The sequence below is a fragment of the Conger conger genome, chromosome 9, assembly GCF_963514075.1.
Source record: "Conger conger chromosome 9, fConCon1.1, whole genome shotgun sequence".
NCBI lineage: Eukaryota > Metazoa > Chordata > Actinopteri > Anguilliformes > Congridae > Conger > Conger conger.
This window is the reverse complement of record NC_083768.1, coordinates 17855530-17927618: the sequence shown is the minus strand read 5'-3', so window position 1 is coordinate 17927618 and position 72089 is coordinate 17855530. Positions and strand designations below refer to the sequence as shown.

General features: G+C 39.5%; 2 protein-coding genes across 2 annotated transcripts; one reads left to right on the top strand and one right to left on the bottom strand.

The window, feature by feature from the left end:
• Nucleotides 1-43018: 43018 nt before the first annotated feature.
• On the top strand, nt 43019-47384 carry irx4b (iroquois homeobox 4b). Its single transcript, XM_061256206.1, has 5 exons — nt 43019-43063; nt 43557-43808; nt 44685-44791; nt 46097-46413; nt 46684-47384. The coding sequence occupies exons 1-5, from the start codon at nt 43019-43021 to the stop codon at nt 47382-47384; spliced, it is 1422 nt and encodes a 473-aa protein (XP_061112190.1).
• Nucleotides 47385-63554: 16170 nt separating this feature from the next.
• On the bottom strand, nt 63555-65452 carry ndufs6 (NADH:ubiquinone oxidoreductase subunit S6). Its single transcript, XM_061255059.1, has 4 exons — nt 64804-65452; nt 64499-64552; nt 64163-64285; nt 63555-63692 (listed from the first exon to the last, which is right to left on the bottom strand). Exons 1-4 carry the CDS (start codon nt 64945-64947, stop codon nt 63624-63626), a joined length of 390 nt encoding a protein of 129 aa, XP_061111043.1. The 5' UTR covers nt 64948-65452; the 3' UTR covers nt 63555-63623.
• Nucleotides 65453-72089: the final 6637 nt, after the last annotated feature.

Genomic DNA, 72089 nt, shown 5'->3' with positions numbered 1-72089 from the left:
CAAAAGTTGTATGAGTAAACACATTGTTTTTGTTTTTTTTCTTTGCTCACTTTTATTGCAGGTCCCACCAACATATTTCTGGTTTGGTAAAAATATGTTTGTTTTGCAAATTATTCCATGCAAACATATTTATAGAACCAAATATTCCACATCGGTTCAGCCATTTTTTTGAAAACTATCTATTTGCTGGGACTATACCTAAGTGAATATTTCTTGAACTACTTTTTATTGTTGTGTAAATGTATTGCTAGGTAATTTCAGGACTGAACTAATGTAAAGGTAAGGTTTCCTACCCTTTCCAGCAAGGTATAATGTGTCATATTCAGGTGACAGACAGTTTAGGAATATTGTTGCATTCACATTGCAGAATGAATATACAGACTTGTGTAATTACAGGATTTGGATTTGCTGGCTAATGGGGCTCTGGTTAACCTAATTATGAAATACAGTTCCATTTAAAATGTAATGCAGGTGGGTTAGAAGGCATTAGGGTGAGTAATCCCTTTTCGATAGCTTTTTTCGACAGTTTGGGCATGATTGATAAAACATTTAGATTTTGTATCAAGAATAGAAAAATAATACAAAAATAAGCTTTTCTGATCAATCATGTATCCGTACAGAAAGATATGCTGATGTTTTGTATTTGGAGAGATTTTGGGACATTTGAGGACATGGGTACAGTTTTGGGAAAACTCATGTGGAATTTCAATACCTGCCAATATCAATACCATATATATCTGAATGGTATAAGCCTCTTATTTTATTTAAGTCTTCAACCATATGTGTGCAGTAAATAGTTATGAGATATTGCAGGATATTATAGGACTTATATATGCATAGGCGATGAAATGTGCAAAGGCAAGGAGAGATTGTTTTAGTGCAGATTAAAAGTTATGTTTGGTAGTATTAAAAGCATATATGGTTAGACTAGCAAATTTGGTGGTTTAATTCAAAAAGCCAAAATGCATAGGATATTTTTTGAGACTAACTATAAATAAGACATCCTTGTGGTGAGAATAAGTGCTAACATGATCCATTGGGTAGGATTAAGCACAAAGTAAAATTAAATGTCTGGTGAAACTATGTGAAGATTTGATTATGTCCTTTTGATTGGACTAAGTGTGGAGGACATTACCCTTTGATGAGACAAAGCATATCTAAAAGGTAATTGTTCAGTAAGTCTACAGTAAGTCCTCAGATGATGTAATTTTGGTGGGACTAAGTGCAGAGGAGATGTTCATTTGGTGGGACTAAGTGCTGATGAGATGTAATTTTGGTGGAACTAAATGCAGAGACAATGTCCTTGTGGTGAGACTAAGAGCTGAGGTGATGTCATTTTGGTTGGACTAAATACAGATGAGATGATGTCCTTTGCTGGTATTAAGTCCCAAGGAGAGATTGCTACTATCTCATAGGGAACCATTCGTCTTTTATTTCTTGTGCACAGCTGTACAACTGTGTGTCCAAGCTGCTGAATACCTGAGTGTGCCAAGCTCATGTGGTGCCAGTTTGACTCCGGCCTTGATCGACTGCATGAGCTATGGGTGATGTCTGTCACGGACTGAGAACCCTACAGCTGCTTTCATTCAATTCTTCCCTTGCTTTCAAAGGTCAAAAGAATGACCAGCCAAGAAAGTTTAATACTTTAATGCAGGAACGCTAGCACAGACAGAGCAAAGGATATTTTCCTTTATGAGAATGTGCCTCTAGTTGAGGTATTTATTAAATGTTTTCTTCAGGTAGTCAGAAAAAATGCATTGGCCTTTTGGTGGGAAATTGTTGCCGGTAGGTCCCATTAAGGCAAAAGCGTTTCATTTTTTAATGCAAGAGAGATAAGCGGTATCTTTTGTGCAGCGTTGTGCCATCTTTGAAATTTTTCTCATTTTCTGTAAACACATTCCTGGTATTAGCAGCCCCAATGTGGATTAAACTGAGATCCTGCATTTGGGCGCTAACTTTCTTTCCATGCAGGCAATTTAGACTTTCAGGTTAATGTAGTTCACAGACTCTCTCATTTGTCATCTCTGAACTCTCTGAATGTTTAGCCAGAATACTGTCTTGTCATTCATGTAGGCCAACAAGCTTCGCAGGAGATAAACAGATCCTCTAAATGAATGAGATGGGGGTACATTGATCCCATCAGGTGATCCTCCAGGAAACACTATTGAGCTACACAGACCTTGGGAAAGGAAGCTGAAATGGTTTAAGCATAGTTTAACGACTTACCCAACCGAACAGGCATACAGGGATCATTTGTCTATTGATTTTGAGACAATTTGACTTTATGAAAATTAAATGAATGAAAATATGCGCTAATCTCAGTGCTGTTTGGAGCTTTACAGTACACACAGCTTTCTATTAGACACTTGTAACTTAATTCTGTTTTGCTTTAATTACCATCATGCCTGTAGAAAGTCCAAGTAAAGGTTAGGCAAACATGACGTAGTGTATGAACATACTTTAGGTGTATAGACTGACAACACAGAGATCCACATCTCTCCCTTTAATTAACTTAGAGCCTAGGCTTACTGCAAATGTGAGGCAAGTATTTGTCCATGAGACTGAGTATTAATTCAACTTGTTCCTTCTGCTAGAGTTCACCAGGAAGTCATTAAAAAATAAATAAATAATTCATAAAAAAGAAATGTAAAAAAATTTAGCCATTCCCATTTTTTTAATATCTTGCATCCACAAAGCCCCACCAGTCTGAATGTGTCTATTCACATAAGTCAACTGGTAGCATTACTGTGTGGTGTGAGAAAAACTGGCAGAGAGCTTTTAACTGCAAATCACCTTGAAGGAAGTGCTATACTGTTCCTGTATTGGAGAGTTTAGAGCAAATAAGAAAAGAAAACATTTTGTAAATAGATCTTACAATGTTATGCTTACTAAGTCACATTAGAAAGGTAAATATTCAGGTTAAATAATATAATGCTCAAGCCACCTTGTGTGTTTATATGCATTTGTATGTGTGTATAAGCACATTCATGACTATTCATACTGTATGTTTTTAGTTTTTTCAATCTTAAACAGCCATTAAGTAAGTAATGCACTCAGAAAAAGGTCAGAATATTGTACACCCACTGGACTATGACCATTGATGACTTCTCTTCTACACACCTATGCATCACAACACAATTTAGCTTTAGTGTACTGTGTGCTGATTTAGGAAAATATTCTCCAAAAATTCATCCTTTTTTCTCCAAACATACCTTCTTTGGTGGTGGGCAAAAAGTTAATTTTTGGTTGAAATTTGGTCGTTCTTTCTGGCAACTCTTCCATGTAGGGATTTGTTGTTTAAAATATGTTATATTGCTCTCCTGTGAACAGCTAGACCTCATTTTGCTACTCTTTTGCAGTGATGTGTGGGTTCTTCTGAGCAGGTCTCTGGCCATTCTATCTGAAATCTTTCTTGCCTTGACTTCAACTGTTCCATTTCTCTTCCGTTTTCTAATAATGTTTCTGACAGTGCAAATAGGTAGTTGAGAGAGATTTTGTAGCCTTCTCCTTCTTGGTGGAAATGAACTATTTTCATTCTGAAATTCTTGGATAACTGTTTAGAGGAACCCATGGTTGTTAACACCAGACAGAACAGCCACTGTAGTTGGATACTTTAGAAGGCATGCAGTTACTTCAGAATGAAAAGTTCCGCCCTGGAATTATACTCACCTGACTCATTGAAGCACTAACAAGTAAATCATCTGGGGCTGGGCCTTGGTAATCATATTTTTTTAAGTAACAGAAAAGAATCCAAAAGGGTTCCCAAACTTTAGCACAAGGCCCTTTTCCTTATAAACTGTAAAAAATATATATATCATGTTTAACTCCATTTAGCCATTTAGAGTTCAGATTTGCTTTCGATCACATACAGATTCATTGTTACACACATTTAAACCAGGGGAGCCCAAATTATAGCACCCCTCTGTACATGTTTTTGGGTGATCACTGAAATTGAAAGTGAGAATTAAGGATTTTTCATCCTAAAACTAAGGACGTTTAGGATAGACTGGTTTGAGAAAATAAGTATTTGGGTGGATTCATAGCTAATGTTTAGAGGCAAGTGGTGATGATTAATGCCTGGTATATTTTTCTATTTGCATGCATAACAAACATCCCAGTATATTCCACAGGTTAACAGACAAAGATAACAGCAATCTGAAATAAAGCAAGAAAATACGCACACGCGTTCTCACAATGATTACCAACATGAAATTGTTCAATTAATATGAACCAACAGAACTATCAGGATGCTATTTCATTCCTTCTCGGGTCTTCACCTGCATTTCAGTAAATGTGAATGTCTGTATTTTAAATACTGGCTCAGTTCTGGGTAAGTTGGGTTACTGCGCGATATGTTTGGTGACCATGGAAATTGGCATCATTTCCCTATTATCTGACACACTGAGTCTTGTGGAGCTGTTGGAAATAATAAATGATATGCTATTTGCTGCATCATTGGTCATTTACTGTCCTGTGACAGCAGTCCCCTGCTGAGGGGGGATGCGTGTGATTTAAATTTATGACCATCCCTAAATAACCCCTCAGCCTGTAAACCATGCATTTATCAGCATAAGACAGCCAGTATCCTTGGAGTTATAAGCACCTAACAACATGAAAGGTGCTTATAAAAAATGTTATTACTTTCTAATAAAGTATGCCACCAGTCTTTGGTCATTTATCAGCGGCGATGTCACTCAGACAAAGGGCTTCACCGCTTAAGAGTGACGAAAAAAAAGAGATTTCAAAATGTCAGTCCAAAGAAACTAGAATGTATGACTATAAGAATTTTCCGTCCATAAATATAGTACTGTACATCTGATGATTATTAATGTTACATTTTAATGGATGTTCAGCCTTTAGACTCGATCAAAAAATTATTAAACACTGCTATAATATAGAATGCTAAATGTATTCCACATTTGTGTTATATTTTTATACATTTACATAAAGCTTGCTGATCGTGACATTTTTATCCAGGTTTTCCATTATTATTCTTTTTTAAATCACCACCTAAGTCAGTGTTTGATTATAAAAAATAGAAATAAATGAATTGCTCAGCCGAGTGTGAATCACACAGAGAACCTCCCCTTGACATTGATTGCCATTGTTATAATAAACTTCTCTCTCGTATGGTCTGCTGTACCCCATCTCGTGACCTCTTCTCCCTCCCCCCAGTCCTCCCCTGTTCACACTAGCTGCCTATCCTGCTCCCCAGTGCTGTCAGTGCTCATTTTCAGCTGGGAGAGAGAACCAAATGGCTTTTAAAGGCAGGGGTCATGTTAAATTGTAACACGAGTGTTATTCCTCAATTATCCACCCAGGGTAAATGTCAACTGCTTCAGGGGTGTGTGTGTGTGTGTGTGTGTGTGTGTGTGTGTGTATGAGGTGTGCGTTTGCATTTGTGTGTGTGTGTTTGCGCTAGTGTGTGTGTCTGTATGTGTGGTGTGTGAGTGCATGTGTGTCAGAATTTCTTTTTTTCTCCAGCAGTGTCAGGATTGTGCCCCCCCCCACCACCAAGTGGAACAAACTCATACACACATGGACACGGAAACAACCACGACCACCCACTTCAGTACCTCTTATGAGAGAATTTCAGTCAATATTAGCTTAGTTTTTATAGTGATTTGGTTGAGGAAAAGTAGCCAGTTGATTGACAGCTGAATTCCTCACCCCAGTAATAAGGACGGCCTTGCCAGGGGGTCAAAAGTGGAAATGGCCTGCCGTCAGCATTCACCTCCCAAAAAAACTGGATATTATAACTTAATAAATTATATCGCCACTAACAAATTGACTTGTATTGAGCCAGGAAAAGATCATGACCTCACTGAAATTTGGACTGCTTCAATAATGGTTCAAAAACCAAACCACAGAGGGCAAAACCTTCAGTCAAGCGCAAGAACGCCCACGTGTGACACGCCAACAGCCCCCTACCTGCCCTCTCTCCCCTCTCTCCCCTTTCCCGCTAGCTGCCCGCAGCCCCCAGCCAAATGGAAATCATTTATTTGGTCAAACAGAGGTGCACCCCTTCCCCCCCCTTCCAGACATGTTCCTCAGAGATGAGTTTGTTTATAAGACAGAGGTCAAGAGTGGCCTATGCATCGGTCTCCTTCATTCCCTTTCACGTGAAAAGGATGTACAGAACTAGCCTGAATTATGGAGGTAAACTTTCATTTTACATTGTTATCAAAAAAATAATCTTGTGTTATTGCGCTGTGTATTTTGTATAATAGCCAGTCATAAGACCCAATACAATCATTGGTGAATGTTCTAACTGACATACAGTACTGTATGAATAATACTGGCGGTATCATCAGAAGCTGATCTTGTGGCTTATACTGTTACTGTAATTAAATTTGCAGTTCACATTTTGAATAAGCAGGCATCATGCATGAGTTAAGTACACATTAGGAATAGTAACATAGCACTGCACGAATCACTTAAAATCTTTTAAATGGCAATGTAAATCTGTGATTAAACTCAGTACTCAAACTTCTCTGCACAGATTATGAATGCTCACACACAGTACAGTAGCACTTTTAAAAAATTACATTTTGTTGTATGAAATAAACTACTCACACACGTGAGCAGAGCCTCTCACTTGCGACTTTATTAATTTAGTAGGCATTATAATATTCTCACACCTTGTTACACAGCAGTACTGTGGGGGGCTTACTTGTGAAACAGGGACAATAGCTGACACAAGGCTGCCCTCTTTCTGAAGGTACAGAAAAAGCTGCGCTTTTCCACTCGCTTCTCAAAGAGGGGAATTTAGTTCACACCTCTTTATAGTTGCCAATTATTGTAGCTGCATAAAAATCGAGTCATATTGTGGTGTTTGAATGTCATATATAGCCTATACATTGAACAAAACATAAGTGAAGGTTTTATTTTGTTTTATTACTCTTTAGGATTTAAGAACACGGTCACCTGAGTTCAATAAAGAAGTTCTACATGGAGGTAAATAGCACAGTAACACACCTGCTGTTATATTTTCCCGATTGGACATGCAATGCACATGCAATGTCACAGATAGATACAAACTGTGATGTATTCACATGCAGGCCTATATTGGTAAATACACAGTAAATATACAGTTTTCAAGTAATTGTATAATCTCGCATTTTATATTGGACTTTGAAGCTCCCCAAGCTGTTCCTCTTAGTCATTTTCCATAAATTCAGATTGATCATTGGTGTATTTATAAATATCTATATTATGTTGAAATGTTAAATGTTTTTATCAGCATGGACTTAGACTATGAGGCCACATATGAGGTCCTTGCATTCCAACCCAGAAATGATACAGTGTCATCAATATTAAAGTTTGGTTATATAGTTCCACGGTATCCACTGATTTAATTCAGGCTTACTTCATGTGTGTAAACTATCACCTAAGTGTTGAATGTGATTTCCATCAATGCTTATTAAATTATCTTCCTGTAATTCACTTTTGGTTTATTGACAAAGGATAACAAAGTTGTGCTTCATAACAGACGGCTTACTCTGGGAAATGTAATTGAAAATATAATTAGTCACTGAGACAAAATAGAATTATCAATTATAATTTGCTTGTGGATGAAGGTTTATCTTCTGAGTAACCCTCAGGGGTGTGCGAAAGGGGGTGTCAGTATCTATGGACCAAATCTGTTAACTCGACACTTCTTTTGAAAACTGTCCAAGAGTAGTATGGTGAACATCTGGTCTGGGACTTAGCATGATAATTCATGTTGAAATATTATCTACAGGTAAATTATAGTTTAATTATAAATATTAACTGGCTAATCCCAATAAATAATTTATTAAATAAATGACTAAATCTATTTGAAGAAAGTGCTCTTTGAAATTAATATACTGTTCAGTATATGGATGAGATCCATAGCTAGTTTTAGTATTAGTAAGCTGTAAACTATACCTTTATTTCCGGATAAAAAAAGTATGTGCATACATTATTAAATAACAAGACCTGCAACTTTCTATCCATGTGACTTTTGTGATTTTTCTTGCTTGCCATTATTGACATCATTTATATTTGTGCTTAAGCTTTGACAGTCTGTCGTTACTGCTGCAGCTGAACATTACTGATATCCCTGAGAAATATTCAGACTGAAAGAAAGAACAGATTTATGAAGTTTGTGTCAGCACACTCAAACTTGAAACACAGTCCAGGATTATCCTGTCTTAAATTAAGTACTTTAATAAAATTGACTATTGAATAGTTGTTTAAACAGACAAGATATACATCAACTCTATTAAATTAGCAGAATGTATATTTCACAAGCAAGGCTTTGTCATGTAGTAAAATAAATTTGCAGGCAGAACATATAACCTACCTACAGGTGCCCATATTAAATGCCTGCTTGGAATGGAAGGACCCTTTTTTTCTCCTTTTTACTTCATATGAAGCCACTGTATATACTGAATACACAGCAGGCCACGGCAGTGTCCGAATCAGCGCACTTGCCTACTATTGTATATACAAGTACTATTGAGTATTTAAGTCGTAGGCAAGTGCGCTGTTTTGGACACTGCTCTCCTGTGCAGAGGCAGACACACTGTGGTGATCACTCTACTCCATCTACTGGTGGCAAAAAGATAATGAGTGTATTTACACCACAATACCAAGGTGTAAATGTCTCAGAATCAAGTACTCTGACACCAAATAACTTACAACCAGTAACCTGCTAAACAGAAATGTAAAAATCATTGCCTGGTTAACATAGCTTTACCATAATTCAATTAGTGTATATGAGGTGACCAAGATAAATACTTTGAAAGGTCATAGCAGAAAAGAAAAAGAACACCACTAGGAACATGCTGCATGGTTGCTACTGGGTCACATGACACATATCCTGATTACAAAACAAAGAGGATGAAGTGATCACAGAGGGAGCAGAGGTGGGGAGGGAAAGGCTTTATTTAAATAAAGAGGATAGGGAGACCAGGATGTACTGTATGAAACACCTCTTCCGGGAGTGGCATAATGTTAATAAAATACAAACGCAAAATACAAAAAGTATCTGAAATATGTATATCAAAATGCATTTAAATGAATTACTATTACTATTTCTAAAGAGACTGGCCTTGTAAAATTAAAGATCAGATGAATAGCATTCTAGTAATTGTTCTCTCCCTACTGACTTTGAGCTCCCATCCCCTAATGTTAGCACAACCAGGCAGGTAAATTACTTCCATTATTTACACTGCATCATTATAAACAGTTTGCGTTGCCCTTTAGAAACCAACTTTCTTCATTTTATGATTGCAGGCAGTTTCCTTGCACAATTTTTTTTGTGATGAAAGGGACACAGATCACTGTGGGGGTTTGCTTGAAAAATACAGATGGGCTCTGTGGTCAAAATCCAGAGAGGTATCATCCCTTTTATCTGTGGGTAGCCAACTCTGTGCCTTGTGTTCTGAATATTTAGCGGTCAGCCAAATATGTGGGGAGGAATGTTGTCATCTTGGCATATTTCATTTTATCAAATGCAGAGGTGGATAGTCTAAGGGTCCTGCCATGTGTTTGAACCACCACCCATGAACAAAAAATAGACTTTTAGTTTTTGGACCAGAATTTTCCGCCTCTGATCAAATGTCAGTTGGCAGCTGTGACAAGCAGTCTTTTTGTCGTGTTGATGCTTATTCCATATTGTAGGCATGGGGAATCAAAGGCAGATTTGTTAATGTTCAGGTTTTCACTCTCAATGCATGCAACAGGAAATAAACAACCAAGTTTCTTAATGAATAAATGAAGAAGGGCATGCAGATAGAATCGCTGGCCTGCTTTAAAATGCATCCATATGTGTGTTCTCTGCTGAGAAATCTTTTCAGTGTGCTGTTTCTGTTACCACAGTTAATTCAATGCAGGTAAAACGTCCTGGATTCCATATTTTGTTGTGAAATCCCTTTTTGTGTAAAATCTACACTGAAATGTGAGTGAGTGTGTGAATAAGGGGAATGGTGTTTCCATGACATTGGATTTAAAATTTGCCAGGTGGTTAATTGTGGTAGGAGATCAGGTTTTCTGGATCTTTTCAGGTTTTTTTTCACTACTTCACAGGAAAATGCAGAACTGTAGCTTGCTAAAGCCTAAGTAAAGCTTTAAACCAATTTAAAGCAGTTTTCTATTGAGCTGAGCCTGAAAATGAGTATTTTACTATCCTATGATATCAGAACAACCGTGAGAAATGGAACCAACATACATACAGCCCACTCAGATACACTTTCGTGTTCTAAAGAAGCAATTATCAAGCTCCCTAACCTGCTACAAAAAATTTTTAAAATGTTAAAACAGATGTAGGACAGACTAGTAGAATGCTATCTACTCTTAGCTATGTGCAATACATGCCGTGCAAAGTACTTAACCCCTCAAGCACTTCAATTCCAATAACTGATCACCAATTATGCAATGAAAACTGATTTAGCCACTCATTACTGCACTTATTAGTGAGAGGATTAGGGGTTGACGTCAACCGTCATTCACATCTGTGATTGATGATCCCGTCTGTCCAGATTTGTTTAGACTATTGTCTTGATGCTTGTAGCCAGCAGCAGAAGCTACCTCGGACAAAGCAATCTGTCAGTCTACTGTTAATTCAACGGCCCACGTCTCGCCAGCGGAAACTATCATTTCTTTTTTAATGTCCGAGGAGGGACGGAACTATTATGTGGGAGGGAAGGAGATTTGTTAGAGTGCTGGCCCTATTAAACCTTGGGTCTTTTCTCTCCCCCAGGAGCATGGCACTTCTTAGAGAGGGTGGACAGGGGTACCACTGTGTTTTACACTTCCTGAGTGACAGCTGAAGGCAAAAAGGCTGGGCCTGACTTATTTATTTATTTATTTATTTTCTCTCAGCCACAGTCTGAGAGACATTTTGATTATGAATGTCTCTCAGATAAGTCTAATAATTATATTTGAATATAATATTTTATATTCGGAATGAAAAAATCAGAACAGCAAATAACCTAACCATCCCTAAGATGGTGTCTGGTTTCATTAATTTAGCAAAGATGTCAATAATAATAATAATAATAATAATAATAATAATAATAATAATAATAATAATAATAACAATAAAAATGGCACAAGGATGTTGTGAGGACGTCATAATACCTATTATTACTATTTTTTGGATCATACAAACCTTCTTCAGCAAAACAACAATGAACAATTGAATATTGAACTAAAACCATGATGACTTCAGTGGTGAACTTTATTGAACCATTCAGGAGAGGCTACTGCAAGCTGTCTCTTCACAGATAAAAGTGAGTAACTAAATTTTCATTTTTATTTCTCCTGAAATATTCAGTGCATGGCCTCTGTGACCTTAGCCTCTGAGAGTGTGAGTCTGTGTGTGTGTGTGTGTGTGTGTATGTGTTTATGTGTGTGTGTGTGTGTGTGTGTGTGTGTGTGTGTGTGTGTGTTTGTGTATGAGTGTATCTGTACATGTACGTGACCGTAATTAATCTATATAAACCATCTCTAACAGCTAACAGCTGCCTTTGAGAAATACTATTACAAGAATTTCCGGAAGAATCAACCAATAAATAAAAACTTCCATAGCAATTGATAAATTGGCGAGTTGTGCCTTCCTGCCTGGTAAACATTGCTCATTGATATTTCTATTTTTCATGATTGGAAAGCCTGTGGATCGCTGCTTTGGCCCATGGGGTAGTCCTCAGGTGGAGGGTGGGGGTTGTAGTTTTAGCAGCTGCGTGTTGTGATTGAAGAGGAAGGTAGACAGCAGTACAGCAGGGGGAGTCCATAGCACTCATCAAAGCAATGAGAAAATGATTCAAAACAAAACAGCAAAGGGAAAATGTGTATGTTAAATCAGTCCCTGGGTGCAAGTTATTTATTTCTTTATTCATGTATTTATGACAGGCAGCCTCTTTTATACTTGAAGATGTGGCATTTAAACTCTACTATTCACTTTATTCTCTTTGCAAATATATACATTTTGTCTTTTTGTTTGTTTTTTCATGTCAGTTTTTTTAATGATTTATTTTTCTGCAGTACCACAGATAGCATCTAACTCAACTTGTGATTGATCTCTGTGGGTTTCTATGGGTTCTCTGAGGACAGGGGGAATTGGCATTAAGAGAGTAAATGACTTATATTATTACCAGCAGTAAGTAAAAAGAACAACTTCACTTCACTGGGGACCTGACTGAGTGACTTATGTGTTGACTAATAATTGCCCCAGAGACACCTTTTTTACTGAGTGTTCCTTACCTTGCTCACACTGAATTGGTAATAGAGGTGACCTATTATGGTTGACCCCTTACCTGAACTACAATCACGCTAAATAAATGTAAACACATTTAAAACAAATTATTAAAAGTGAAACTGACAGCTGTGCATTACTACATCTAAACATGCTGCTGTTTATCTTGTCGATATTATCGTTTTTCCAACTAGATTTATGCTTATCGTAGTAATCAAAATATTGACTTTTTCATTCCTCTTTATGACCATCGTTCATCTGCCTTTCACGTTTATACCATCTGTTCCACTTTGTGAGCGGATCTCAGTGACTGCGTAAGGCGCGATCGCACTTGGGAGCAGATATTAAAATCTGAAGCAAGAGGGCGCACTGCCACGTCCAGACTTTGCCAAAGCAATCAAAACGGGCTCATGTCAGTGTGAAAAACCCATTTGTGTTCTAGAACAAAACACGGCCCGTTTTATAATAGACTGTACAGCCAGCCATGCAGAGCAAGACCTCATCATGAGCAAAGTTAGATGGAGGTTTAATGCATTAATCTTGAGAGTGTGTGCGCGAGTGTGTCCTTGGGGGGGTTGTTTGGGGGACATCTTTGAATTTAACTCAAGTTACGGCCACCGTGCTTCATGTTGTTTATGACAAGATTTTCACAAATTAATCAGAAATATATGTTAATATATAAGAAGTCACATTGAATAAACAGTTAAGCTCTTGGTGGTGTGTACCCATTGCAGTATTTACCTCATAAGTTTAAAACAAGCTTATTACTGAAAATTTATAAGCCCATGCCTACCTAAATTAGTCTTCTCTTAATTTCCTTCCTTTTTTCTATTTTTTATTTTTCAATTATGCTTTGCTAAAGTTATAGCAAGTTTTTTTGTATCTGAGCTGGATCTGACTATTCCCCCTTTAGACCAAGTCAGGTTTGAAACTTTCACATGTCCTGATTGGGAGTCTCTCCGCTCTGCTGGAAGCACACTGCACACTGTTCTGAGCCTGTCCATTTTCACTTTAACATCCTGGCTGTACCCTGCATCGCTCTTCATTGGCTGATCCTAGAAGGGCAGAAATCTGAAGAGCTGGCTGCCAATCACATTCAGCACAACCTTTTCCCTCGGTTTTTCTGCACTTCATGCATTTCTTTACTGTGTTTGATCATTTATTCTGTCGCTATAGATTCTTACATGTAAAACAATCTAAATAAACAAACTATTATTAACCAACCAAATAACATGGAAGTTAAATAAATAAATAAATAAATAAATAAATAAATAAATAAATAAATAAATAAATAAATAAATAAATAAATAAATAAATAATAGTACATTTCAAATGTACCCCTGTTCTCTTGTCTCTTTATATACATGTCATGCATTCTATCCATTTGAACTTGGTTGTAAACTGCAAAATTCTCTGAAGGCTCATGCAATATTAATGAACATTTTATTTACAATTTTGAGCTGGTTGATATGATGTTCCTACATTAATTTTGTGGATAATTCAAAATTCAGTAGAGAGTAATAGATTTTGGATGCTGAAAATAATGATCTCAATGCATAAATATTTCAGTGTGGCTCGCTATTGGAGTTATCAATGCAGTTATTTTCATTGACTTGGTCACGTATAATCTTGTGGGACATCCAGGAACAATCCAAGTCACTGTAGTGTTTGTTAGATCTTTGTTAAAAAAATATTTTGTGAGTAGTCATTAGCTTTTTTATTTACCATTCATTATAAATTCAATAAATGTTTACTTGTTGAAATTCCAAGGTTGTTCCTTGTTCTTTCTGATATTTAACAAAGTCATATAATTTCCTCTGGGAACTATAGCAATTCTTTGCAAAGATTGCTTTTAAAAAATGTGAAGCATTAGCAGAACATTCTCACTATTTTCTATCTGAGTTTGTGTGGCCTGTCTCAGAATTAACTGTGCACTCCTTTATTCTGTCTGATTCTCAGGCTCCCAGATCATTTCATGGTCGTGTGCACTAATTCTCCTCCCCCTTCTTATCGCTGTGCTGCTATACACTACTCTGAATAAAGAGGACATTATCTCCCAATCCTCAATGTGTCCAGACCTGCACATTCAATATGTCCCGGACATGATATATTGATCCAGCTATAATGACTAACAACATCCTATTGAAAACTGTTCACACAAGTTAATGTAAATGCCCATGCAAATGAGGAATTAAGCTATGAATGCCGCACAGGTTCTGGTCTGCTGAATTATAATTTGCTCATAATTAGTCCGAACAGCAGTAAAAGTCAGGACACTTTTTCTGAAATTGTGTTTTCTGGAATCCTTGCCACCCCATAAAGAACTAGTTTTCCCCTGCCTACTCATTTTTACATACTTTTCTCTGTACTTTTCATTCTTATTTTATCATTACATTTCCAGCCAGAACTCTTAATTAAAACAGGTAGGACTACACAGTGGCATCACAAGAATTTGCAATGTGGTACAAGTGTGTGCAGATGTATGTTAACAATCTACCACATCTAGCAGAAACTAGAGACAAGTCTTTGGAAACTGCAGCTGGAAAAGAACTTCTGTTCCTACTTCTGGACTGAACTGGGGGAAGGGGGGGAGGCGGGGGGAATTAAATGGTGAATTAGTTTGTGTTTTACAGGGTTCACTTCGCTGCTCTGCTGAGCCTCTCTGTCAGGCCACTTCTGTCACCTTTTCTTGTTTCGGCGGCTGGAGGATTTTGGCATTCATGCTTGGCGTCACTCTCCAGGTTGAGAGGGCGGCGTGGGGGAGCAGTGGAGGTTGGGGACGATGAGAACCCGCGGAACAATGCCGGCTTCCCGAAATGCCCCTCTTGGAACCGGCGAATTGTGAAAAACCTTGTTGCGTTGGGAGGGCCCCCTGGCTCCCTGAATACATTTTTGTTTAAACCCCTTTGGTGGATGTTTGCTTGGCAGAGAAGGAAGGAGAGGGTAAGTCGGCACTGCCAGAACAGCCCTTTAAAAGCCCGCAAAACTTACTTTGATGGCTCCTTTGCAGGGGCGCTGTGAAAGCCAAACGGCTCAAGTCCACTGCCTCCCGCCCTCTCCCTCCGCCCATCTCTGCCACACAGAGATAACCAGATTTCTGTAAAGAGTGTGTGCTCTTTTGACAGTCGGCAATACCTCATTAATTCACTCACAACAAACGCCATTGTTCCAAAAGTGTTTGAAATGCGAATAGGGGACCGGGGCCTTTTCCAATCCCGTCAATCACGGCTAGCATTTCGCTGGCCGTTGCCATGGCGGGGGCCAAAGTTCACGGAAACGTAGAATAAGAGCCAACAAAACAAGAATAAAGACTTATTTGAGATGCTCTTTTTTAAAGGACATCTACCTTACACAAAAACATGACAAGTAAATGTAGCCAAGTTTGGACAATGCGGCGGTGCTGAGAGGGGGAAGAAAAAGAGCATTTGAAAACCAAACAGGCTTATAAAAACTTGACCCAGGAGTCTCTGGGAAAAAAGCGAGTGAATGGGCCCCCGGTGGGGCAGGGCTCCTCCTCTCGTGTGTTCTCCAGGGGTACGATCCCGCATCGCTTTTAACACACGCCGCCGTGTCAGCCATGCCCACTCAGGGCCGCTGGCCCGCTCAGACCGGCTGAATGCCGATAGCCCAGAACAAGAGCTCGCCCTGTGGTAACTGTCTCAGTCAAAAAGACAAGGAGGTTGGGGAAAGGTTGCCAGATTCATGTTAGAATCAGAATGCAAATTGACAGCTCTTGTGTGGAGAGGAAGTGCTGAGAAGTCATCTTGGTTACAGGGCGATCAGTGCTGTGCTCTGCAAGAGAATGGATCAGTACCGATTGATAATAGTCACTTATGACATGTGTTTACACATAAAAAAACATGATTTATTTCAAAAATCCATGTTTTGTTTCCCTGACTGGTATATTTATTTTTGCAAAATGAAATGATTACTCGCTTAGTTGGAGAATTGAGTACAGGTAGCAGGTAGCTCAAAGTGTTTGGAAACATTTACTATTTTAATATTATATTATAATTCTCTTTTACCTGTCTTTGAGTGTTTGAAGGTCATTATTGTTGCTCAGAATTTTTTTTTTTTGTTTTAACTGGTTCCCAGGCATGCAGTACATGCAGATTTATTTTTTCAACTGGAAGAGAGGTAAAATAAATAGTTTCAATTAAAATCCATCCTGTTGGTAGTATATATAAATAGTAATATCATTAATGCTGTACAGTATTATGTATTTATTATTATGGAACATTGGTAATAATAATAATAATAATAATAATAATAATAATAATAATAATAATAATAATGATTAGAAGAAGAACTGGTGTCATTTTGTTGACACAAACCATTAAACAGAAAACTATGTACACAAATTTACCTTTTAAAATTTGTTTATGAGGCAATCTAAATTGGACATTACAACATATTCATCATATACATACACACCAATCTGTATAGCATAGGAAAATAGTTAAATAATAAATAAACAAATATATACTACTACCCTAGCAATGACACATGCACAAACATTTAGATAATAAACCTGTAAGTTTCAAACCTGTAATGTTTATCAACTAATACAGGGAATGCCATTGAAAGGGTTTGAGATAAATCTCCTTTATATACTCCCCTCAATGCCAGCCTACTTCTGAATAAGGCCCTGCACAAAGAGGAGATTAGTCAAGTCACTCAGCCTGCTGTAGCTTCCACATCAGTGCCTCTATTCACGCCTTTAAGACGCAACGTATTGATCCAGCTCTTAGGGTCTGTATGAGCTCTCAGCCTATCACTGCACTCTCACCGTGATGTCATTCATCTTTATCCAATGGCAGGCATGGGCTGTTCTTTTTTCACTTTTTACCCTGGCTTAAGACAGGCTATACGAGTCAGGAATTACCTGACACTGATACACACTTATGTTTTTTCTTTTTAACAGCTTCATGTATGGATGTGAGTTGCATGGGTTGCATTGGCGTACGGTAATTCGAATGACCTAAGTAAGCATTATGAATAGATTTATTGGTTGAGGAGGTGCCATGCTTGCCTGCAAACAGTGAACTGAATAATGAAGGGAAAAGAACAGGAGAAGGCATGCATTAGTAAATGAATGTCTTACGAAGGTCATTCTTCTTTATTGCCATTTTAAGAAAGTTGGCTGCTCCATATTCCTGTTTTGAAAACAAATATTGTAATACACATCATACAATATCTTTTTTGGCATTTAACAGGCTTGCTACTCATCACCAGATTAATCTATCAATTCTCTCAGAAAAAGAAGTCTGATCTTGATTCAATTCAGGAAGTTCTTTCAGTTTTCAGACTGCTGCTCAGAGAAAATAATGTGAGTCTCTTTGGGTTCACAGAATAATTGAGCAATATAGGAAATGGTGACTCAAATTTCCCTTTCTTCATCCTCAGACATGGGAATATACACCTTTCTGTGTACACTTCTTTCTAACCTCCACTACCAGCTGTCTGCCTGTCACCCAACCGCTAAACAGAGACAAAGCCATACCAAGTGGACAAAGTTGAAATATTCCAGTCTCTGTGACTTCATGACATAGTGGTCTGAATTATTATTGTTCATTTCCACAATGAGCTCTATGAACAAAAAATTAGGTTGAGGCAGTGCTTCCTTTGTCTACCTGGAGCAGCCTGCACTGGTGTGAATATGCCTGTACAGTATGTGTAATGGGCTCATTTGGGCTTAGATGGGGGTTCTTCTCTCATCCCACGATCAAGGGAGAGGTCTGTGGGCTCTCTGACTCCTTTCTTTAAAAAATTTAAATGAATGTAAAAAAATTAACCCCTGTCAACCTATGACTGAAGGTCAAATCAGATCCAAAAATCGATGCGGGCATTTTGAAAAAAAGAAAATCAACAACAAAGCCAGCAGACTGAACGGCGTTTGTTTTTAGAATTACGATTCCACTCAAAATGCAAGAACTGCTGAAAGCACCGCTCGAAGTATGGTGGGCTGTGTCACTTTTTAATGGTGGGTGGTTCAATGTTTGGATCTGATCCTTCTCTAATTTTCACCAAGACTTTCTTGATTCAATTCCATGCAAACAAATAGTTGTTTCATATTTTCATGTACCTGTCTGTATATAGGGGAAGGCAAGAGTAATCAATCTTCTTCAGCAAGAGTTGGGCTGGAAAGTGTTGCTGCATAGCTGCCACGGGACTATAAAACAAGGAAATTGAATGTGATATTTGATTGACACTGACAGTTTCACGCCGCTCCGTCGAGCCTTTTGGACTCACTCCCACACACGCAGAAGGCAGCGCACCCTCTCGCAGATAAGAGAACTTACTCGAGAAAAGTTCTTTTCAAAACCTTTTCCAAAGAGCTCACACAGCTGTTCCACATCGCTGCAACACTACAATGTTCAATGTCAGAGAAATCCACATTTTCCCAGTTATTATGTAAATATATTTCTCTGTTCCCTTAACCCCTTCGGTGTTGGGGATGCACCTGATTTCACTCCTATAATGGCATTTTTAAATAAAAAATGTGCATAATTGAAAGAAATGAGAAATGAAAGAAATGGGCGAACAGGCTTACCGCATGGCTGAGTGTTACCGAGGCTAATTAGAGAAAATCTACCCAAACTGTATCACCTATGACAAAACTGATATCAGTACCACTTACTTTCCATCTAAGAAGCCAAAAAGGCAATAGTAGCAATACAGGGCATGGACCAAAAGACATACTCTAGCCCTCTCAGTGGAGACCCAGCCCTGTTTTAACCCTAGCCCAAGAACTGCTACTCCAACAAAACACCCCAAAGCCCTGCTGCTAGGCAGGGGCTAGGGACAAGCAAAATTGATGTCAAACAAGAGGGCAAGAGCTGTGATTTATAGCTTCAAGAGCTGACCGTGAGCTCCTCGGAGGCCTCCACAATTACCCAAATGCTCCGGTTGTTATTCGCTCGCCCTTACAAGCGGCGGCCATGTTTAAAGGGTCTGATCCGCACGTCTTTCCGACTGCTCTGTCCACTTAAAGGCCCATTAATCACGGCCCAGTTTATAAATCAAAGGGCCCAGCTGACAAAAGTCATTATCGGGTCAGCAGGGGCCGAGCAGAAGTGCTTAACCAATTCCCAGGACCGGATGTGATATATACTTTGCTACCTCCAGCCAGCCCATTCATCATCATTCTCTGGCTGAGGCACAGTGGAGCGCAGAGGGAGAGCGAGCGTGTCTTAAACAATGTGTGGAGCCCAAGCCTGGAGATATGGAGCTGTTCAATCCCACAATGCTTTTGGCCCAGGTCTGGAAAGTTACCTCTTTTGTACCATCAGTTACCGTACAGCCCTTCGCCGTTGGTGTGTGTGCTTTGGATAAAGGCTCTTTGTGGGTACGGCAGGGACGTGCACACCTCCGTGCTACTGTTGCCAGGGCAACGGCCCATTTGCCCTCTGGCCCAAGCTGCCCCTTCTGATAGTTGGGATTAGCCATTAGCAGCACTCGTACATCATTGCTAAAGTTAGACAAAATTAAATTGGCATATTATTTTAGTTAAAGCTATTAGTTATGCGCGCACAGGACCAGCAGTACTGAACATTTTTGGTAGAGCCACCAAAGGTCTGTGCACGTCACTGCGGTACAGTATAATACATAAGCATGCATACATGGAGAGATCTGTGTTGGCTTGCTGGTCTGAAGAGAAAATTGTTTGAATATAAGGAAGCAATTCATACCACAGTAAAACATTGTTCTAAAAAAACAGGACAAAGCCACTGAAGTGCTTAATTGTACACTGAAACAGTGCGTTGTGCATTTTTGTTACCTTACGCTGCACAGTAACGCTTCTGAACCTGACAGTCCCACTGCCAGCCGTCACTTCTGAGAGGACATTTGACAACATTAAACAAATGGCCATTTTATGAAAACAGAAGCTGCTATAATTGCTATTAATTCTCCATCACAAGCTTCAGTAGAGCAGAGAATCACCTAACATTAAACCATTATATTATAATTTGCATTGCACAATTTCCCATGTCCCTGTGGTAAAAATAGTAATAGCAATGAAAAGGCCATGTCTTACAGTGTTGGTTGAGCCTCGAGATAAACTATTAGTCCGAGGTACAGAGACAAGCCCCATAGTCTAGGCACCAATCAGTAAGGCACCAACCAGCTCGCCAGGAACATTTGCAGGTTAGGTGTCTTGCTCAGGGACACTTTGACACACCCATGGTGGGATCGCACCGGCAACCCTTACCACCTGAGACAACGTCACCCCAGGATGGTGCCCAGTTGGTCAAATGACACAAAAGTAGTGCCCCACCTATGAACCAAACATACAACCTTCGAGCCACAAGCCCGAATCCCCAACCGTTATGTCTCCAGAAGCATATTCAGTGTGAAATGATGACTCTACCCTGTCAGGGGCCTGGAGCCTGCCTGGGCCTACAGCCTGCAGTATAAGCTGTGGGCCTCTGGCAGTGACTGTGCAGCTCTGACAGTGAAAACAGCAGCAGACTGCATGCCTTATACCTCAGAGAGTGTCAGTCTGCTCTCTCTTCAATCTACATTCAGGGCAGGCAAGGATACGGTCACTCAACAAATACAACTGGGAATACACCACGGGAACAAATTTGTGGTAAAATACTGTGCGAGAACTGAAGGAAAATATAGTTATAAATGATACATATTTTAAAATAAAATTTGTTTGTCAGAAAACTAAATTGTTCTTTTTCTGAACTTGTGTCATACTAATGATGAAAATACGAATATTCAGGCCCAGAAATGGAGCCTACAATGCATAAGATAAATAATCATATAGACAGATGTGTGCCTCTTTCATGTTTAACAGCACCATCATCAGAATTCACTTTCCAAAGGCGTTACATTTATCACACTTTATTTGTAATATGGGACTAGTCTAAGTATGGTTGTTATTATTCATTGGCTCAAGAGAAAAATCTACGATATGCCAATATTATTGCATGTTGTCCACTGCAGTATGTAGAAAGAAAGTTATCATATTTAAAGATATGATGAATTGAAAGTCTTGTTGGCTTGGTGCAATGTTGAACCCCAGCTATTGTTCTTCAATATTATTGTGTTATTTTCATAATCCATCCTCAAGATTCTGATGTCCTAATACAAGACATATAAAAGAACAACAGTTATTAAAAGTCTGATTACTAAATCTATCTACAAAGGCTAAACAGAAGTTTTCCTCCAGAGAGAGGTAGGAATACAATTAATGTATCAATAAGCAAAGCTGCATGTATGTTGGTGTATGTGTGTGTATGTGCAGGCGTGTGGGAGAGAGAGATTATAGCTCATTATGTATGTTCATTGCAGCCAGAGATCATGTTATCATGTTCCTAAAATCTTCAGTGCATCCACACAAGGGTAATAGTTTTAGCACCTCATGCTAATGAAATAAAAAGGTGAGTCCACTGCAGGTGTTCTTGCGCAGGGACTCTTAAATGTGCAAATGTTTCCTCACAAGGCCTCATTGCATTTTTTGTCTCTGCTTCGCGGAGCGTGGAGTAAATTAACTTTCCACCCACTTCATTTTTCTCCCGAACATGAAATAATGATTTCCTGCCAGTATAATTACAAAGCTAACATCTGATGGAGTCAGCATCCTTCATGAGGTGGTGGTGGGGGCGGGGGGGTGGGTGGCGGTGGGGTGGGTGGATGTAGGGCCGTCCCATTCATGGGCATTAGAGCTCATTACCAGCTTGACTGCAGAATTATTACATGTTGTAATGGGGTGCTGAGGTTTATATACAGATTGCCTGGGCTCTCGGTAATACTGTAATTACAGGCTTCGTTGGTTTGTCACTTATCACAATGTGCAGGGGGAAGCAGGAAAAAAAAACACACAAGCTGATGAAAGACCCTTTCATTAAGCTGTAACTCTATCAGGAGAAGGGTGAGGGAACACCCCCACCCATCATTCCCCCTTTGACCCACCGCGCTGAAATGAGCTGTTTGTGTTGGTGGGGGCATCTATTATCAGCTGACAAATGAGATTTCATTCATTTAACCCCTCTATTACAGTAAAGAAAGAAATCTATAAAAGGGCCATCTTACTATGCGATTCCAGACTTTGTGCTTCAATTATCTATAAGATAACAGTTTAATAAACGCACATCTGCTCGGATCAGACCGCTGATTTAATTTGCCTTGTGTTGGTTAACATTGTATTGAAACAGATTTAGAAAAACACCTTTCGTGAGCTTGAGTGGGAATCTGAGTGTATGTAGACATTTTTTATTTATCTTTGTAGAGCAAGCAATGGATACAATCAATAGCTGGCTTAGGGTTTACGAGACAAAATTGTGAGGTGTTTCTACATTGGCAGTCAAAAAGGTTGCTCATCAACACACAAACTTATACCGAATAAAACTCTTTGACTATAAACTTGAAATTCATTTCTGAGATTAGCAGGGAGTCCCTCTTGTTGGTATTTGGATGTTTGTCATTCTGCCAGCAGTGAGAAGGTGTGGTTTAGAGGGAGGAAATAGAGAGAGTTATGGACAGATCATTGCGGTTACTTGATTTAAATCAACTAAGAGCTACTAGAGCCAAAGTACACCCCAGGTACAAAGGAAGAATCACTTGTACAACATACCTTGTTTGACAGCATATGAGCTGTGAAATTATTATTAAATTAAAGGGAGCTCTATATAATGTTGAACTAAGGATTTGGTGTAGTTGCAGACACAAGAATCAGGTTCACCACAATTGAACCATTATTTTTCAGACAAAGCAATTACATTTGACTGCTAGTGTGGCATGGGAAATCTTTGTTCTACTGTAACTGCTGTTATCTGCTCCTGAAATGACCATTGACAAACTGGTCTGTTCATTTATAATGTTTCTGCCCATTCATCAAGATGCAGGAGGAAGCAGTTGTTATTAGAGTTCATTACAAAGAACAACAGATCAATATTGGTGTTCACAGATGCAAGCTGTTGTACTAGAGAAAAACGCATCCACACTTAAATTAGATTGTGCTTCACTTCACTAGTCATCAGTTGCTGTTTTCCCCCAATTCACAGTATGGTTAATCTACAATGAACACAAGTCTGTGTTATGTATTTGCTCAGTAAACATTGTGTTACTAAAAATATATTGAGAAGAGTTCCTGAAAAGGAAGGAAAAATTGCATTAATGAACACATGTAACATTATCTGAAAACACTCACTTTATTTGGTATTTATTGGACTTATTTGTTTGACTTTCTAAGTCTTCTGCTGCTGTAACCTATTCACTTAGAGGTTTGATGCATTGTGTGTTCAGAGATGTCAGCTGGCTCTTCTACATACCACTGTTGTAATGTGTGGTTATTTGCATTACTGTTACCTTCCTGTCAGCTTCAACCAGTCTTGTCCTTCTCCTCTGACCTCTCTCATTAACAACACATTTCTGCCCACAGAACTGCTGCTCACAGCTGCTTTTTGGTTTTTCGCCAAATTCTCAGTAAACTATTTTGTGTGAAAATCCCAAAAGATCTGCAGTTTCTGAGATACTGAGAAACCACCCTGTCTGGCACCAACAATTATTCCACAATCAAAGTCACTTAGATCACACGTATTCCCCAAAATGTTTGACAGATGTTTTTATTAGCGGATGTGAGTGGGAGGGCTTCTGCGTGAGTGGGAGTGTTCAGGTGTTCTGTCCTAGTTCTAGGTAGCCAACATTACAACTGCAGAATATTTGAATGCTCAAATCCAACATAGCTACATAAGAGACTGACATTTTGACCTGAGCTTTTTTAACCCTCAGGAGGAAATAAGTTATGATCAGTCTTCAGTATGTAGCTGTATTGGACTTTACCACCCAAATATCCAGCAGTTGTAATGTCAGTTACTGTGGAACCATGGTGAATGCTGTGTGTTGCTTCATAATGGAGCCCCCGTAGATTATCATGTTGTTCCCCCAGTGTGTAGCATCTCTGTTGTCCTTCAATGAAGCCCTGCATAATGAAGTCCTGCCTATCCTCTACACAGCATTATCTCCACAGGTCTATTGGCTCCCCTTTGCCTGGGCATAGAGGATCTGTTTGGGAAAATTAGATACTTGTATGTGTGATATGCCTTGTCCATCTCAGCTGCTGGTGCATGATCATTGCTTCCATATTGGTGACATCAGCTTGCTTGAAGATATCATGATATTAGCTGATATGACTGATATCAGCACACCTGTATTTGCTGCTGACGCTCAGAATTCGCTTTTCACACTGAACCGATTTCTGTGTGAAAAATGAACTGAAGCATTGCACACTGTATCAATTAGCTTGTCTTCATTCTGTGGTTTCACATTCTTAGTATGGTCTTACTGGTGTCTCTGTTCTGCACATGGACACGTGTGTTGTCTCTGGAGTAGGAACCTGAGCTGGCTCTTCTCTCTTTATGCATTGGCAGTCATTTGAGCCTAACCAGGGGGTGAATTCCCCTGCTGCTCATAGTCAATAATCTGGTATTTAAGTAAAATGCTACATGTTAACCCAGGCCAGCTTGCAGCCCTGCCCACTATTGATCAGATACAGAAAAAAGCTCTGAGATATTTCATTACGAAATGACACAGATGTTTAAGCGTCTTTTTGTCCGTGACGGGATCAGAGTTGGCATGGAATAGCAAGAAATGTGTCTCCCAGAGGAGCCATCTAAGAGAATTACACAGTAGTGGCTTTCACTGGAAAGGGCTTTTGGAAGAGGGTTTTATTACCCTCCAGTCGAATCGAATTAGAATAGGCTGCCAGTCACACAGTCACCAATAGCCAACATGGCTGAAATCGCTCCAGAGCCATTTGTGAGCATCGACCGTTGTTGTTCTTCAGCATTTACAACCTGAAAAGAAAGGCAGGGAAAACACTCCTTAATTTTGCCCATTAAATAGCAATCATGCTGTACAAACGGGATGTCTTGTTTAGTTTTAAAATACTTTTTTGCAGCCGATATCATTATAATTTGAGTTGATGGTAATCACATCAACTTGCTTGTTACATTTTTGCCAGGTCATTTAATCGTGCAACTCAGCAAAATAAGAAAAGGGAAAAAAAATATCAATGACATTATTCATATAAGTAAAGCTTTTATGCCTTAAGTTTGAGTTTCAACATTATGAATTTATTGCCATTCAAGCAAAAATAAAATAAAAATAATAAACTAGGTCTACCATAGTCTAACTTTTTGTCTGCAGACTGGAGATGAATTAGAAAGGTATGGAAGCTTCTTCTTCAGCCAGTAAATTAATTATAATATCAATGTGATTAAACAAATGCTCTAGAAATAACAACCGGCAGAATGAAATGCTGGAAAAAAAGGAAAATAAAAAACGCATGTCCCATTACATATAATAACATGCCTATCAATGTTCCTGTTAGCACAGAGACAGGCTCCTCTTTGATTGAGTGTGTGTTTTTCAGGCACCGAACACAATAGGAACACGCAGACCATGTGGCTGCGGCATTTGCCAAGTTGACTGCGGTTGTCCCAACCAGTTTCGAGTCATTAGCGTCAAGATCTTTGTGTGTGAATGATGAGTGAAATGGATTCTGAAACATAAAGAGAGGCTTGGGAATTGCAGCCCTGGTGGGCAATCTGCCCGGATGCGGTACAGAGGGGTGAGGGGCGAGGTGATATTTCAGGGGCCGGGGCTGGTCAGATGGTCACGTCTTGGAGGAGGCACGCCGGCACTCAGGTGCTGGTGTCACGGAGGACTGCAGTGTGGGTTTATTACCTGGGGGCTGTGGGTGCCATAAGGGTCAAGTGAGGTGAGGACCACATGGTGAGACCCGGAAAGGGAAAGAGAGGGGATGTGAGGGACTTTTAAGAGATTGAAGACATTTAGGGTTTGGGTTCAGGCCGACCGTACTCTTGGTTTTGTGCAAACAAATGTAAAGGAATGTAGGTTTTCAGCCTAGTTTTGGGAGCCACCCACACAATAACAGGATGTAAGGTTGCACAAAAGAGAAGAGAGCTCGAAACAGTAAATCAGCAAATTAAAAATTGATTGAACAAGGTGCTTCAAGGACTGAAGAAATCGCTGTCTTGTAGAGGCGATTAGTCAAAAAGGGCTGATGCATGTGTGGGCCAGGGTGTGCGTGCATGTTTCTGGGTGCGTATGTGTACAGCTGTGTGTGTGTGTGTGTGTGTGCACGCACACGTGTGGTTGTGTGTGTGCATGTGTGTGTGTGTGTGTGTGCATGTGTCTGCATTTGTGTGCATATGTGTGTGTTTGTGCATGTGTCTGGGTGCATATCTGGGTGTGTGTATGTGTGTGTGTGTGTGTGTGTGTGTGTGTGTGCATATGTGTGTGTGTGTGTGTGTGTGCGTGTGTGTGTCTGTATGTGTGTGTGTGTACATGTGTGTGTACGTGTGTGTGGGTGTGTGTGTACCTGTGTGCGCGCGTGTGTATGTCTGTGTGTGTATGTGTGTGTGCGTGTCTGTATGTGTGTGTGTGTGTGTACGTGTGTGTGGGTGTGTGTGTACGTGTGTGCTGGCGTGTGTATGTCTGTGTGTGTATGTGTGTGTGCGTGTGCGTGTCTGTATGTGTGTGTGTGTGTGTACGTGTGTGTGGGTGTGTGTGTACGTGTGTGCTCGCGTGTGTATGTCTGTGTGTGTATGTGTGTGTGCGTGTGCGTGTCTGTATGTGTGTGTGTGTGTGTACGTGTGTGTGGGTGTGTGTGTACGTGTGTGCGCGTGTGTGTATGTCTGTGTATGTATGTGTGTGTGCGTGTGCGTGTCTGTATGTGTGTGTGTGTGTGTGTACGTGTGTGTGGGTGTGTGTGTACGTGTGTGCGGGCATGTGTATGTCTGTGTGTGTGTGTGTGTGTGTGTGTGTGTGCGTGTGCGTGTCTGTATGTTTGTGTGTGTGTGTGTACGTATGTGTGGGTGTGTGTGTACGTGTGTGCGCGCGTGTGTATGTCTGCGTGTGTATGTGTGTGTGCCTGCACGTGTGCATGTCTGTGTGCGCGTCTGTATGTCTGTGTGTGTGTGTGTGTGTGTGTGTGTGCGTGTGCGTGTCTGTATGTGTGTGTGTGTGTGTGTACGTATGTGTGGGTGTGTGTGTACGTGTGTGCGCGCGTGTGTATGTCTGCGTGTGTATGTGTGTGTGCCTGCACGTGTGTATGTCTGTGAGCGCGTATGCGTCCCTGTGGAGTGTGACGGCTGATGGCTGATAGGTGGGGGGCTGACGGGGTCTCTGGGGTGCGCGACAGTCAGATGGCCAGATTGCAGGAGTCAGGGCGAACGTGGACGGGACAGGCACGCCTGCCACAGCTGTCATGGCCCAGGAAGACCGCGGCGGGGCCTGACACCCAGGCTGACATATGTGCCAGAGAGGAGGGGGCAGGGTGCCTCCTCAGTCCATTACTCCTTTACATTATTGATTATCATCTGACACAGGAGCATCACCAGATGCCACGCAGCCGGCTTCTGTTTCCCCTGCCTGGTTAAAGCTGGCACTCACACGCGCACGTTTTTTTAGGGCTGATGGCAACATTGATTTGGCCAATGACATCCATTACACCCTCTACTTGGTAACTAAAGAGGGCGATACCGGGTAACTGAAACGGCTCACCCCGCGGATGGGGCTGCAGGAGTATTGAGAAGAATTCACTTCAAAATACAGTTTATGATTACAATCAAAAGATATGCCATTGGTTAACTTTCTCCTCTCACCCCTGACCCCCTGTTAGAAACAGCAATGAATTAGAAGGGGATCTAAATAATAAATAAATAAATAATAAATAATAAATAAATAATTATGAATGAATTAATAGCCAGCTAAATGAGCAAAATGTTTATAGATATCAAATATTGGTGTTTTCTAAACAGTTGTACTATTAATTGTGACTCTTTTAATCCTCTTAATCATCCTTCACAAGTATCTACCTCATTTGTTTCCAGCCATTGTGAGCCACAGAGCTACTGCTCTACCATAGAGTTACTATTTGCCTTGTTTTATTCCACACCCTCAGGAATGTTCTGGAGCATAAAGTCATCGATCCCAATCTCTCCTCTTAAAGAGAACAGATACGGGGGTCCGACAGGGTGTGGTTCCCTAATGTACACTGCCGGTGTATCCTGAGGAATTCATTCTGACATCTGAGGTACTTACCATATCATATTTTAAGCAAATCATTTTTTTTTCTCAATGTCACCTATTTCAAGTAATTGCATGATTTCAGACATTTCATAATTGAATACATTACACTTGCTTGAATTTGTCACCAACATTTTCTGCAATTCGGTAAATTCAATAAACTACTACAATATTAATAATTATCTCTTAAAATAACTGAAATTGAAGTCTAAATGATGTTCAAAATCATAAAGAAGGCCTGAAACAATTTGACAGCAGTTATATTATTATTATTATTATTATTATTATTATTATTATTATTATTATTATAATAATAATAATTATTATTATTATTATTATGTGTGGTAGTAGTAGTAATAGTAGAGGTAATCCTGATATTCATGTGAATAGTACACGGTTATTTGATAATCTTGTGCTTTAATATACAGTATATCTGTGAAACTACACAAAGTTAAAGAAGCAAAGACTATTACTGATCTTTTAATTGAGCTTTTGTGCCACAATCAAAATTTTTTTATTTTCGGCATAGTTTCTCATTCGTGCACAACCCCTCACATGACCAGCAGATGGCAGTTGTTCAATTCTGAAAACTGACTCTCATGAAACGTATTACCACTTCTACATCGAGAAACAGCCAGCACAGCTTCTGGGGGGTTTTAAAGTGTAGGCAGCATTATTTCAAAATTAAATATGTAAAATATGTAATGAAAGACATTACTCAAAACCTTACAACCCCACCATTGCATAGCTCCACCACCACAACAAATAACAACTATCATCATTATTATCATCATTATCAATGAGGCATTGCCATCATCATAACACCTCAGAGTCTGTGTAATAAAAGGTATTTTCAATCCCAAATCCCCAAACTACATATTGAGCAAACACATAATTTGCACACATCAATGAGCTTTGCTATTATCTATACATTGACAATCAATTGAAAGTAATTTGTTTGTAAGTCCCCGAAGTATACATATTGATTTTAAAGTAACATTGATTATCAGTGGAAAAAAAATATTTACAGATCAATGTCAATCCCCAACATATAGATTTATTATAATTAAAAAGTCAATGTAATCACATTTTATACAGCCTTTTTTATACAAAGAAAAAAGTTAATTGTGCATAGCTGAATGCACAGTATATGAGAATTGTAATACACTAAAGTATGAATTTATGGGAATACTCATCAGTATGTTTTTGCCTTGAGTAAACTGCACGATCACATTGTGTCCCATTTAGTATATTTTTAGCCCACAATGCACTGTGAGAAGACAGCTCAATGGCTGTATTGTCATTTGTAATCTGAATATTTAAGAACAAGCACAGTGTCTCTCAATGGAAGTGGAAACATGCAGTAAAGTGAAGTTCAGCCTCTGTGAACACTAATGTTATCTGGCTGCCCTACAGCCAGCCACAGAACATCAAAAGCCACATTAGCATTGTGCCTGTAGCATTCTGCGCGACTACACCGAAACCTGGGACCTAATTAACATTGTCTAATACAAGTTACATTTGCAGGGGAAACATTGCCCTGACTTTCCTTTCAGTGAATGTGAAGTCATTTTGTACAGAATACAAGCAATTAACATGCTGTAATACGTATTTAACCTCTAGCAAGTACAACTGCGCACAGCAAATAGCTATGAACATATTCCTTGATTTTTTGATACAACATAGGTCTACATTGTTTTGTTATTTATTACATTTGTTTTGTTACCCATGACCCCTTTAGACATAATATCTGATAGTGAAGATAAAGGTTTTCCAGCTATTTCTTTTTTCTATTTATTTAATCAAGTATTTTACATTTTCATAGCGTTAAGGCCTTGACATTATGTTGTCGATACATTTATTTTCAAGAAATAAACCGCTAATGAATGAAAAGAAAAAATATTTCCAAGGCTGGAAATGACATTGAGCTAACATGACAAAAACATTCAGAAAGTATTTCAGTATGCGTTAGTTGGGAAGGTGCATTCGCGGCTGCCCGCTCTATGGGGGGGAGGTGGTTACGGAGTACCGTAATATAGAGTAGAAGCACTTTAAAAAGTAAAGGGGGTTAAAACGTTTTTCAGTCAATAAAGTCCCCTCAGGAGATAAGAGTGAATACGGCAGAATAATGCACGGCTGGTGAAGACTTAATGAGCTGGAAACGATAGGAAGAGGGTTCTGGCTCACATCCCCGAGATCTTGACATCCGTACACTGAGGTGACGACTCTCCGAATACCTCTCTGTGAAGACGCCCTGGAAAACAACCCAGTCAGACGGAAATGACTCAGTTTAAGTGCTGATGAATCACTACCTTATTTCTAGCAAAACAAGGTTGGTAAAATCCAGTTTTAAAATCCTGACATTTTTAAGGGATCACTAATTAAGATTTAAACATATCTACAGTTTGGATTAGTTGAATGCATATAGCTAAAATTAAACCAGGAAACACAGTCCATTTTCCAGAAGAAACTGGGCGATAAAAGGGGCAATAAAACTTCAGATCCAAATTTCTGTTCTCTATCCGATAACTTTTACCTGGTCATTTCCTGGAGTGCTTGCCTATGACCATATACTATAGTATCCAAATATTTATTAAGCAGTTATACATATTCTATAAAGCATTAGGAAAAAATATTGGTCTACATACTACATTTACCATTTACTAATGCCCGGTTCTAAACTCAAGTTTCAAACTTTTCAGTTTGGTTGGTTGGTTCAGTTCTGGCTCCAGCTCTACCAGTTTTTGATCATTTTACACAGCAAGGGAAACTATGTACTTCCTATGGTCTCTCCAGCAAGTCTGTTTTGAAGACTTGACATGGTTAGAGGCTCATTTATTTATACAATATAAAATCTATGCTTTGCTAAGCTCGCTTGCCAGTAATATATTTTATTTGTTCTCAGCTAGCCTTGTAGTCACTTGTTGAGAACTGAACAATCCCAACCAGAAAATATTAGCCCACATTGCAGAACAGAGGCTTGGTTGCCTTTCTGCTATAGCTATGACATCTTATAAATTAAATTTGTTTCTGTATTGGTATACAAAATATGTTAATGTACCCTATAGGGTCCTTCTTAGTAACAAAAGCATTTTATTCCTCAGAGTGCAGTCCCCAGTTATAAATGCTGTGTTTTCTGTCAAAGCATCATCAAAAGGTATGTAGAACTCTAGATTTATTTTCCTCAGAAACATGAAAAATAGACACATGGAATAGCTAGGCGTGTGCCTTCCAATACAAGGGCTTTCATGTGATAAATTGAATTGCTCGTGAGTGCATTTCTTTTCCAGGGGGGTGGGAAAATTCTAGAGTAGTTGCAGTTGTTATCCTGGGACCCCTGTCCTTTTTTCTCTGAGAGCGGTTTCAGAAAATCTCAACAGACCTTTGATACAATTACTGCGGCTTCCCTTTCCATCTACCGCTCTCCTGGCCTAGACTTCCAGAGCCTGGGGGAATAGTCCCAGTCACCTAGTGGGACATTTGGCCAGCCAGGCATTAAATGCCTGCCTCTTCTCACACCCTCCACCGCATCGGCTGTACCGGGGGGACCCGTGCTGGGCCTTTTCACACACATACCTCCCCGGTCAGGGGATCCTTTGCCCTGAAATGAAGTGCAATAAAAAGGAGCCCAGGGTCCAGTCTGCAGTGGCTTCCCCACTTAGACAGAGCACCTGTCCAGCCTTGTGCTTTTGCCTAAGATCTGCCAAGGTGGATGTGGAGGCCATGGGGGAGTGTGTTTGCACTTCAGAGCTATCTCGTCCTGGGAGCCTCTCTCGGAGGGAAAGCTGCCAAAGGTGAAAACCATGACGGGTCGAACTCCCGTTGACTTTTTACTGTCCGTTTTTCCCTTAAAATGATCGACTTCTGTAAAAGGTGTTTTATTTTCCGTTTGCATCACTAAGATGTAATGCACATTGACCTATGGAATATAGTATGAATGAATGTTCTATATGTTTTAACCAAAAGTAACAAATTTAATGATGTCATATTTTATAAGTGAATACTAACACATAACAACACTGACCATGCCAGGAGATCTCATCCCTGATCTTGGATGGCCACAGGGTCTGACAGTACAATTTCTCTTTTCTCAGAACTTTATCAGCCAAAGCAGTTTATTACATAGGAAACTCACCTGTCTGTTTTCTTGGGTCTAAATGTGTTTTAGGTAAAAAAACAAACAAAAACATATCTAATGTCTAATTGTTTAATTCGTACACACCATGAAAGCATGTCCCAGTTTAATGTTTGGCCCAGCAGCATAACATTCCTATACCCTTCCTGTGGTGTTAATACCCTTATATGCTGTTGTATCAGTAGAATACACTGAACACTCAAGTAAGGAAGCGATCAGGAGACATAGTCATGGTATAAAACCAGTTTAGGCAGATTCCCCCACAGGCTTCCAGTGTCTCCCAGTAGATGGATCCAGGGGCCCTTCAGAAACAGCACTCCCATCCTAACACAGTAAAGTACAATGACCAACCCTGCGACATACAACCACCAAAGTCCAGTCCAGTAAAATTCTGATCAGTCAGCAGAATGCACTGAAACGGCACTGCCGCCTTTGTTCAGAAATGTCCATTTGCCATAAAATCACATTCCCCATCTTCTCATTTCCAGCCCTGTGTGTGTGAGTTTTTTTTGTTTTTTTTTTACCTTTTTAAAAGGGCAAGAACACTGAAAAGTCATTATTTTCCCCTCTGCTTCAATATTCTACTATGTACTTATGTATTAATATATATGCAGGGCTAGGCAGAGTGCGTTAGGCCATGATTACCTTTCTGATGTAGCCCTGGCACTTACAATCATTTATTCATAATGCATGGACGGAACACAAATGCACCTTATTGTCTCCTTCCTGCATCTTATTTTACCCGTAAAACAGTAAATGGGGCTCTCTCTAATGAAAGAGCCTTGTTGATATCACAGCAGACGGAGCGCTCGATGTGGAGGGAGGCGGCCTGTGGAAGGCAATCACCAGTTCCTTCAATCACAGGAAGAGGAAACAAGGATCCGGCCAAACGTCTCATACCTGAGAGTATCAAAACTATACAATTTTAATACCTGCTTAACATGCAGATGCTTCCGTGCCTCGTGGGCTGGTATTCCCGCATTAAAAAGCAGGCAGGTTAAGCTGGACCCTCTCTGGCAGTTATGAGCACGACATGCCTTTTTTCCACGGAGATGGATCCTCCCCTACTTTTGGGAAAGGCTGCAGAAAGGGCAGAGGCATTATCAGTGTACCATCAAATCCTCTTTGTTTTCTGCTCTGTTCATGAGGGTGACCTACTTAGAGTGGGAGAGAAAGAGAGATGTTAATGTGCTGCGGTTATTGGTTTTTAAGAAACCTTCGAAACTTCATTGTGACCCCGCGTATCTGGTGACTACTCCTATACAGTGTATGACATGGTATACCGTGCTTCATTGCTGTGCATACAAAATTCCTTCAGATCTATCTCACCAGCTTACTCACTGGAGTACTTTTTACTCTCACAATGTACATACTGGATTGAGAAAATGTATTTGATTTTCTGAGAATGATAATGTACATATAAACAATTGCATTTCATTTGTATGGTTGGCATTTATATAGAGCCTTCATCCAAAGCACTGTACAATTGATGCTTCTCATTCACCCATTCATACACACACTCACACACCGACAGCGATTGGCTGCCATGCAAGGCACCAACCAGCTCGTCAGGAGCATTTAGGGGTTAGATGTCTTGCTCAGGGACACTTTGACACAGCCCGGGCGGGGGATCGAACCGGCAACCCTCCGACTGCCAGACGAGTGCTCTTACTGCCTGAGCCATGTCGCATGTATTGCAATTGCATTTTATTTTCACATAAAAAAGGGGGGGAAATGACCTAGTTGTTTTAACCCCAGATAGCACATAAGGTAAAACAAACTCCCTAGCGGGGAGAAAACCCCTAAAATCTTCCAGGCCAGTGTATGCTAAGCCTTCAGTTCTAAACAGTACACAGTAAAATGTCCATGCAACTCAAACAGAGCAACTCTAACATGAGTCCAATAGGGACCATATGTACTGTATTCCGTAAGAGTTAACACTGAACATTTTAGTGCGTACCACTGTTCTGTACACTCTGTTCACCCCTGCCTGCCCTTCACTCTCTTCTACCCCAGGCTATCTGTCCATCCAGCTCTTATGCTGCCCTTCCCTACTCACTCACTACTCTTTTGGTTCAACACTTTACTACCTGTACCTGGTATATTCAACATGGCAGAGGCAAAACTGTACAGCAGAACAGTAACGTGATATTGTCCTTACGTAAAAAATAAATGTATTGACACATTAATGACTGGTTATTGACTCCCCCCATACCCATCAGTAACGTGTAGAGAATGGCTCTTCTATAGTGAATTTTAAAAAACAGATCCAAATGTAACATATGAACCATCTTGGACAAGACCCTTAACCCTGTATTGCTCCAGGGAAGGATTGTCTCCTGCTTAGTCTAATCAACTGCACGTCACTCTGGATAAGAGAGTCTGCCAAATGCCATTAATGTAATGTAATGTAATCTTCAAAATATTGATATAAGTTCAATTTGTTTTCCGTTTCTTCATTTCATACAATTTTTATACTGTATGTTCAGAAATTATTGAAATAGAACAGTAAACTATCGGTCATAGCCATAGAATATCATTACTTTATTACTCATGGAAACCACGGAAATAGAAATTACAGCCCTTCAATTTCAGAGCACCGTAATGTCTGGGACAAAATCACTTCACAGGGGTTTTTTTGCTCTTCAGGTGAGTTCAATTTGTTCCTCAGCACAGGCATAAGCAGTATCTAATCTTGATTCTAGGTTTTTGATTGCATTTGACCAAAGAATTATCAAAATAATGAAGAAAACACTTTTAACCAGATCAGAAACACTCTGCAGGAGGCAGGCTGTGCCAGTGGATGTGCCAATGACTGCTATCCTCTGAAGATTTCATAAACATAAATACAGAGGCTGCACTGCAAGATGCAAACCACTATTTATGTGCAAAAACAGGATGACCAGGTTACATTTTGCAGTACCTAAAAGAGCCTGCAGAGTTCCCAAAAAGGTCTTGTGGAAAGATGAGACCAAGATGAACTTTTATCCGATGAATCTCACTTGTCTTCAATGATGATGTAACTGCTGATAGCAGCAGAATTAATTCTAAAGTGTATAGGAACATCTTATCTGCTCAATTCCAACAAAATGCCTCCAAACACATTGGATGACACTTCATCCTAAAGCAAGACAAGGGACATACTTTCATTTGTGATAACGGAGTGTTTTAATGTGAAAAATGTTCATCGAACTGAATCCAACTGAATGTACATGCAAAGGATATGTGACAAAGTATTCAACATATTTCATGACAACTTTCTATCAGGGGGTGCCAGCAGGGGGGAGCATTTCAATTCTGGCTGGCAATGTGCATGTGCTCATCGAGACAGGCACCACAAAGCCAGCTCAATTTCTGCGGCTCAGTTTCATCCTCCAGGCTGCCATACCCAGAAGTGTTCCACCCACTCCATATTTTGCGGCATGCACAAACCTAAACACGGACAAATGAAAACACGGACAACAAACAGAGCGCTGTACAACATTTAACAGCTAGGCAACAATAAACCGTAACAAAGTAGACATTTCTGTCTGTGTTATTTCAAGTGAGCGATTTAACTGTTAGGGTGCAAATATGGAGTGTATAACTTAGCGCACTCTATGGAAACAGTGATATGAATTGCGAAATGAAAACGAAACAAACAATCACAAACACGGTATGATTATGGCGGTTTGGTGAATGTAGTGTGCCGCTCGCAGCCAGGGACAGAGCCCTCTGTCACAATGGCCTTGGTCTTTTCGGGTCCATCTCCAACTGGCCTGTAGAGACCAAGAATCCTAGAAACTGAATGGTAGGCCAATGAAACTCACATTTTTCAGCTTTGACAAATAGCTGGTTCTCCAAGAGGTGCTGAAGGCCTATGTACTTCTCCATGGCCTCAGTTTTAGGTGTAGACAGGGAGAAAAGCCAACCTCTAGGGGGCGTGGTACCTGGGAGTATGCCAATAGTGCAGTTGTATGAGCGATGAGGTGGTAAGGAACAGGCTCGGGACTTGTTGAAGACTTTGTGGAAGTCATGGTACAGGTGTGGCACATTGGACAGGTCAGAGGGTACCTCCACGGCGGGCAGAATAGGGGTCAAAGGACTAGTCCCTTGGACCTAGTCAATCTGCGGGTTGTGGCGTAGGAGCCAGGGTGGCCCAACAGGAATGTGGGGCGACTTCATCACATAGAAGGAAATCTCTTCACGCTGCATACCCTCATTCATAGATGAGTGTTTCTTTCTTACTGGACAGTTGGCGAGAAAGTGTGCAGGTCTGACGCAATACAAACACAACTGTTCAGCAACCTGCTTCTGTCTCTCACATGTAGATAATTATGTGCGGTTGACTTGCATTGATTCCGGTGCTGAAGAAGCGACCAGGGGCCTTTCACTGGAGCACGGGGTGAAGTGGGTCCGTCTACATTGGGACTGTCTCTCGGTCCGTCGGTCTAGCAACCCAGAATCTACCTGGTTGGCCAAGTCGATCAGACCGTCTAAAGTCTGAGGAAGTAAACAGGTGATCACATTCAGGAGCCCCAGACTCCCAGAAGGCTGTTCCCCACTCACATGCTTTCCCTGCCAACAACGTTATCACATAAGTGACTTTAGAATGTTCGCTTGGAAACAAAGAGGACTGCAGCCCAAAGTGTTAGATTAACTAAAATGAAGAACCAGAAATGGAGGCATTGAGTATTTAAACAACATTAAGGATTTTCAGCCATTCTCACACATTAAAGTGTGTTCAGACCACTTCAGATCACAAGCTCACTAGCTAGCTAGCTACATTGCAGCAATCTAGAAAATCCACCGTAAGCAACTTCACCACAAACTTCAACAAAGAAATCAAGCAGATGGCCATCACCCAAACGCGTCACAGTACCTAGCTAGCTGGCTAGTAAACGTGTTTAACAGTGGCAAAGAATCATCACCAGAAAAAAGCTAAATTGACAAAATCTACTACCTTACAAATGTCCATGTCCTCAAAATCAGACATCCTCTGTCCTTTCAATTAATTTAGGCATTTTTAATCCTGGATCATTCATTTCTAAAGTTAGCTCTGTACTGTAGCCTGTCACGAAGCAGTGTTAACTTTATGTTATGCATTCATCACTGATGTACAGCTACTGCAGCCAAAGTAAAAAATAAATAAATAAACCAGGTCAATTCTCCGATCACTATTAATGAATCTAATTACTCGTATAACATTTGTATTCGGAAAAAAGTCAATACTCGTTATGAGTAATCATCTGAAACGAATACTTGGCTCACCCCTACTGGCTTGTCTTTGACGGTTTCTTGGGCTTGAAGCGAATGTTTAGCCAACCCCCAACAGAGATCAGACCTCCTCCCAGAATTGCCTTCAAAAACAATAAAGCAAAAATAATAAAGCAAAAATAACAAATAGTGTGCTGATGGACAGATGCAATCCAGCTGGAACACTCTAACTAACAGGAGTAACTGTACTGCTAGCAGAGAGGTAGCAAAGTAAAGTCAAAGTCAGGGTGAGCAAACAGGGTTGAACATGATTAAGTCACTGGGTCAAACAAATCAAAAAGGGCTGGGCTCCGAGTCTTAAAGGATGAAGCAAGAGTCAAAATCTGATCACTACATTTCACGTTATTTCAGTCATTTACAATTGCTTGACATGAGATATTGCTTAATTTAGTCAATTAATTTGTAAATATTTTCTTTGTAAATAATTGCCAGCCTCAATTATTGTTTGGCTGCAATCATTAATAATGATTTATACGATATGGTTTTTATGATAATTATATGATAATTATAGCTTGATTATTTCTTTAAATGATGTCATTCTTGTTGCAAAGATTATTTCAGTGCTTCGCCGAAGCCTAGATCTGTGTTTCTGTCTTGTGCCTTGCTTGACGTCTGCTCTTTAGAGGCAGAAACATTTCACACACAATTCAACCCTCATTAATTGTGTGAGCTTTAGTAAATTCAACTGAATACATGATCTGCCACACTTATAATATCTCCACCCTTTATCTGTTTAATCCACCCTTAAATGCAAATGCGTTAACGACATAAGCGCATTGTGTGGTGACGCTTAGATCACACGCATACTGCAGTTTTAGCCCTGTGTGGCAGTTTGATATATACGACGCATGTTTCCTGGGCAGAATGCATCATATGTGACATGAAAATGAACTTTGATATACAGTGCGCTCCAGAATTATTGGCACCCTGACTGGTAATGCACAAAAAATACTACATCACTCACCCATTATCACATTTCACTGTGTGTATAAGGCCCATCTATTTTATGCATCTCTGTTTTGACTCCAAACATCGCTGTATTGGTATTGAAACAGTGATGCATAAAAGGTTATTTGTTTTATGTATTCATTAGTTATTTATACTCTCAGTTCTAAAATAATTTGTTGTTTTTTGGCATTGTATCTATTTTTATGGTATTTGTTTTTTACACTGCAGTAAAGCACATTGTGCTGAATGCTCGAAAGGGCTATACAAATAAAGGTATTATTATTTAGCCATTTATAAATACTGTTCATAAAACCAATTATGGATAATTAAAAAGTATTGTGAAATGATATTACATTGCCTCATTCTGTATCTTTGTATTTTCTGTTAAGCTGAGCAGCTGGCTAACTGTCTTTGCCCATTTCATGTAAGTCCATTGAGTTTTCTAGTAAAAAGAGCCTTTGGTTAAATCTGATTGTTCAAAACATATGAGCTGAATACATTGTTCAGAATCCAAAATTTAATTAGATGGTAATGTTACCATTGATTTTATTCACAGTATTGAATGCAGTGTTTCAAATGAGAGGTAAAAGTTAATGAGGTCTCAAACTTAATTTAATAGAAAGTGAACATTCTAGCTAATTATATTTATTCTATACTATGTGTGCAGGTACACACACTATGTACCATCACGTTCAACCCATGCTTGAATGGGATGGGGAGCCTGTCTGAGTCTGTCTCAGAGAACAACTCCAGATAGGCAAAGTTTCAATCCCAATGTGGCCGACTGCTTCAGATTTCCTTCTAGGGAGCAACGGAACCAATTTGCATCAGGAGCTTGTATTGGATGACACATGCACAATTTTTTGTTTCTTTTTTATTCTACCAGGCAGATCAGTGGTTAGTTTCCACAAAATAGCACTCTTTAATATGTACAAATGTGCAGCTTTATTTCATACCCTCCACATTCTCAATGCAAGAGCTTTATGCAATGAGGGAAAATTGTATTATATGTTTCACTATGCTTTGAACTTTACAGCAACTTTGGTTAAATTGTTTTACCAATTTCATTCCATTGGAGGCATTTCATTGAACTTGAACAGATAAGATACACAGAATTAGTCTGCTGCTATCAATGCTGTTAAATTATCAATGAAAGTGAGCCAGCACCTGTGGCATCCATACCTGCCCAAATTATAATACTCCCACCACCATGTTTTATAGATGAGGGGGGGTGCTTTGGTTCTTGGGAAGTTCCTTTTAGTCTCCACATGCTGCTCTTGCCATCACACTGATACTAGTCAATATTGGTCCCAGTTGTCCACACAAACTTTATCCAGAATGCTGATGGCTTTTTTAGGAGCTGCTTATCAGAAAGTAACCTGGCCATCCTGCCTTTGCAACTAACTTGCTTCTTACAGTGTAGCCTCTGTGAATCTGTAGACAGTAGTCGCTAAAACAGCCACGATTGCCTCCTAAAGAGTGTTTCTGATCAGTTGAACAGGTGTTTGGGGGCTTTTCTTCATTATTTTGATAATTTTTCTTCCATCAACTGTAGACATCTTCATTGAACTACCAGCCCCTTTATAATTATGTCCTGAGCTCATCAGAGCTCTCTTTCTTCATAATGATTTCCTGAGTTTATTTTGGTAGGCCTATTGTTTGGCCTATATCTCTGGCTGTATTTTTCTTATTACTCTGTTCCTTCACTGTCACTGACACAACTGTCGTCTTCATGTTGACGAACACCAATGACCGATTCAAATGGTTAATCAAAAGCCTAGACTCAAGACTAGATACTGAAAGATTTCTTATCCCTGAACTAAGGAAGCAACATAGGACTAATCAGAAACAGTCACAACTGTCCACATACTCTTGTTCCCCTAAAATGAAGGGACTGCGTATAAAAAGGGATGTAATTAACATCCACATATAACCTGATATGGACCTAAATACCTGCAAATGAAAGGTACCCTCATATTTGGATTTTAAATTGAAATTAAGTTGAAATCCAATGTGCTTAGAGTGCAGAGCCAGATGCTCAGATATTGTACCATATTGTAGGCATATATTGGGGCATCCCATTGTCTTCATTGAGATATAATCATTACAATTCAAATATTTGTTATTCCCTTGGGACTGGAAATAATGTTACTTTATCTTCTTCAGAATGTAACCAGTGAGTCCGTTAAATGTCGCTATCTGTCACATTTCAGTACAGGCACATTTTTCCTGTTTCTTATGGATCTTCATGGGGTTTGTCAATGTGAGTAGTGTTGTTTCCTCCTAGGTAACTCTAGCTAGTGAGCTGCCTAGTGGTAAACATGCCTTGGCCCTTCTTATTTAATGGTGCTCAGTGTCTGAACTTGCTCAGATGCTTTCAGAAAATGTTACATTTATCGAAATGTCACATTTATTGAAACGCTTATGCTTATGCATATGGTCGACCAGGTAAAGTTAACAGTATGTCAGAACATACGATCCATGACAGCCACTGCCGGCCTTGCCACCAAACCACTGAGGATGTAGTGTACTCCTTGTTCAAAAAAGGTCTACAAAATAGTTTGTTGTCAGTGCCCAAACTGTATAATCAAAGATATTTTCCAAGGCAAACAGCAGACAATCTTACAGGTAGGGTTTTTTAAATCTTGTTAAACAGAATGAAGTGTTGGCTGTTTAGGAGTAGTCTAACACAGTATCTGAAAGGTGTTCCTCATGAAGTGGTCACTGAGTGTATATACTGTAGGCCTATATATAGTCCAACAGCCTTCATGTCCATCATGAACAATTGAACATTTGAGTTCATACAACTCAGCAATTCAATGAATCATTTAAGGCCTATGCACTGGAAGCAATTAAGTGGCCCGATTTGAATAATTGTGTTGATTGAACTGGATTAGAGGAACAAGCCAATGAACTTAGTACAAATCTACAATCTGCTCATTGTATTTTCAGACGACTTATGCATTCCCATACCTAATATAAAGTATTGTGGCTCATTTCAGACTACATTGTCAAACCTGCACTACACAAATGAGAGGCTATCAAATTGCAATGATGTATGTTTATGCATCTCATATTGAGAGCAAGAGCCTTAGCTTCTAGTTAACCAATATATGCAAAGAACAATAAAAGTACTGTATATGAGATCCCAAACAAGCATCTGAACCCAAAACTGGTTTAATCTTCTTTTGAGTGCCACTGTTTGGGCAAATTCCTTTGGCATATACCATATTTTATTTATACTAATACCTTGTCCAGTAGTTGTTACATGTAAACTAACTTTATGTAGTGGACAGACACGTCAACCTGTCAATTAAAATGATTATGCATTGGGCAATATTTTTGCCGTTGGTCTCTAGACGAGCGCCCTCATCAATCACCCCCAATCGTGTCAAATTGGGCAACCTCGTCTCGTGCGGGCAGTCTTCCAGCTGAGAGGAGAGGGAATACATCATCATTAATTTGCGCGTGACCCTGGGGCTGTTCACACGACTGAGCCAGAATTCTCCATGCAGCTCAGCTTGACAAAGACACCTATCATCAACCAGACGAAGTCGTGCTAGCTCATTACATATATTACAGACTCGAATGACTTCCAATGACATCTGACGTTCAAGCTTTAATTACTCACATACCTGCTCATACATCTTGCCTTCGTTTGATTAGTATAAAACTAAACACTTCCTTACAATAGTGGATTGTTGACTCAGCATGCCACTGCTGTGTGGATCCTAACTCAATGTATTACTTTTTTTGTGTTTGTTAAAGACCAAGAATTTAAAAATGTATTTAAAAATGCAAAATGTTCCCAGTCCCAAGATGACGCACAATCCAATGTATCTGGAAAAAAAAGCTTTACCTTAATACATTTCAACTCATGAACTGTTGTATTGCAGTGTAACTACAGTAATGACAATAATGTCAACTATTTGTAATAATAATAACATGTTCCCCTAAAGTTGTCCCCTTGTTAAATTTTTATTCAGAGATCGGGATGATGAAGCTACAGTCCGGTCGTCTAATATCAGTGTCACTTTTACGCCAACGGAGTGGGAATCTATATTAATATGTTATACTGTACTTTTCATGTACACTTGTGAAAATTATTTGGGAAGGAACGGTGATTCGTGTAAGAAAATATATAAGAAAAACTAGCTTAAAAATATGTGGGCGTCATATCAAAAGATTAACCGATACATTTCTTCCCTTTTTTTGAAAATCGCTGGGGAAGCAATTTCTGGAATTAAACATGGGACTCTGCTTCGTCCTATAAGGATCTAGGAGTCTGTTCTTACCAATCAATTGGCAGCCTACAGTAAAACACAGGGAGGTGGCAGCAGTGTGGAGACCTGCGGTCTTGCATTATTTCTAGATATTGGGATCTCTCTACAATGTCATATCCACAGCTGGGATATCATTACTCGTCTGCACCCCAGGTAAGCCTCGCTTTATTGATTGTCAAACGCAGTGTCAAATTAATTTCGGCAATGTGCATCATAGTAGGCGCGGGTCTTTAAAAGCCAAAAATAACATTGCAACTATGATCGTAAATTAGATTTATTCCAGATACCGCCGTAATGCTGGAAAGGAGGTTACCTGAGTTCACCTAGGAATATGTTAGCCAAAAGCTGCAAATTCCAACTTGGTAAATTCCAACTTGCTTTAAATCTTTTCTTTATTAAGAATGGTTTTCAACCGTTTATGTGCGCATGGTCGTCATATAGTTTCACTCAGACATTCAAGTCAGTCGTTGCCGAGAAAACCAAGCTGTGCTTAACTGCTTAAGGAAGTGCACTGTAATCATCTCAGATTTCGTGTTGTTATTGTTATTGTTTTATTTAATACAGTTTTTAAGTAACATATATGCACATTTAAATTCAGTATATGAATAATATGTAAAGAACCGGTTGTTATTTCTGTCATCATCAGTTCCTAATGGCCACCAATTCTTTGACGACTTGCTGCGAATCAAGTGGCAGAACTCTTGCGGAGACCGGGGTGGCCGCCTCTTCCCAGACGCCAGTTTATTGTCCTGTTTACGAGAGTCGTCTTTTGGCCACCGCCAGGCACGAGCTGAACCCTGCAGCCACTATGGGTGTTTATGGAAATCCGTATACCAGCAGCCAGTGCTATGGAAACTATGTTACTTATGGCGCTGACGCATCCGCTTTTTATTCTCTGGTAAGCATCCCCTGATTGTCTTTTAGTGATAATCTTATATCTTATTGAGACCTCCTCTACTTTCCATACCACCCAAACATAGAATTATGCAGTTCAAACGCGCTTTTTCAATGGCTGTGGTTTATTTTTCAGTGTGTGTGGTAGCTGTATTGTGATTTGACCTTGATGCCAAGCGTACTAGATTGCTTATTTGGAGTATATTGGCTTTTAATTGTGGTCGGGTTACAGGTGACAACCAGCAGATTCACGCCCACGTTTTACGAAATAAAATTCTCCTAAAAGAACGACACTGGAATGTTCAATGTAATTCTAAATAAGGAGTCAAAATTAATATGCTGCAACTTGACAATAATTCCGATGTAGTCCGAGTGTTGACCAATTGTTTTTGGCTTTTTGGAAGGTGTATGTGACGAGTTTTATAGCAACAAAATAGCAACAAGCTCGCACATACCATTAACATTACATTTGAAATCCTGAACAATAAAACATTCAAATTCAATTTACCGCGTTAAGTTTATATGCAGTGTATTTTTGTTATTGACAACACTGCAGCAAGTAATACAACGTTGTTGGATGTTGGTTCGGTGTTAGGCCTTTACACAACTTTTTCGTTTGTATAAGTGCATACGAAAACTCACATGAAGGGACACTTGGCCTACTAATCATTTATCGAATGATTAGATAGCCAAAAACATATATACATTTTAAAATATTTTAAGTTAAATGCTACAGGATTGCTGAATTATGTATCCACCAACAACCAGTGAAAACTGAGAAAGTGATGTTTAATTCTTGTTGGATGCATGTATCAATGAAGATTATTACAACTGTCAAAAACCAATCGAAGAATGGTATGGCGTCACACATCTTTTGCAGAGTACATTTGACTCCAAAGATGGAACAGCATCTGCGCATGCGGGGATCACTCAAGCTGCTGCTTACTATCCTTATGACGCTACTTTGGGGCAGTATCAATATGACAGGTATGAATTAAGGAATTTGCATCATAAATCTATAGTGTGCTTTTTTCCCCAACTATGAACAAGTTGTACGGAAATAAGCTGTCAGTCGTTGAAATTATTAAACACATTAAACATCCCTGAACTTGTATTGACAAAGGGCATGTGTACAGTAGCCCCGTTAAACGCAATAAAAGTTGACATCATGTACTCTGTCAGAATTTGCTGGAGGCAATGTTGTACATAACTGTAGTTTGACACAATACAGGAAGGTATGTGTGTTTATAATAATGTTCAATGCAATATTCAGATTTGCAGGCAAATGATAAAATATTGAAAATGAATACTGTCATAGTTTTCAAAAAAAATATTACATGCTTTAGTTAAACACTTTCACTGTCTTATGATGTGCTCTGTACCATACAGATAATGTACACAGTGGGATTAATTTTGTTCATTTATGGAGTTCTTGTGAAGGTATATACAATTGTGTCTGTTATCTGCAAGTTGCAATCGCTGCCTGTTATCCTTTGCCTATCCATTAATTGTGTTACACTACGAATATCCTGGCATTGTATCTATTATTACAGTTAGCACTCCACGATGCTTTAAGCATGTTTATAATTTTAGAATAATAAATTTGACTCACATATTACAAAACATGACAATATACGTAGGCCTATATCAGAAAGTGTTAAGGAAAATGTATATTTCTGCAGAAGTTATAGAAATATATTGCATAATGATACAGTAGTTAATTAGTATTATGCACATCTACATGAGTAGGCTGTTGAAGTAAATTACATTATGATATATGATATAGACACAGTAATGTAATTTAGAATAGATAATAGTAATGCATGTGGTACTTCAAGACTTACAGTAGCCTACTCTCTGATTCAGCAAGAAAAGCTGTAAAAAAAAAAAAATCTCAACAATTCTGTTGCCACTGAATTGACCTTATAATAAATAATATAGCTTGGCAATTGCTGTCTCTACACTTATAGATTGTGAAATGTAAATAGGTACAGCATGCTAGTTTTTACGCACATTGAATTCTACACTGCCAATCAAATTGTCCAGTAATTTTACCTTTCAAGGAATAGTACGATAGTACGGCAAACCCGGCTTTCAGTGTATAAACTCAAAAGTTGACGTGGAAAGTAGGCTAAAACTATACAGAAGTGACAAAAAACAGCATGCAGTGTCTAGCTCTATCGTGGTTTAGCGGGAAGGATGTGTACTTGTTTAATAATTGTGTTAAACAGAATGTGTTTACATATTTGCAATTGAATTCGTAGTTGACTGTATTATTTTTTGTATTGTAAGATATGGATCAATGGATGGAGGTACACGGAGAAAAAACGCCACCCGCGAAACAACAAGTACATTAAAAGCTTGGCTACAGGAGCACAAGAAAAACCCTTACCCCACCAAAGGAGAAAAGATTATGTTGGCTATCATTACAAAGATGACCCTCACGCAGGTCTCCACCTGGTTCGCCAATGCGAGGCGGAGACTCAAGAAAGAGAATAAGATGACTTGGCCTCCTCGAACCAAAAGTTCTGATGAGAAAGGCTATGATGACGATGCGGACGAAGAGACTTCCCAAGAACAACATATAAAAAGCGAGCGGGAAGACCATGGTTTGTTTGGCTAAACTATTTGCTTAAGACAAATAATAATCCGTGGCATCTATTATTATCTGATCATAACGTTAGAATCTTAGATATTAACATTAAACATTCACATTAAAGCTTGGAGAACACTCAGTTACATGTAAGTTCAGTGACATGTTACTAAATTTTTCCTTTTCATTCTGCTAAAGAAAAAAGTTTTACTTGGAACTTTCTTACCAGCTGTTTCACAATGGTTTGGCATAACTGTTTATTTTGTGTCATTTTACTTATTTCTAGAGAATCGAAGCACGAAAGATAAGGATCTACAACTGAGTGATCTGGATGACATCGGTTCTATTGAGTCAGAGACTTCCGAATGCGAACTGAAGCCTCCGTGTCATGTGACAACCCACATGTGGACAACGGATTGTCGGAATGATCATCCCAAAGGAGCATCCGTTCCAGTTTCTCTGGGAGGTGTAGAGGAGTTGTCAAAAAACTGTTTGCGAACGGCCCCGGAGGACTGTGAACACAATGCAGCCAAGGCCAGGTCAGCGAAGACATTCTATCAACAAGATCACCAAATATCAGCAAGCAAACCAAAAATATGGTCCCTTGCGCAAACTGCAACGTCTTTGAACCAAGCCGAATATCCCTCCTGTATGCACAAAGGCCAGCCGACGGCACCCCCCTCTCCAGGGTTTTCCTCAACTGCAGTGATGGAAAGACAACAGGATTCGCCTGTCGCCACTCTTAGAAACTGGGTAGACGGGGTCTTCCATGACCCATTATTTCGACACAACACCTTGAATCAGGCATTGGCTAACACTACGGTGTCTTGGGCCGGGACCAAAGGTGCCATACTGGAGACAGGCGCGCTCGCGAGTTCTGTTGGAAACAACGAGACCAAGGAACACATAACGTATTTACAGCACAAGGACTCAAATAAAGACAGAATGGTATTCCCTAAAACGGGAAACAAAATATTCTGCTCTTAACAAGCCAAAATATAATATTAAACGATTGAGAATGCTCTGGGATGTGATCTGTTGCTTGAGGATTAACATTTTTAAAATGTGTGCTTTAATAGGCCTATGACTCACAAATGTTTGAACACACATTATTGCGTCACTAAAGTTGTATTGGCATTTTATTTTTGAGACTTATAGACAGGGTCAATGTGAGGGTATTATTTTTGTTCAAACGCACGTGCAATTTACATAAAGGTATATGTTAAAACTGAAATTTACATGTGAAGGGAGGCATGTTGTTTTTAAGCTGTCACGTTTTACCAATGATCCATGGATATCACAGCTGTAAAATATTACACAACTGCACAAATGTTCAAAACGAGAAGGATGTGTCTATGATTTGTAATCTGAAATAAACTGTAAACTTTTGGAAGAATGTCTGTTGTCTGGATTCCGCTGTCCGTGGTACTGAAATATATGTTTTGGTTAAAGGAAAACCGGAGTGAGTCGGTTTAAAACATTTTTTTTTATTTTTATTTTTTTATTGCACTTATGGCAGTCAAACTCATTTTTTTTTTTAACAATGCGGTAATACCTGATTCTTAGGAAGTGATGTCTCGCAAGCATTTTAGGTGAAGGAAGAATGTTCTGTAAACTATTCAACTGCATATGCTTGTTTTTTTTTAATTCCCATTCCTATTATTATATATTTAACCCAAATTATGAATATTATATTACACTAGTAGTAGTCAGTAGGCCTAGTCGTTGAGTACGTTGATTGTGATGAATGAATTGTAATAAAACCGATCTACTCCAATCGGATCAGCACAAGCAACTTCACGTAAATTTCGAAATTGGCAATATATTGGCAATATCAAAACCTCCTCCAGCCAGTGTCTGTCAAAATGCTAAGACATCACTATAGCTGCTGAAATTAACATCAGCGAGATCGTTTAATTTTATTTTGGACACAGACCCCTACATTTTCGAAAGTTCTCATTCAGGGAAAGTGTCTTAGAATGAAAAGGTCAAGGGACATGAAATAGTCTAAAATAAAAAGGGCAAAATAGGCGTCAGAGTGGCAACTGGCTACTTGACAGTAATGGCGAAAATGATATCCTCCTGGGACATACAGTTTTCAGGGAGATGAAAACCCGGGTGAATTTATATGTGGCAAATGAACTAATGAGATAGTCGAATGTGAGGATTAAACACGATATGTACAAACATTAAACAACAACTGAAAATGAGCAGCTAAGCTAAACTAAGCTCCTGAATGTTTGCTCTCTTTATTATACTGAGAATATTGCGAAAAAGGCCCCGGAAACATTTGAGAAAAAGTCCAGAACAGTGGATTTTAAGGACACAAATTAGTCTCGAAAAGTACCCACATTAAATTATTTAGAATGATGTACTCTATGGAGTAAATATGAACATGAATTAAATAATAATTGTAAGAAGTTACATATACTATGGACACGACTGTGTGCGTAAATCCTTTTTTTTTTTTTTTTTTTTTTTTCACCACAGAACCCACATTTCTGGTTCACTGTTTTTATTTTATTTGTTTGGCGTATTCTTGAACACTAAAATGTGTAATTCACGGAAATTAGAAAACATTGCACTTCACTGAAATGTAAAGCCCACCAACTCCAGATCAATTGAGAGAGAGAGAGAGAGAGAGAGAGAGAGAGAGAGAGAGAGAGAGAGAGAGAGAGAGAGAGAGGGAGGGAGGGAGGGAGGGAGAGTTGCCTGGGGGGGGGGTTAAACAGGGGGAAATAATTCAGCCATGGTAAATTCAAACACACAGAGGAGGAGATGTTAAATTAACAGCGCTTTTTATATTGAGCTCAAATAAAACTGTAATCAGTGAGGCGTTACTTTTCATTAAGTGAAATTGACAGGGCCGACAAGGGACCTGGCCGGTGAAATAAACTACGCTCAATCCGGGAGTCATGAGATAATTCCTCAAGCTCCATTAACAGTGCTTAGCCGCGGGAAATGGACCCTTAAAAAAACATTCACAAATCTAAAAGCTTTATCGACCTGAGTCTTTTAATGATGTTCGGTTTTTTGGACTTAAGGGAGAGAAACGTCCAACAGAGGCAAATGGTCTTCGACACAACACTTTTTTTGAGAGTGAGAAGGAGAGACCTTTAAACGTTGAATAAAGGTCGCAACTTGAACATTTAAAATTGAACTTTAATTTTCTATATGCAAATGTCACCTTTTCTTGGTAAAGGATATTCTCCAGGAATACTTAAAATGAAAATGTAGTCTCTTAAGAAACGATAGGTCTTTTTAATTTTCATTGTAGGGTCACATAACTTTAAAATTCCCCCAACACAGCAAAAACAATAGGCTACTACATCAGGCACATATACAGTATGTGATATTTATACTGTGAATGTTCCCCTATAAGAATTAAAGGAGTGGTACTGAAAGTACTCTATGAGTAGTTAAGACAAAAAAAACTATAACGTAACTGTAACGTCGTTTCTTGAAAGGTTGGGTTCGGCACACTTTAGGTCCCACATTTTAAATGTCTTGCTTTGATTGCAAATCATCTGAAATGATCAAACCAACTGTGGCTCTATGGATCAATTAATTGTAATACTCAACGGTCATGTCAGAGCTGAACAGGCGAATCACACAAATGAGATATGGGCAATAAAACCAGTCACTCGTGCCTACAAGGTACAGTATTGCCATGGTTTTACAGATTCACTACCCGCATTCTTGTATAAATGTGCAGTGAATTACTGATAGTGCTATTACAATGACAAGCAAGTATTTCCATCGGCACAAGTACACGGGTAGTATGGTCTTTCAGTTGTTATTGTATATCTATGATGTATTGTAACCACCAAGGTTGCACCAGAACATATTCTACAAGCACATTCTAATTGAAAAAGTAAAATAGAACGGAGAAAAAGAAAACCCGCGCTCTTAACTTGTAACTTGTAGTCCTGGAGTCTGGGATGCGGGAAACGTTATTAAGATTTAATAAGAACTGAGGAGAAATCTGCCAGTGCCTTAAATTAACTATTTCGTCCTTAATAATTTAAGGCAGATTCATGCGTGAATTCAATTCTTATTCAACTGCATAAATAAATTACATTTAAGAGTATAAATAATAACACGTGGCCTTTCCTTCCTCCACCCACTGGAAGTCAGAGGCACCATTCTGCCAATAGATAATTAAATAGTTCATGATTGTGTAATATTTAAGAACTATATGTATAACATTTAGATATAAATGTAACAGCCATCAACTCTTTTTGCAATGGAATCACCAACATACAAACATTTAATCAAAGCGAGTGTCCACAATGTTGTATCCCAATGTAAGTATTACTTTTCAAAGTTAAGTTCTGGCACTCAGGTAATTCCTTCAGGTAAAGCACAAGTCCTAGGTGTAGTTGTACATTCCACAGGTTGGAGTTAAACCCTCGCCAGTTTTGTCTGAAGCTGGAGGTCCTGCATGGCCATGCAGATTTCAGCTGACGGTTTATTCCCTCGTTCTGGGTCAACAGCGACTCCTCCGTTCTACTGGGCACCTGTGGTCTGCAGAGTGAAAGTAGCTCGCGCCAGCTTTGGAGGTCATCAACTCCAGTCCTCGGGACCCACTTACCAGAAGGACACTGGCTTTGATTAAATGTTTGAACTCACACACCTGATTTAATGACTGAGCCAAATCAAACCACCAAAAATCCCCTTGATTTATTAAATCATGTGTGTGAGTTCCTGGTTACAACAAAACCTTCTGGCAAGTGGGTCCCAGGGACTGGAGTGGAGAAACACTGCTCTAGAATGCATTCTCCTGAAATGATGAAGGATGTGGCAATGAAGCGGCCATATATAAATATAAATACAATTGAATATTCCAACTTGGAAGATCAATTGTTCAAAATAAATTTTAAAAGGTTATTATATGAATTTTTAATTCTGGATGGAGTAATGTCTCTAAATCTGCACCACTCACCCAAAAATGAAGCAAAAACCAAACACAGAAAAAAGAATATCTTTAGTCCTGCTTCTTCAGTGGCTCGGGGGTGCCTGGCTTTGCCTGGGTACACATGAGACGCCCTTTCTAAAGAGTCTGAGTGGAATAAGTGCCGGTTGAAGTCACTCTGAGCCACAGAGGATATCCCTAATGAAACCTGCCATTACGGTATCCTACTCTGCAAACCCTGTCTGCACAAGACAGTTACAAGCACTGATGTGATGTCACTGCAAAGAGCAAGCACAAGAGTTTCTCTTCTGTCAAAAAAATCTCAGTAGGAATATTAAGATCTTCAAAATACAACATCTAAACATCTCTTTGTTCTTTTGAGGATGATCATTTATTTATTTATTTTATTTTTATTTTTTTCATTTTTAAAAAACTTAAATATATTTTGGCTACCAAAATATTGTTACTAGTAAATAGTTATAATTATAACCCTGTAGGATATAATCAGGGTTAAGTTTTTTTGTGAATTCTGTACAGTATAAGTATGTAATAATTATCAAAAATCATAATATTGTGAATAGAATGTTTTTGAAAGGGATTTGCTAAGGGCTATAACAACTTGTGATTCCCAGAGCCACAAATTGGTCCCTGATAGAGATTGCCTTCCTCTTGCTGTTCACCCTAGAGTAGTGAGACTTTACCATTTGTCTGAACCCCCTTTGCCTATTTCTAAACAACCAGGGCAACTCTCCAAGCACCAGCTGAAAAACAGGAAAACATATTCATTATTTAGGTCTTTGTGTGTTATCTGAAGCAAGATGTGATCACATTGCATTTAGAAAAATAACATTATATTCACGTCAACAACTTTCTTTTCATTCACTGAGTCAGTTCAGTAACTCCCTTTGTGAGGTACACTAGCATACATCTGTCGTTGTAAACACTTACATGAGATATTTTAACAAGGCTCTAACTGTGTAGTTAACATGAAATTCTGCCCCAGACCATGTCATATAATCATGTCCAGTTGTTATGGGAAATGTTGACACTGTGTTTGTTTTACACTGAAGGATATCTTCTGGCACTGACAACAAAATCCAGTAAGCTAGGGAAAACATGGCCGTAATGACAAGCATATTTTAAAGGGCAAGTTGAACATTTCTCTGTAATATGATCTGTTACAATTTGCATTGAATGTGTATGCTTGGAGTAGCTAATGGGCAGATGAAGATGCCAGCATAAAAATATGAATTTGAGCCAATGATCCCTTTGAAATGATTCCCAATGAAAACCATATCATCAAACCAATTCACAGCTTACAGTATTGTATTCTATAATTTCCCTCTTGCACTAACAATGCTACTTTTTGTTGTGGGTTTTTGTATTTACTGCTAAGCAGGTTTACATGTAAAGTATTACTATTGGTTGTGCCTCTAATGATTTAGCTACAGCTCTGTTCTCTGCCCAAAATGGGTTCCTTATGAGTTCTGACTGGGACTCAAAACAATATCACATTTCACCTGTCCTAAGATCGTTGCACTGGCTTGCTGTGTCCAAAAGAATTGATTTAAAGATTTTACTCATTGTTTATAAAGCATTCAATGGCCTGGCTCCATGGTATATTTCTCATCTGCTTCAGAGTTATGAGACGACCAGGTCACCAAGGTCATCTGACAATTCTGAGGGAAAAATCTAAATCTGGTGTCGCTTCTTTCTGCTATTATGCACCGAAATGCTAGAACAGCCTTACAGATTACTTAACACAGGCTCCAACTCCAACAAGTGGGCTCAAAGATATTTCTCTTTTCCTTTGACTAGTTGACTATGTTTTTTAATGTTAATTCTCTTGATTATAGGTAAATGTATTTTATGTAAAGCACTTTGGATTTTCATGTAAACATGAACATATGCAAGATGATCTAGAAAAAATCCTGCTACATACCAGGAAATAGATGTAGGTCAAAGTATTGGGTGAATAAAGCAAGTCCAAGTTTTTATTTTATTTTATTTTTACTTTTTATTACATTACAAAGCATTTAGCAGACATTCTTATCCAGAGCAACAAACAACAAAGTTTCAATGTACAATGTACAACAAATTTTCAATTTCAACTTTCAATTAGTCCTTGTTTTTGCGTAGCATCATTTACAAAAAGAAAGTCAAACAGGTCCTTCATATGATGCAAAAGAAGGTTCTGGATGGTACACACCAGAAACATGAATAACACAAGAGAAATATAATTTCATATCTGCAGTAAAAGTTCAATCTCCCCTTACTGGGGAAGGGAGTGTTTTGATATATGATAATTGGAGTCTAAGGCTCTTCCCTGAAATTACTCATGCAGGCTAAGATTCCTGCTTTTAAAAACCCAAGGCACTCATGCCAAATGTACGGACACCTTCTGGGAATGCAGCCTCTGTCCACAGTATGTAGTGTGAAAACATGGCAAGTTGAACCTGTCAGTCCAAATCTTTGGACCTTGGGAAACAGAATATTGAGCTGAGTGATTTTTATGGGAGACCTACAGCAGATGTTCTGTGGTGCGGGTGTAACTCAATCGAGTGAAAAGCCCCCCAGCCTCACGTTCGGTGTTCTGCTCCCCCACTTTGTGTGGAGAGGAATTTATTTGTTGGGGAAATTTGATGAGTCACCTGTGCGTGAACTGTCTTCGGAAAGCAAACGATTCCATCTCTATAGCTTCTTGTACTGTTACGTTTGAGGATCCGGGAGGGACAAATGACAACAACAACATATCTGTTGAATTGGGTATTCCTATGGCTGGGCTGCAGACAGGAGTGAGTTGCTTCTTTATGCGCTGTGGAGGCTGAAGGAGGGGTCTGTGGAGGGTCCTCTCCTCATTAAAGCCCCAGCCCCTTCACTGTTCTCTGCCCCACCCCCATGCCCCCGTATCATGTCAGGAACACTTATTTGTTCCCCAGACATCACAGTGCATTAACATTCATGCAGCCTTGCGTGTGACCACTGTCACGCTTCCTCAGTCTCTCTCCCACACACACACACACACACACATACACACATATGTGCACACATACACACACACACACACACATACACACACACATACACACATACACACACATACACACATATGTGCACACATACACACACACACACATACACACACACATACACACATATGTGCACACATACACACACACACATACACACACATACACATATGTGCACACATACACACACACACATACACAAATACATGCACACACACACATACACACATACATGCACACACACACACACACATACATACATGCGCGCACACACACATACATGTGCGCACATATACACACGCATACACACACACACACACACACACACATACACATACACACATATATGCACACACACACACACACACACACACACACAAGCTCGTGTGGCTCCACAAATGCCAAAAATCCCCACAATCAATTCAGAAAAGAGGAAATTTCCAAGACCAGTGACTTGCTGGGGTAATTGGTCACATCACTAACACTTCAGCGGGCCTAGAAAGGTATAATGTCATGTAGAGCCTATTAAACATTTTGAATATTCCCTGTGTTATTGGAAGGAGGATCAGGAGAAAAATAAATTGGAGAAGAAGATCTCACAATTCCTCTGATGCACATCTTATTCTTGAGTAGGTCCAATGTTACATATACCATATAAATGTTGATTTTATGTGCTCCATTCATTCATGTAGTCTTTATATCCAAGAAGCCAATATCACTAATAACCATATGGATCTCAGTTCATTCAGATTTTAATGAAGATTTTCATTGTCAGTTTCAGGAGTAAGTAGGGATTTTGCCCAAATGTAGTTGAACCAACTTCTCTTACATTATTAACTGCTGAGTAGCAACAAAACCTGCACACTGTCACCTTCCAACCGCAAGAGTGCCACTGGTGTAATCAGCTACAGTTCACTGTCCAACTCTAGTACTGGAGGACATAAGAGTGTGCTGATCAAAGGTGGAAAATCCAGGTTCAGAAAGTAAAGGTCCTCCCCAGTTTCCCTGTATTTAGTAATTAGCCAGGTGTAGGACTGCTGTAATTATTGAAATCAGCTGGCTGAGTTCATGGGTGGAGGAAAAATATGGCAGGATTTTTACATTGTGGCCCCTGGACTTTCCACCTCTGGTGCTAGTTTCCCCTTTTCCTTAGCACAATTGATCAAATAAAGCAGTTGATGATGCAATTAACCCCCTCAACTGGTTTATAGCTTGTTTGTGATAATATGATGTAAATAAAAACCTGCATATCTGGAGGCCCTCCATGGGCCTATTCAACAAAGCAGGATTACTTCAGACAGCCAGATAACTGCACAGAACCGTTCTTTTTACTTCAGCCCATGTTCCAGATTTGGGGGCATCCGGATTTTACTCAGTTCAGTTATCTGACCAACCCAAGTAATCCTACTTCGTGGAACAGGCCCCAGGACTATGGTTATAGAGCCCTGGTGCAGAATAAAAAGTCCAATTGTAGCATGGTGCTGTCTGATGGACTAGCACGTACGGACCCAGGCACAAATGTCCACAAGAACACTGCAGAGAAGGAACCGAAAGTGAGAGGCCATTATTCAGATGTATCCCCAAGTAAAGAGGACTGGAACTGGCTGTCTAGGCTTTCACCAATTAAACACCCCGGTCTGTGGCACTCACGTTGTCCCTAGTGGGGTCACAGCACTGGATATGATATGGACTGTGACGCCAACTATGGTAGAATGAAGTGTTTCTAAAATCCAGTCCTGGGGGCACAGTCAATATCGTCCCTCTGATTGTTCCATCTGAGCTCTTTGCTGGGTTTGATTAAGCTGTTGACGGTAAACTGATTTGGGTTTGACAGGACATCACAAGAATCTGCAGTTCACAGTGAATAAATATTTTGCTGGCAGGGTGTTTGCATCTGAAGATAAACACAAGTAGACATTCATTAAACAATGCATTAGTGTTTATTTGTACCCTTTGAAATAAAGGATGAAAACATGGTAAAGATGTAGTGGCAGAATAATAAAATGAGCTCATTCACAAAAAAAAAAAATATATATATATATATATATATATATATATATATATACACATAAATATATTATTTTAATTCCCAAAAAAAATGTAAAAAGTACCTTATCCTTTATCACCTTTTCAGATCTTGCAATATATTCATTACATACATCGCCTATACTGTATATACATGCATAATAAACAAGGGCAATTTCAATTTCCATTTATTTACTGCACATTGCATTTGAATATAACATAATGTCATGTTGTTAATTTGGTTGAAATTGTGTCGGATGTCTGCAGTAAGAAATATTTCTCTTTTCACAGATAATTAGACATGCTTTGCAGCTGAATTTTCTAAAAGAGAAAGGAAACTAAACCTACCAAAAGTTAGTTTGTGTGACTGAAAGAACTGCAGCACTACTTCTGGTGAAAGGACTTCCCACTGACAGTTAACCATTATGCCCATGTTAACTTTGTACCACGGTGGTATTTCTATATTTATTTAGTGTTTAATTAATCTAAACAACAACATTGACAAATTGTTTTAAAAAACAACATGATACATATTAACATAAGGTGTATAGCTGATGTTAATTTCTAATGCTTGTCGCTAGAAGGGCTTTTTTCATGTTCAAATAAACAACTAAAAATATCAGCAGTTGAAAAAACCGTTTAAACCATTTGAAAAAGTCGAAAATAATCCTATTAAATTGTCAACGTCAAAGAGCAAAATAAACAGCTAAAGATACATAATAATAGAAATGGAATGTGTTTCAATATTTAAATCTTAATTCCCTGGGGTTTTTTTTGTTGAAGATAATAAATAAATAATAGAATACATTTGTTTTATTCAGAATGCTATGTACGCAGATTTTTTTGATCAAATCATCATTTTGGGGCCAAGTTAAATAATATACCCTCTGTGAAGATTTAGAATGGAACAGACGTTGTTATAAAACTGTTATACAGACCAGAAAGAGCCATACATAGATATTCATAGGAATCAGACTCCCAGTGCATCACCAGTGCCTATTATGTCAGCCTGGTTGACTTTTCTCTCCCTGAGAATCTATAGCTGGATACCCTACATGCACCAGTGGGAACTGGCCTGCTTGTATGCATAGACCAATTTTGGAATAGTCAACTCAACAGAGAAAAGGGCTGATAAAATATATATGATCTTCTTCAAACATGTATTTTTCCACCCTTGTACTCCTTTTCAGACTGAATCCTGTCTGATAGATTCCAAAGTTCACTGGGTACAGATTTTTCTGCAGTATTCTTTTAAGCATTACATAGGAGGCCACCTGCATATTCCTTTCTGTATATTCTTCATAATATGATTATATTAAATCATAAAACATTTAATTACTGCTTTGGAATCAACTGTATCAATCTACGCATTTACCGAAGGTTTTCAGGTCATTCTGATCTATGTCATTTATGTTTCATTAAACAACACAATGTGCATATACAAAAAGTAAATCGATATTTGCGGTTGTATACTGTATTCAAAATAAATAACGGGTGGTGAATTATAATAAATACAAGGTGAATCAAATGCATTTAAAATATTATAAATGTGCATTTGTAATATGAGTGCTGAATTAAAAGAAGCCAATGAATATGCGGAACATAATAATCATACAATAATTGCATAATTACATATACTGAGCAGACGCAGCATGTTGTTCACCATATAGATAATTATCTATTGAACAGACTGGGCTAGGCAACTGTGGCAAAAGTGAGAATGTACCAGAATGAATCCCACTGATACTATGGCAGGATGTGGTTATAACCAGTCTAAGTTCATCATAGTATCATTTACAGCCATAATGACTACATTCACCAAAGATTCACAGGGTCATGCAGAGCTAACATAACCGACCCTTAATTCTAACGAGTTGGGTACGATAACGCCAAATTGTCATATTTTATGTCTAAATATATTTTATTACTAAATGTTTTCAGCTGGCTGCTTTTGTTTTCCTATTTTTCTCCAGGTTTCACTTATGCTCAGCTCTTCTTTTCCAGCTGATTGGTTCAGACACAAATACATAATTCAAAAGTGAGAAATATTCATTAATAAACAGCTCCATGCTAAAACATCCCCTGAAGTTGGTGCTATAAACGTGAAAATAGAGTCATCGGTGAGTGATTCAAGCAGACCAACAGTGACCTCTTTCTTTCAAAGAGGAAATGACGTGAAGGAAGGTCTGATGCGGTTTGTCCGGTCCCATGAATTAATTAGTTTACCGGCCTTTCTCGTGCCTGTTCGGGATACGTGAAGCTCTAAGTAACTCGACTGTTTCAGCCATTCTTTCAATCATCTGCAGAACTGTGGCTATACAATGGGACGTCAGATTCCAAAGTCACTCCTTTGACAGTCCTTGAACCATAAGGTCTATCATCAATCATTGTACCTGTCATCGTCAGTGCTTCTATCAGGTCCAGGATTGTTTATTGCAGTGCGGTCATGTTGCTTTCAATGGGATATTAACGTCCGTCATACTTCACGGCAGGCCGATTCTGCCTGGTTCGATTTTCCATAGCAAAGCTTACAGTTAGGCACAACTTGTTGACATTTTTTCTCAACATTCCATATTAATGCATTGTGCATATCGTATTCAGCGGTCGAAACAAAAAGCCTCGGTAATGGCTTTTCGAGGTAGACCCCTGCCCCGCGATGAAGTTGGCAAAGAGAGAAATTCTGAAAGCGGTGCGGGTAGATTGGGGGCTATCCTAACACATTCAGGGGCTTGGCGTGTCAGAGTCACGCTGTGTGGTTTGGACAGGGGTGCAGCAGCAGTACAATGGGTGCAGGTTCTGCAAGGCTGGCTGGAGACTCTGCCCATATGGCAGTGGAGGCTGAACTCAGGTGTATTTGACTCAAGCTGTTACAGGGTCCAGTGGACTGTTTTAATAAGTGAAGCTTGTACTGTGTGAGTTCAGACCGACCATGGCTGATGATGCCAGTCTGTCAAAAAGAGAAAGCTGCAAGTTTTTTATGATCCAAAGAAGAGCAGTGAGCACATTTCGCCTTGCCACTCCAGCTTTATTATCACACTCCCATTTTTATTCAACGGTTCCTTTATAGGTATCCTTCGTGTCAACAGAACATGTCACTTCCCATATAATACCCATTAATCAAGCTTTTATATTGTATGTTGACATGAAATAGCTAGTCTAGCGAGCTAGCATAGCTACTACCTTAGGTTGTTGAGAATCACTCTCACAGCATCTAACCAATGAATGTGACCATTGTGTTCAGGATGGTAATGTTTGTATTGGCCATTATATTCTTTGTTCTAGTTCTTCTGTTCCAGTTAGACAGTCATTTGAAATTGAAGCTGAAACATTTATGAAGTATATCAAGTAGTGCATTCGATAATTTTCCGGGAAGAAAAGGTTGTGGAAATGAACAGGGGAGCCTGTCACCTTGGGCATAGGGGGTATATGTGACAGGCGAAGAATGAAGACCAGGCATGCAGGGGGAGGAGATGGTGGGGGAGGGTAAACTGTCAGGTTTATGAATATTATAATGGCGGTGGTATATTCCATAGGTTTCCGTGCCACACATGGCTTGGCTCATAGGCATATTGACACGACAAGAGCATAATGACATTCTATTTTGGCTCATCACAAACGCTGAGAAAGGCTGGCGAGATCTGGCACAACCAGTGAGCCATTAACCTTTTGTCTGCACGTCATTACACGATCCCCTTTCCAGCCGCTCTGAGTCTCAGGCTGATTTAGAAAGGGTTTAATGAGCTCAGTGATATTCAAGCTGAAATAATATGCTGCTCAGGAACAGATGTTAGGTGTCCCTCTGAACAAGGCACTTTACTTCAACTGCTCAAATGAAAAAAAAAATCCATCTGCACTTGAGGGTTATAGAATATATAAATAACATCTATACTCTTAATTTTGCTTAAAGTATCCCAGTAAGAAGAAATTGAAATTTTAGCAGTATATATTTACTTATTTATATTATTCAATATGCTTTTAAAATATTTTTTTAGTTGCTCAAATGTCAGTCAAATTCAGACAAAACTTTTCAAAGGCTTTATGAGACTTGCAAAACATGCCGTTATTTTAAGAATATAGGAAGATGGGCTAAACAAGTAGGTTACAGCCTGGGCTATGCCATCTGCTGGCTATGACAGGAGTTATTCAGCTAACTAGTGGGACTGTCCATGTAATGCAGTGGGGAGTGTCGGCCAACATCAGTCAGGGTTCCATGGGTTTCTGCTGCATTAGTGACTCCTAGTAATGTGGCAGGTGATCACAGGCTACCAGCCTCACTGAGAGGCACACCCTTCTACCAGTAAGTACTAGCTGTCCTTCTCCTATTGCACCATCCAAACCTGCTTGTAGTCTGGAGAATAATCAGTGGCTAATTGGCAGCGCACAGGAGAATTAGACATACACCGGCAGTGCTCGTTGCTTTGGTACAGATGGTACAACAGTGACCGGAGAGGCACATTTTTTTTATTTAAAAACTAGGGGGAAAAAATGGGTTGTTAAATATTCAGCTACATACACAACAAACATATCTGCCTTTAATATTTGAAGTCTAGATTTTAAAACTATAATATCTTTTATCTTCAATTTATACTGACAATTTTTCTACATGTATCTGTCTGTAATTTATTCCAGATAATGCAATTCAGCATTAGTTTGCATAATGAGAAGTGACAAAGAAAACAGGATCTCAAAAAGCAGGCTTATTAATGAATAAAATGTTTACCGCTGTGAGCCTAGTCTTTCATGCTGACTTTTGTCTTCATGGTTACACAACCTTGAATGTACTTGTAGTAAACAGAGATTTAGAGATTATTTTAGCAGTACCGTGACTGCAATGACTAAAAACTAATACAATTCAGTGTTACTTACACATTTATCCAGCTTAAGTTAGAATGTGAGAATGTAAGTGTATTCAGCTGAGTTACAATACATTAGTAATGGTGATAGATCTGAAAAACAGTATTCCCTGACCAGTAAGTATATCTATGGGACATTATTAAAGAAATAATGCAAGTAAACTATGCTAACCAAGAACCAAAATACAATACTTAAATACAAAAGGAGCATATGCATAATAAACCATTTAAAGGGAAATAAATGCATTTAAAAAACTTTAAAAATATGGTCATACCCTAAAGACAGAATATAGGAGTACTAGGGTTAAAGATGAGCATGGAGCCAAGATGCAATCTGAAGAAGTGAGTTTGCAATCTGCATCAGAAAATGCAGATTGCAGTGGATTCTATACCAAACATAAATCCAACAACATACTGTAACTGTAACCCAATAATTTAGATGGTCACAGTTACGACAACTATTAGAGTACCCTATTCTTATAAGTGGGCCATATTTGTATGTGGGTATGTCCTCAATAGATCACACATACTTCAGTGCATATGTACATGCGACACTTCATAAATACTGTAAGCCCCCACAAACCCAATGACAGAATTTAGCTGAGTAGGGTGAAGGTATCTGCATGGTTGTCCTTCTGGTGTTGCTGAAAAGAGGTTTGTATGGTTAAGTAATTGTGACTGCTAAGTGGAGAGACTAGGATAGCCAATAAATAAACCAAGCTATGAAGACAGTCATAACACTCTGACTTCCTCTTTATTCTGGTATGGGCTGACCAAGAATCTCCAAAATAGTGCCTATATATTAACCCTAATTTAATCTGAGTTAAGAATTACATTTCATTTTCGCAACATATATCTAATGAGATTTGTTATTTATCATTTAAACTTGATTGCTAAAGGAATCCTGTACTGTAACTGCTCTCTGAACTCTTATCTGCTGGTCCCATCATGTGTCACATTGGCCATTATGTGCATGACTCACAAGCTGGCCAGATGTCTACAGTCATTTCAGAGGTTGTGTAGGAAGCTACTACTTTAGTTATGGATGTTAGCGGCTCAGGGACCCAAGAAGGCCAACATTAGCTATCAGTCTCAACATGGATGAACTGCCAAGCGGAGGAGATTGATTCAATGACAAAGGTCTACGAGTGCAATACGCCATGATAAAATAAGCTTACATTTGCGCCCTCCCTAGACCAACTTGAGGGGGGCATCCAAGCATTATCCGCATAAGAGAGAGTGTTCAGTAAGAGAAACCACACAGATCAAGTTTTAATAACTTATTTGCCAGGCAGGTTAGTTCAAGTCAATTCCATTTCAATTACACAATAAATAAAAGTATTGCAACATTTATTATAAGAAAATATAAAACCAACTTTGGCTTTGAGTCTCAAAGTCATACCTGGCTTTCTCCTAGGATCCTAGATGGTTAATAAGCCATAGGTATACTTCTGTGGAAAGTAGACCATTGCACCAGTCAAACTGAAATAATTATAGTCACTTTATAGCCACAGCATCAGAGGAAGCCACCAAACTGCCTGTTGCTCACCAGCTCACAGATAAATGACAATATGAGGATTAATCATTTCAGCCATACAATATTATTTGTCATTAATTAAAAGAAAAATGCTCAGGTTCACACAAAATAAAGGATCAATTCATTGATTACTAAATGATTACTGAAATTACAAACTACAGTGCAAAGTACTGTATACAGTGAGCTCCATAATCTTTGGAACAAAAACATATGCTTTATGGATGTGGTTACATGTTATTTAGCTGGAGCCTTTATCCAAAGCAACTAAGTTGATTAGACTAAGCAGTCCACCCTGGAGCAATGTGGGGTTAAGGGCTTTGCTCAAGGGCCTAACGGCTGTGTGGAAACATCAGCGAAATAACATAATTATCTAAAAGATAGCAAGACAAGGGGCCTCATGCAAGAACCATTGTACGAACGAAGATTTGTGCTTAAATCTCCTAAATTTAGTGATTTAAGAGCCTCTCAGGTATCAATTGTTCCTTGTTCTTGTTAATCCAACTGGCCATCGATCCGACCGAACCCACCTACAGTACCATATATACTGTATTATAAGAGACAGCTTAATTTAGGAGAGTTATTTCTGAATTTGACTTGACACTCATATGAGCCCTTCATATGAAAAAATAAGAAAAAATATAAGTAAATATAAATAATAATACAAAAACAACTCCAAATGCCTACAGTCAAGACAGGATACTGAAAGATCTCTTATACCAAAACTTACTTTATATTTTACACCTACAGTATCCTATTATGATGGCAACAAATTCTAAACAGAAACAAGGACACAGCAGATTGAAGAGAAGAAAAATAATTTATTAGCCAGAAAAAGTGATTACAGACAGGGAGAAGATGAGCTATGCTTCAGTGGTGATGCTTCTGCTGGAACCGTAGCCCACAGTAACCGCATGTGCCTGCTTGTGTCTCTTTATCCTATGAACAAAGGAAAGATACAAACAAGTTAATATAACTGAGCTAAGTGACATTTCATTTTTATGACTGAATACATGCAATAATATCAAAGGTATACATGTCAATGCAAGGTAGCGCAGTAGCGACTGTTCCACTTGGAAGATTCTAAAATCTAAATGTGTCGTTAAGATGACAGGAAGGAAATAAAATGGTTTGAGATGTGGTTCCTGTCTTGAGGACAAGTGGGACATATCCTCTGTGCACAACTGCTATTCAATTTAAGTTATTCATTTATACTTATGACCATCAGCCACTCTGGGAGCATCGGATTCATTGCTAGATAACACTGAATTATATTTGTTAGAGAAACAAATCCAGGATGGGAATAGAAGCTGAATCCGATCTTCCTAACCACTCGCAGATGACTAGTGTCCACGGAAACTAATTCAGAGCAGGGAATCCTGCACTAAATTTAACAGCAGATTTAATACCAGGTTGATGTAGACTTTGGGGTGTCCAAGAGCTCCTCCACCTCCATCACACGATACCACCCTCGCCTCCACATCGGTCACAGGCTCTTCTGCCACGAGCTTAATGGCAAAGTTCTCATTCACCTACAATAAGAGTTTCGTTCTTGAGCTTGTTGGTGTCAAATGGTACCAAAATATAAAAAGATATGACCTCTGAGCAATCAGGACAATACAGCATAGATATAACGTTATACGTGACCCACATATATACTGTTTTTACGCTAGTATTACGTCAAGTTTGCTAGGTTAACGTTGACGTTTAAAACGTGAAAAGGGAAGGTAAACCAACCTGCTTACCTCTTTCACTCGGTTTACGAATCTGGCTTTTCTCACATCTTGTTCATCATAGACCTGCAATAAAACCAATGGCACATTCAACGAGTACCGTTGGTAGTTTGCCCACCTATTCCGAATCCAAAACATTAACGGTTAGCTAACGTTAGTTTGCTAGCTAGGTATTTTAACTACCTAGTTAGGTTACTAATTTAATCTAACGTTAAGTTACTTAGCTATCTAGCTAACCTGGCTAGCAAACATAGCCTTGACTTGCTGCGACACTAAGTGAAGTCTAATGTTAGCTATATAGAATAATGTTCTCTTACCTGCCCCGTGTGAGTAATTTTCTCACCCGAAGTAGAAACTAGAGCACCATACCTATATGCAGGGACCGCTGACACCCTCAGCGGTGCCAGCAGAACCTTAGCATTTTTTCCAAAGGACAACAGCTTCAGAGTGGAAGTCGCCATATTTTCCGAACTGTCCACCCTACCCAGTATGCCTTGCGAGTTGCAACGACCCCTGCATGCAACAAAAAAAATGCCTTCTGGGTCCTAGTGCTCCAATTTCACAAAAGTAAATAAATAAATTAATTTAACGTTATAGATAGCAAGGTTGCAAGGTTAATCAAAAGACCGATGTTACTAACTTTACATATGCTTAGTTCGCTGACTATTAACCTAGTGTGTGCTTCTCTGAAGACTGGCAGGGTACGAAACTAGGTACAATATCCAGGGAGGATATTGTATCAGCACGAGGACCCTGCGGAATTCTTACGTAGCTAGCTAGATATTCTGGAGAGTTTCAAAGTCACGCATGTTCCAGGAGAAAACACTTCGCTACGCGGTTACATTTCTAGTACTTTCGTAAAAAGGTAAACGGTTGGTTGTTTGCAACTTTGTGTCCTGAAGGTTTGTAATACCAAATACTATGGCTTTTGACGCAAAACCACGAATGCAGCTAGCGCCGCGAATGGAATAAGCGTTTAAGGCCTAGTTAGCATCTGTTAAATTACCTATCTGGATAGTACGTGTTCTTGTCATCCGTCCGCACCATTTAAATTTAGTTTGTAATACCTGTGTTTAAAATCCCATTGGAATATATTCGTATTGGCTACCTCACTGACCAGCTGGGTTTAGATCAGATTAGATTATGTTAACTCGGTATAACCATTTACTAGATAACGTTAGCTAACTGAGGCGGCACGGATGGCAGCAAGGAGGTCCTGGGTTCGAATCCCCGTCGGCCAGGGCCTCTCTGTGCGGAGTTTGCATGTTCTCCCCGTGTCTGTGTGGGTTTCCTCCGGGTACTCCGGTTTCCTCCCACAGTCCAAAGACATGCAGGTTAGGCTGATTGGAGAGTCTAAATTGCCCGTAGGTATGAGTGTGTGAATGAATGGTGTGTGTGCCCTGCGATGGACTGGCGACCTGTCCAGGGTGTATTCCTGCCTTTCGCCCAATGTATGCTGGGATAGGCTCCAGCCCCCCTGCGACCCTGTTCGGGATAAGCGGGTTCAGATAATGGATGGATGGATGGATGGACGTTAGCTAATTTAGCTAACGTCAGATACAAGCCAACGCATTAGGTTGACGGGCAGGGTGTTTTTCGCCATGCATTACTTGTTAACGTTTGAATTTCAAGCTTCGGTAGTATGTAACGGTAACGTAATTTGGCCAGCTAACGGTCTTTTCTGAACTTTTTCAGGTGGTGGAGCGATGACACCTCTTATGTTGACTGGCCTTGTGAGTTCACTCACGCGACAGCTGTCCCATCTGGGCAGGTATGCTGCTAGCTGTGTCTCACCTGCCACAAGTGTGTACAGGTGCATGTCCATTGCCACAGCTCTACGAACAAGAACCAGCCTGTCACCTGCTTTTGAATCGCACAGACAGATTCTCATGCCCTTGCTCGGACAGTGCCAACAGCTGCAGTGTGTACAGCCGATTGCAGGGATGAAAACAAAGTCTGCCCTTAAAAGACGATGCAAGGACTGCTTCATTGTGCGTCGAAGGGGACGCTTGTTCGTTTTCTGCAAAACCAACCCCCGACACAAGCAACGGCAAGGATAATTTGAACCGTGACATGTAACGTTATTTGGTGGTAAACGTGTATGGAACAGGTTCACTGCTTGTGATCAGTTTGTTGCTCTAAAATAATAATAATAAAAATAATTGTAAAAAGTTAACAGGAATGCAGCATTTCCCATGTATTTTCACAAAAGTTACACGTTGGCTTTGACTTGATACAACGATAAAACAAGACCAGCTTTTGAAATAAAATTTTAAATACACAGCGATGTCCTGTATAGACCGTGCTGCTGTACTATAGGGACACCGTTGGCCCAACAAGGTGTGTCCATCAGTTGTACAGTAAACAAAATATATGAGTTATCATGATAAGCTGTCAGGGATGTAAGGCATACGTGTTTTAAATTTCATTGTAAAATGGGTAGGCGGCACGGATGGTGCAGTGGGTAGCACTGCCGCCTCACAGCAAGGAGGTCCTGGGTTCGAATCCCCGTCGGCCGGGGCCTCTCTGTGCGGAGAGGCCCTCTGTGCATGTTCTCCCCGTGTCTGCGTGGGTTTCCTCCCACAGTCCAAAGACATGCACGTTAGGCTGATTGGAGAGTCTAAATTGCCCGTAGGTATGAGTGTGTGAGTGAATGGTGTGTGTGCCCTGCGATGGACTGGCGACCTGTCCAGGGTGTATTCCTGCCTTTCGCCCAATGTATGCTGGGATAGGCTCCAGCCCCCCTGCGACCCTGATCAGGATAAGCGGGTTCAGATAATGGATGGATGGATGGATGTAAAATGGGTAATGATATATTATTTGGCTGAATAAAATAAAATACTTTGAATTGTAACCCACTGGTGATCGTTTAAGATAATCTGCAATGCCCTCGTCTCGCATAATGGAATTGCTTTCTGTTTAATAGAAGTGAAACTCCAGAACCAAAGTTCCATATTAAACTTCCACTTCAGGGTCTGATGAGGTGCACCCTAGATCATTACACTGCTGTATGATATGTAATAAACACAATGAAAAGCACTTTCAGCAATATAGCAGTGGCAATAAGGGAGCATATCCCATCGAGTTGAAGTGAGTTTGCTGCACAATGTTAAACATATCTCAGCATTGGCATTCAAACGGCACCAATTCTTTTCAGCATATCATGGCTAGTTTAGTTTTGATTAGAAAGGATTTTTAAAAATTTCAAAGAATGTGAGAATTTGAGTTGTAAACAGTTGTTACTGGACAGAGTATATATTTGCTTTGGAAATATCTTTTTGACCTGTTTTTTTTAGAGTATATATTTGCTTTGGAAATATCTTTTTGACCAGTTTTTATTTATTATTTTTTAGTATATCTTTGCTTTGGAAATATCTTTTTTTACATGTAGTGTCCTGCAGCCGTTGAGCTTGCTGTTATCATTCTTTGCACTGAAGCTAATGCTTATACCCCCATCTAGTTCAATTCCCATGTGTAATGCAAATGCTTATTTGCATGAGACATACAGGTTTTTTCCCCCAGTCAATAAAACATAATGTCATAATGCATTTTATACGATGATAAAGGTTGAGCTGTTTTTAAAAGTTTGTAGTCTGTACACATGTAAAGGGAAGCCCAACTGAATATGCGCAATCTATTCTTAGACATAAATTAGAATTTATTCATGCAATGCAGTGATCCATGAAGATTACTATAACATAAAAGCATATTACCTGCACAACTGCTGTTCATTAGAAATACCTAATTACCACTTAAATTGCTTTTCTTCCACTTCCATGTCTTCAAAATAGAGGGTTCCCCAGTCGCCAAAGTTATTTATGGGTGCCAACATCAATTTGGGTGAAGGACCGCTACTGTATTACAGCAGGGCATGTCCGCCTATTTAAATTGGATCGCTCTCACAGCCAGCGTAACGTGAAGCATGCACTCCATTGCGTTAATGAATTCATTTAGCTTTGTTTTCATGCTGTTCATTTCACTGTGCATGTCAGGGAAAATGTTCAGCTTATTTTGATTTCACTTAAAGCCAAGTGAGCAAGTTTCAGCGTGTAATGCATTCTCTGGGACTTCTCTGGGACTCATGTTTGGGGCATCTAGTGATTATATGCTGCATTGCACATTCACACGGCTGTACGCAAATGTATTGGTATTCGTCTGGAATTTTTCACAACCAAAAAATGTAACATGCACCATATAATTACTACACGTACCATATTATTTACTACATAATTTATATGAATGTAAAAGTATTCATAATATCCTATTATCCTATTCCAATTTTTTTCTTGGTTGTGGAAATGCTATCATCCTTAGTGCCTTCACATGGTCTTGCATGCAGACATGAATGGCTCCACAAGGAGGCAACATATGTATTTTTCTCATTGCACAAATCCTTTCCTTTGAGTTGACTTTATCCAAGGACCTTTATGGATTGAGGATACACCTACATTGTCATGTACAGGGAAGTCCGTAAGTATTTGGACGGTGGTGCAATTTATGTTCCTTTTGGCTCTGTACTCCAGCACATTGGTTTTGAAATTAAATTATGAATATGAAGTTAAAGTGCAGACTGGCAGCTTTAATTTGAGGGTCATCGGGTGTAGGAATTGCATCCCCTTTTATACATAGTGCCCCCATTTTAGGGGACCAAAAGTAATTGGACAGTTGGCTTTTCAGCCGTTTCTGATTAGTCGGGTGTATTCAAACACTTCCTTAGTGCTTGTCTTGATTTTAGGCTTTTGATTGCCTTTGGAGTCTGCTATTGATTTTTGTGGACACGAGGACCACAGTTGTGCCAATTGACTGTCAAGCAAGGTACTGTATGTACATTGAGCAGTTAAACACATACAATGAGTCTAATTATGTCTAATCATGTCAGAGTGTAGCGGCAATTGTTTTGCCAGGACACGGAGGCATGAATCTGGTTCAATTAGAAGGACAGGTGTGATAGCTAGTGATACAACACTTGTTTTTTATGTGAAGTGCTCCATTTCAGGACTCTATCACCTTTGTGAATAACATATTTGGAAGTGAGAAAACATTATTTTGCACCCCACAATGAAACCCATTGTGAGGGGAACCTGTGCTCCAATAGTAGCAAAGCGTAAATACTTTAATAAACTGCCTTTTGCTCCTAGTTCCAAACATTTTCAAACATATAAAATATAGATTGGTGTTTGTAATGACCCTTCGTGCTGCAGTCTGTGGGGACAGCACTGTTCTTTGAACGAGACAAAGTACATTGGAAGGAGTCCTGCAGGGATTTGAGTGGTACAAAGAAAACACATTTAATCTGACACTCCTGGCCTGATGATCTCCCCTGATATCTTTTATTGAACGCGGGATGAGCAAGCCCACAAAGGCCTTTTACGCTGCTCGCTGAAGCAGGCCCTGCCTTTGCGCAAGGAGAATTATGTCATTAAAAATAAACAAGGGTAAGGCAGAGACTAGCGTCGTATGTGGACAGCCACTGAGATGGATGTTGGTGTCTGCCGCAAGAATATCCTAACAAAAAGAATTAGAGGAACCGACAGTCACATCTTTTACCAAAGCAGAGACTGACATGGAAGATTAAATGTGAACACAATTAAGAGTCTCTCATTCACAATTCATAATACTTAGCATTGCTCTGTTAACTTTCGTATTCCCCCATTTCAAATATTTTTGCCTTTAGAATCCACTTTGCATCATGATTCTATGAGAATTGCTAGGTGTATTGAAAGCACTACTGAAGGTATTTCTCTGTTAACTCAATGTCCCAGGCAGGGATGAGAGAAGAGTGGTGGTGACACGCTGTAGTGGTGTTATCATGGATGTGTTTGACCTCTATCAGAGGAAACTGTCTACCGGCAGTCCGGTGTGAGTATATAGGCAATCTGCATATTTCCCATCAGTCACTACCACTGTCATCATCTGAATTCAGGAGTCATCTCTGGTCTAGACAGTTTCCTCCCGCGGAAGTGGAAGCAAACAGTGGAATTCTTCTTGAGGCTGGTTCACAATAACTTATGCATTCTGACCCAGGGCAAAATCAAACAGTTTGACAAAGGGACTGCCTAAATGTGTGATTAAGCTTTCCGTTCAGTCAGAAGGGTTCTTTGTCCTCTATCTGAATGAATAATTGAAGGAAATGTTTAAACAGAAAATTGTGAATGCAAAATGAACCTGGAAAAATGTAACGTGTTCAACACAGTACATAGTTAGCTTGAATAGATTACTTTGACTAATCAGGTCATTGAGAATTTATTTTGGTTTTTGATGATTGATTCTGGCATAAAATGGCTGCCATGAATCGCCAAGATTGCGATTACTAATAAGTGGTGCCTGTGATGAGTCCACCAGCCTATCCATGAGTGTGCTGAGTTGATGAAATTATATAAAAGTAATGCTATAAAAGGACATTTACTGATTCATCCACATACCCCTGGAAGGCTGAACCTGCATTAAGGCTGATCTCTCGATGGGAAATACACTAGAACATAAAATAGGTCTTGAATGCTTTGATGATCATCCTTGAAATCATCCTTCCAGTTCTGGGCCAGTGAGTTCATGATGCTCTTGTGGTCATCAGAACCTGACCTTCTCCACAGGGCCTACAAGTCCTTGTAGCCTATGGCCTCTGCCTTCCACCCACTGCTGGGTCTTACATCATTCATGGGGCTCATAGGTAGCCTATAGCATGACTGACAACACACTCTGGAGCTGGAAAGAAAACCGGGTGCAATTACTGATGTCTGGAGAAATGTATAGATACTGCTGATTCTCCCAGGGTCACAGTTCAGATAGAGCAGCCTGATAGTTTCCCTGCCGTTATAATGTCCTCATCCCCACAGTGGTGTGTAAACCCTGGAGCTGTCTGCCCTGTCCTCACCATAGTCTGCTGAGACATAGACTGGATCAGCAGTGATACCCTCAAGTCTAGTCACGTTTATTTATATAGCACACTTTCATATAATTGAATGTAATTGAAAGTGCTTTACATGCATTCATGAACAGAGGCAATAAAATAACTAATAAATACAAACAATAACATCCATCCATCCATCCATTATCTGAACCCGCTTATCCTGATCAGGGTCGCAGGGGGGCTGGAGCCTATCCCAGCATACATTGGGCGAAAGGCAGGAATACACCCTGGACAGGTCGCCAGTCTATCGCAGGGCACACACACACCATTCACTCACACACTCATACCTACGGGCAATTTAGACTCTCCAATCAGCCTAACATGCATGTCTTTGGACTGTGGGAGGAAACCCACGCAGACACGGGGAGAACATGCAAACTCCGCACAGAGAGGCCCCGGCCGACGGGGATTCGAACCCAGGACCTCCTTGCTGTGAGGCGGCAGTGCTACCCACTGCACCATCCGTGCCGCCCAAACAATAACAGAGACAATAAATAAAAATAAAGATAAGGGAGGTAAAAATAAATAAAGTCCAGTAATACAATGGTTACAACACGAGCAAAGAAATAATGATTGTACTTGAAAACTCAAGTAGGTAGTAGCACACGTAGGTAAAGTGCAGTATTGCAATGTTTTCAGACCAGCTTTAAAAGACATTACAGTCAGAGCGTTTCTAAGTTCATATGGTAGTTGGTT

Bases quoted from the DNA above. Each gene is read 5' to 3' on its own strand.
- irx4b (XM_061256206.1), top strand. From the start codon at position 43,019: ATGTCATATCCACAGCTGGGATATCATTACTCGTCTGCACCCCAG. The intron at 43,809-44,684 runs GTAAGCATCCCC...CATCTTTTGCAG, and splicing joins CATCCGCTTTTTATTCTCTG to AGTACATTTGACTCCAAAGA. The intron at 44,792-46,096 runs GTATGAATTAAG...TTGTATTGTAAG, and splicing joins GGGCAGTATCAATATGACAG to ATATGGATCAATGGATGGAG.
- ndufs6 (XM_061255059.1), bottom strand. From the start codon at position 64,947: ATGGCGACTTCCACTCTGAAGCTGTTGTCCTTTGGAAAAAATGCTAAG. The intron at 64,553-64,803 runs GTAAGAGAACAT...GTTTTATTGCAG, and splicing joins AAATTACTCACACGGGGCAG to GTCTATGATGAACAAGATGT. The intron at 63,693-64,162 runs GTATTAAATCTG...CTTTGTTCATAG, and splicing joins CCAAAGTCTACATCAACCTG to GATAAAGAGACACAAGCAGG.